We start from the raw sequence: 72,089 nt of genomic DNA, 5'->3' as shown, positions 1-72,089 counted from the left end.
TGCGCTATAAACAAAAGAAGAGCAACAATTTAAAAAAAAATGTAAAAAACACAATTTCTACTTTTTCCATAATAAATATCCCAATTAAAAAACGAAAACAAAACTTTTTCCTCAGTTTAGGTCGATATGTATTCTACATATTTTTGGTAAAAAAAATTGCAATAAGCATATATTGATTGGTTTGCACCAAAGTTATAGCGTCTACAAAATAGGGGATAGATTTATGGCATTTTTATTATTTTTTTTTTTTTTTACTAGTAACGGTGTCGAGCTGCGATTTTTAGTGGTACTGCGATATTGCGACGGACAAATTGGACACTATTGCCACATTTTTGGTACCAGTAACATTTATACAGCGATCAGTGCTATAAAAATGCACTGATTTCTGTATAAATGTCACTGGCAGGGAAAGGAGTTAACACTAGGGGACGATCAAGGGGTTAACTGTGTTCCCTAAATGTGTTCTAACTGTGGGGTGATGGGTTTGACTAGGGCAGGAGACCGATCGTGGTTCATACTTAGTATGAACATACGATTGGTCTCCTCTCCCCTGACAGAACCGGGATTTGTGTGTTTACACACACAGATCCTGGTTCTCGCTCTGTCATGAGCGATCGCGGGTGCCCGGCGGTCATCACGCCTGCCGGGCAATCGTATTGGCTCCTGGGACACGCTGCATTTTAAGGAGCGTCTACAGCGTCTTAAGGAGCCGACGTACAGCTACGACGGCTCGCCCAGGGGAGCCAACCTGCCGCAGTGTAACTGCGGCGGCTGGTCAGGAACCGGTTAAGAGACACATTCCAAGAGTCTTTTAAAAATATCAATACTCCCTCTTACACCCTCTGAGATTTTTTCTACTACCACTTGTGGAAGAGAGTTCCACATTCTTACTGCCCTGACAGTGAAAAACCCCTTGTTCTGCTTAAGGTTAAACCGCTTCTCCTCCAGTCTCAATGTGTGGCCCAGTGTCCTCTTACACCCTCTGAGGCTGAATAGCTTCATTCTTATGCTGGGATCACCATTGAGGTGTTTGTAAATTGCTATAAATTGCTATCATGTCCCCTCTCAAGAGTCTTTTCTCCAGCGAGAATAAATTTAGTGCTTGTAGTCGCTCCTCGTATTTGAGGTCCTCCAGTCCCCTTATTAATGTATTAATTTAGTTGTCCTTCGTTGAACTCTCTACAGTTCCAGTACATCCCTTCTGAGGACTGGTGACCAGAACTGGATGAAACATTCCAGATGTGGCTGAAACAGAGTTTTATAAGGTGGCAGGATTATAGATGTATCTCTGGAGTAGATCCCCTTTTTAATGCATGCTAATATTCTGCCGGCTTTGGTAACTGCAGTTTGATATTGCATGCTTTTGCACAGTCTATCTTCCACTAGGACCCCCAGATCTTTCTCCATCCTTGACTCCCCCAGCGGTTTCCCCCCCCCCAGTAAGTAGTTTGCGTTTATGTTCTTAGCCCCCAAGTGCATTCTTTTACATTTCTCCACATTAAACCTCATGTAACTGCCCACTCCATTATTTTGTTCAGGTCTTTCTTTAAAATTTCTATATCCTGATGTGAAGTTATTGCCCTGCTTATTTTTGTATTGTCTGCAAAAACTGAGATTGAGCTATTTATCCCTTCCTCGTTTATGAATAAATTAAACAGAATTGGTCCCAAGACAGAACCTTGGGGTACCCTACTTACCACTCCAGACCAGTCTGAGTACATGTTATTTATTATTACCCTTTGGGCGCTCCCTTGTAACCAGTTTTCTATCCAAGAACAAACCTTATGGTCCATGCCTGCAGACCTCAGCTTGTAGATTAAGCGTTTATGGGGAACTGTATCAAATGCTTTTGCAAAATCCAGATACACCACATCCACAGGTCTCCCCCTATCTAGATGGCAGCTCACTTCCTTGTAGAATGTTAACAGATTGGTCTGGCAAGAATGACCCTTCGTAAACCCATGCTGATTTCTACTAAAAAAACAGTTTTCATCAGAAAATTCTTGGATATAGTCTCTTATCATCCCCTCCAATAATTTACGTACTATTGATGTTAGGCTGACCAGCCTGTACTTTCCCAGAATATGTCTATGCCCTTTTTTGAATATTGGTACCACATTGGCTTTTCTCCAATCAGCGGGTACAATTCCTGTCAGCATGCTGTCCATAAAGATTAGGAACAATGGTCTAGCTATACCCCCAATGAGTTTTTTGAGGACTCACGGGTGTAAGCCATTTGGTCCTGGTGATTTATTTGTATTAAGCTTCTCTAGTCTTTCCTTGACTCTGGCCTCTGTTAGCCACGAGGGTATATCATGTGATGTGTTACTAAGAATACTATCGTAGTTAATATAACTTTCCTTTTCCTGTGTAAAAACTGAGAAGACAGCATTTAGTACAGTTGCCTTCTCTGTGTCATTTGTAACTATCCTCCCAGCATCGTCTTTTATGTGGGCAATGTGCTCTGATTTTGCTTTTTTATTGTTAATATATCTAAAGATTTCCTTGGCATTTTTTTTTTTTTTTACTCTCCTCTGCTATGTGTCTCTCGTAGTCTTTTTTAGCCACTCTGATTTTGTTCTTACACTTCTTATTGCATTTCTAGTAGTGTTGGAATGCTGACAATGCCCCCTCGCTATATTTTTTAATCGCCGTTTTTTTTTCTCTCTAATAGAGTTTTTATGTTACGGTTTAGCCACCCAGGTTTAGACGTTGCTTTTCTATATTTATTTCGGATTTGAATGTACTGTGTAATACCTTTGTTTAGTTCCTAAAACATTCCCATTTTCCCTCGGTGTTCAATGTTTCTAGGATTAGGTCCCAATTGATGTCTTGTAGTATTGAGCACAGTTCAGAAAAGTTGGCTCTTTTGAAATTAAAAGTTCTTGTGCCTCCTTTTCCTATGATTTATGCTAAATATGATCAGCCTGTGATCGCTAGATCCCAAGTTGTCCTGTATTGCCACATCTGAAATCAGACTTGGATCGTTCGTAATTAATAAATCTAGCAATGCATTCTTTCTAGTTGGAGAATCCCCCAATTGAGACATGAAGTTGTCCTGCAAGACATTCATGAAATGACGGCCTTTAATGAGTGAGCTATTCCCTCTGCCCAATGGATATCAAAATAATTAAAGTCATTATGATGATATTTCCCTGCCTTGCTATCATTTCTGATTGTGATAGGAGGTCCAGCTCCTCCTCCTCCTTTAAGTTGGGGGGGGGCTGTAAAATACCCCCACTATCAATTTCCCTCTTACTTCTTCTCTTTGAAGTTCTACCCACACGGATTGCATCTCCCCCTGGTCCCATTCAAAATGTCGTTCCTCTCTACCACCCTTACTTTGTTTTTTATATACAGACATACCCCTCCCCCTCTTCTACCTTCCCTTTCCTTCCAATACTAGGAATACCCCTAAATATTTGCTAGATAGCCACGTGAGCTGTCAAACCAAGTTTCTGTTATCCCCACAAAGTCTAAGTCCTCCTAGTGTAATAGCAGCTCCAATTCCTCCATTTTGTTAGCTAGGCTCCTGGCATTTGTGCATACTCCTCTCAGTGTTGTATGGGTGCATATTAATTTCTCCTTAAGTTTTCTCATGCTTTGTTTTGGTTTGACCACTCATTTACCCCTGGATTAGACGTTCCGGCTATATTATCACTACAGGCCTCACTGTTACCCTCTGTCCTTTGCTCACTGCTGACCTTCACTTCCCTAAAACCCTCCCCCCAACACCTAGTTTAAATGCCCCTCCAGCTTTGTGGCCATCTTTCTTTCCAATAGAGCTACATACATAGCTACTACATACTCTGATGAGCAAGCAATGAACTATTTGATGACAAACTCACTGCCTTCCCTATCCACAATCCTGGAACTGACAGGTAAGGCAACCCCTCTTAGAGCACTGAAAGATATCAGTCCTATGATCGAAGAAGGACCCAATGTCCATTGACCTACTTCTGCCCTGGGATCTCAACCTACTGGGGGCAATTATATTTTTAAGCACCATAGCCCTTCTAAAGGTAACTTGAGGAAAAGGAGGTAAAGTCAAGGCCAACCTAGGGTCCAATTGAAGGTCCAATTTTTATGAATTATTTTGGTAATGACTCTATATTTATTGTTAAAGCATGTGATTTTCCCCAGTGGGTTTAAAATAGTTTCTAGTAACAATAGTACCATTTTCATGGGACAAATCCAAAAGTACCAGTCTATCTGGATCCATGACATGTGTAAAGTTCAGGCCCAGGGTATTATTGTTGCAATGGGACACAAAGAAGGAGAACACATCCACACAAGATAAGCAGGACATTGTCAATGTACTGCCATAGAAAACTACAGTATATGTCTGGTAAAGGGGTTGTTGTTCCAGACCTGTAACTCTTCCTAGTATCCCATCACAACATTAGTGTAACATGGAGCGAAATTCACTGTATCATTCGTCTGGAGATAAAATTGATCTAAAAACATAAAATAATTATGCTCCAGACAGAACTTTGTACCTTCAAATAAAAATTGTGCTTGCTGACATAAACAGATGCACAGTACAGTAGATACCCCTCTTCCCATCGGTATTGTTTTAAATGTCTATCACGTGACCTGAATCACAGATGAAAGATGGTAGTTGAGATACTTTTGGTTGGAGGAAATAATCTATATCAGGGGTAATGAATTAAAATTCACGGAGGTGCGGTCTGTAACATTTTCTTTCTCCAGAAGTCCGAATCAAAGTCTTGTTCTATGGCTCACGTCCTTCACTTTACAGTGCTGCCCCCCTTTACATCACATCCCCCTTTACATTGATGTCTTTATTCCCCTCTTTCAAATCACAGATTCCCCCTTCACATCAGAGTCCCCTCTCCTCTCCTCACATCACAGGCCCCCTTACATCACAGCCCCCCTAACATCACAGTCCCCCCTTTCACATCAGAGCCCCCCTTCTCACATCATAGCCCCCCAACATTACAATCCCCCTTGCAACCCCACCCCCCTATATCACAGCTTCCCCCTCCTCACATAACAGCCCCCAATATCACTACTCCCCCCTTTCACACCAAAGAACTTATATCACAGCTCCTCCTCTCACATCACAGTCCCGCCCCTCTTTATATCACAGCCCCCTTTACATTTTCAGTCCCCTCTTTCAAACCCCAGAACCCACCCCCTTTCACATTAGAGCCCCCTCTCCTCACATCACAGCCCCCCTACTTCACAGTTCCCCCTTTCACATCACAACCCCCCTTATATCACAGCCCCGCTATATCCCTACTCCCCCTTTTCACATCAAAGCCCCCTATACCACAGCTCCCTTTCTCACATCACAGCCCCCTCCAATATCAATGCTCCCACCAAAGACAGTGCTCCCATACAATTACAACTCTTCCCCCTTCACTGCTCTACCTTAACACAGCATGGCAGAGGGCAGAAGGCACAGCAGGCTGGATTCCTCTTCTGTATATGTATTTCCCTGCCTGCCGCCACTGCTGTTAAACTCACAGCGGGGAAGAAGGCGGGGGATAGAGAAGGTCTGCACTTTTGTAACAAGTGAAAGCTTGGGCAGCTCCTGCTCCTCATGTAGACCTGCCATATCGCCAGACCCCTTTCCTACTCCAAGCTTAACAGTAGCGGTGGTGGCAGCAGGCAGGACAATACATACACAGAAGAGGAATCCAGCCTGCTGTGACTCCCACCCTCTGCCATGCTGTGAGTTTTACCAGCAGCAGCGGCGGTGGCAGGAGAGGAGTCCACTAGGGCTGCTAAGTGGTGCGGCCGCGGTCCAGACAGGACTGTTACTCGGCCTGTGTCTGGACTGTGGTCCACCATTTAGTAACATCTGATCTATATAATGTGAAAAATTTTGTTTTGATTTTTACTATGTGTTTTACACCAGGTAGGTAGCACGCAGCCCATTCACTGGATACACACACAACACTATATTTGTAATCATCCCGACATATGTGAAATGTGTTGTGGCAATCGGGCATGCTATGTTTATGCTTTCTTGGTCGGGGCGGGGTTCCTTGCCTCAGCTCCGGAACAGACAACCAGTTTGGGGTTCCATCTTCCTCTATGCTAGCCAAGCACAGTGCTTTAGCCGACCTTTTATCTCTGTACCCAACTCCTGATTAATGGCATATAGCCATGAAACGTGTCGAGTTTCTAGGGGTACTCAGTTAAGTCTGGCTCATTGCCTATTCACTGGCCCATATATACCTTTTATACATTCAAAATGTATTGAGTACTATGTAATTATTAATGTGTATGTGTATCTTCCTTTGTTTTTACAGCAGCTCTGTTGCATACGGTGTACCAATGCCTGTTAATAGGAAATATCTTGTACTATATCAACAATTACATACATATAGTTATATAATTAATCATGTTCAAGATTTAGATCATTCTTGCCATATGCCGTTTCTATGACATGTGTACATATATGTATTTATACAATTTTTTCAATAATTATTCATTACTTCTCATGTGCTGCAAAGCTGACATATGTTTATCAATGCATCCATTATGTTCATGCCATGTGTGCATGTGTGTATATATATATATATATATATATATATTTTTTTTTACTTCTTTACTTGTTTCATATCATTGTCACGAATAGGGATGAGCCAGACGTAAGTTCAACTTACATTCATCTTCTTCTATGGCTCTGCCGATGGACCGAAAATTAAAATAAAAAAGATAAAAAATGTTGAGGGCATGTGGCCTGGTATGGTTCAGGAGGGGGGTGCTCTCTCGCCCCCCCCTCTTTTCCTGTGGCCTGCCAGGTTGCGTGCTCGAATAAGGGTCTGGTATGGAATTTGGGGGGACCCCCACGCAATTTTTTTTTAAATTTTGGTTCAGGGTTCCCCTTATTATTCATACCAGACCCAAAGGGCCTGGTAATGGACTGGGGGGATCCCATGCCGTTTTTTTCAATGACTTTTATCTGTATTGCCGGGACCCGACAATTAATTATAGCCGCAAGTACTTTTAAATGACTTTTTTTTCCTTTACAAATGTCATTTTGTGCAGGGACTGTTCTAAACACGGGAATAATATACCTGTGGCATTTTACAGGTATATTATAGACACCCCCCCAGGTATGAAATTTAAAGGAATATTTCACTTTTATTGCTTCACTTTAAGCATTATTAAAATCACTGCTCCCGAAAAAACGTCCGTTTTTAAAACTTTTTTCTGCATTGATACATGTCCCCTGGGGCAGGACCCGGGTCCCCAAATACTTTTTATGACAATACCATGCATATAAGCCTTTAAAATTAGCACTTTTGATTTCTCCCATAAACAATTCATTATAGCCGCAAGTACTTTTAAATTACTTTTTTCCTTTAGAAATGTAATTTTATGCAGGGACTTTTCTAAACACGGGAAAAATGCGCCACTTTACAGGCATGCTATAGACACCCCCCCCAGGTACGAAATTTAAAGGAATATTTCACTTTTATTGTTTCACTTTAAGCATTATTAAAATCACTGCTCCCGAAAAAATGTCTGTTTTTAAAACTTTTTTGCATTGATACATGTCCCCTGGGGCAGGACCGGGGTCCCCAAATACTTTTTATGACAATAACTTGCATATTAACCCTTAAAATTAACCCTTAATGTTTACTAACCACTCTACCTCCACAAGTCAATAGCCTCATTCAAAGTCCCACATTCTTTTCTTGTTTACCTGAATCAGGGATGGGGGCACATTCATTGTGCCTCATTTAAAGTCCCAAAACTCCCCCCCCCATTTATATATAATGTGAAAGACCACTAACAAAACTATTTAAACAAAAGAAAAGAATATAGTTGCGCTACTAAAGACAAAAATTGTATAAGTAATAGCAGCCAGCATCAACAGTGTAGTAAACCGTGCAATCAAACAAATAAATATAAATGCAGCGCTAAGTGTTACAAAGAACAGGTTGATAACCTGTCACCCTGTATATAGTAAAAAGTTACTTGTGGTAGTGATTATATACCAAAGCAAATGAAGTGAAGGAACAGTCCCCAATAACTGGAGAAGGTGTCCATAGTGAAATAAAAGTTCATCAATAAATGGAGCATAGTATTTCTCATGGAGAAAAGGGGAACATATGTGGGTGATGCTCTTAAATCAATAAGTGGTCTTCATGTATTCAGGGTCCACACATAAGTAGCAATGGCAGAAGAAGTGAATACGCTTATCAGAGGGGATGGACACACTCACCATATGGCGGTGTGTCATTCAGGCTTATGGATCGATCGATCCTGAGGGTGCTTGCTAGAAGGCACTGGTGGTGTATTCCAATGGTCCCATCTGGAGCAACCGTGGACGAATGATGGTGCTCGGATCCCCAGCGGATAGATGGATTCACCTTCATGGAGAGCAGATAGCTGGAGCATGCAGATTCCACCGCACAGGACATCAGATCATATGGAGAAAGAAAAAGGTCTCCACATGCATGAATCCAGTATAAAAGGTTTATAAAAAAATGCCAGGGAGAAAAAAATATACAAATATACAAACACCAGATGTGGTGAATAGTAATAGTGATCACAAATGGGTATAAAAATCGCGTGGTAACAGGGCTGGGCGGACACAACAACCAATCAGGAATAGTCAGTGTGCTTACAGCCAGCATCACTGAGGCATGTGATAACATTCTCCAATCAAAACTTCTAAAGTCGAGTCACATGCTAGCGTCATTGTGGATGATGTCATCGCGCACCGGTATATTCCCGTAGCAGGAAGAGGCCAGTGAGATTGTACGGCCAGGGGTGAGATAACCCCACCCACTCACCATGAGTAAACGTCATTGCCAACCGGAACGAAGCGCTCGTATCCTAGCAACTTCCTGTGTTTACGGAAGTGCATATAAAACGCTATTAAAGCAGTGGTAAGAAGAAAGAACAGAAATTAAACCAAAAAAAATGTATATTTGGACATCGAGCCGGATACATCCTTAGTATCCTTACATCAAGCAGGATATAAGTATATAGAATATCCCGCACCAATGTCCATGGAAGTATAAACGCGAAACACCTTTTAACCTTATAATACACATGTAAATACATTTAAAATGTTAAACTGCAAATGGGTATATAGAGCCAAAAATGGACCATGAGGACTATATAGGCATCCCATATGAGGAAAAATAAAATATAAAAATGTATATACATATAAAAAATGTTTAAAAAAAGAAGGAACCCCTCTTGTTCTAACAGATGTAATGGCTGGCAAATAGATCATCTAGGAGCCAAAGCCATAAATGTACGGAAAAATAAAATGACATATATATATATATATGCCTGCTACATGATTCCAAGTGGTCCGACATGATCACAAACCTCAAGATCATTAGACAAAACGATCAAAATATTAATGGATGAGGCATAGACCATAGAAAGAACTAAAAGACCACTTCAAGGTATTAGGATTTATTTATGAACGCATTTATGTCCCATTCTACATTTAACCTGTAGGGGGAGTAGCTTTTTAACTGGTAAATCCAGAAAGTTTTGAGTTTAGCTACTCCCCTGGTATGTGCACCCCCCCTCCAATGCGGAACAAATTTGTCAATGATTTGGAACTTGGTGCCCCACGGATTCCTGTCATGAAACTGTAGAAGGTGTCGGGGAACGCTATGGTTAGTGCGGCCTTGTTTGATAGAAGTGATATGTTCGTTTACTCGAGTGTTAAACGTTCTTATGGTACGGCCCACATATTGCTTATTGCAAGGACATGTAATGAGATAAACTATATAACGAGTGGTGCATGTGGTGAAATGTCTCATATGGTAAATGGTAGAGGTAACCGTGGACTGGAACGACTCAGATTTCTTCCGTCCATAAAGGTTGTGCATGCATACATTGCACTTTTTACAAGGGTAATAACCCTTGGCCTCTGAAAAAAAGGATGGTTTGGTAGGAGCTTCAATAACATTATGAGAGATACGATTCCGTAAAGATGGAGCTCCCCTAAACGTGACACCTGCTTTAGTGGAAAGCACCGGGCCTAGTATTGGGTCGTTTCTCAAAACGTTCCAATGGCGGTTCAGAATGTGCTTGATTTGTCTATGTTGAACCGAAAATTGTGTAAACAGAGACCATTTAAACCTATTATCGGAAGTTGGCTTAGATCGTACGGTCGTGAGTGTGTCACGGTCTATAAGAGAGACCCTTGTTATCTCTTTGTCTATAAGCGATGGTTGGTAATTGGGGACCCTGTCCCTAATGATTTGAACGAAGATCTTGAGATACATAGTGTAGTATGACTTTTCTAATGCATCAGTGCACCATATTGATACATTTGTTTTTCATTTGGTATTGTCTCTAATATTGTTAAGTGTGCTGGCAATGATGTAAAATAGACCTGGCACCTTTAAGAAGTTTATTCAGTTTGGCCTGCCCCCTTAAATTCATTATCCTATATATACAGGGCCGTCAGTGCTAAGTCAGGTGACTTGAAAAAGTGCAGGCGTACAAAATGCACTGTCATAGCAATGACCCCACTGTGCATGGTTGCGGTCTGGGCTCCACTGGCTGTTGGTTATTGGCAGGTTCTTCCTAGTATCCTCAGAGGCATGGTTACATCACTTCCGGCGCATCAATTCCGCTGCACGTGGCCCCAGTCAAGGAAGAAGGAGCGCTTCCTGCCACACAGAGCCATACAGGCTACATCTATCCATATAATACAGCCTTTGGTGCGAGACAATTTAAATAATTGTTGCCATAGAATGGGACATGTAAGTGCTAGACCTGGTGCACATGCTTAACTGTGGGGCAAGTTTATGGTCAATTTATAAGTTTTATTCTTGATCAGCAAGTCCATTGCTTGATGAAAAAAAAAAACAATGGCTGGTTATGGCATTGTGTAGATTATCATACAACTTTGTTTTACCTTTTCAAGTTGATGGTGGACTGTTTTATAAATATACTTACCCGTGGTGCAGGTTCATTCCAGTGAGAGACTATTAGTGTAGTACTGTGGGTCCTAAGCACTTCTGGATATGTTTTGACTATTATCTTCTTCCACCTTTCTTTTTTTTTTTTTCAAAATTATTTATTTTCAACAAGGGAGAGACCCCCACGGGTCAACAATTATTGGTAATATCGTTTCAAACTGAACAACATTTGTAACCCCATGATGCAACAAGGTAAGCACAAGCAATATAGTATGTTTGAGAGTTGTCTCATGTGTCCCCAGTAAGTTCCCTGGTAACTGTACAGCTAATTAAGTATGTGCTGGAACTAGAAAGGTCACTTTCCTGGGGGGAGTTGCTTGTTTCTTCCACCTTTCTAAGTGCCTATATCTATAGCGGCTATGGAGAACCACTGGGGCTTTTTTTGTATTTCAAAAAATCGTCCACTTGCACAAACCTTGGCGCTGGATTCTTAAAGTATTTATGGTCTGAGCAGAGAGTGGTGATTGTCAGTCACCGCACTCTGCTCTGCCCCTCCAGTGCTCATTGGATCACTGCGCTGGGGTGGGGGTAGAAGAAGCTGGCTCATCCTCTCAGTGGCAAAAAGAGACTGAGTCAGCTGCCCATTCTTCCAGAACCTGGAGCAGCTCTGTGATGTCAGCTAAAAAAGGTCTTTAGTCCAATGTTAGCTGATTCTGGGTCACAGGAGTGCAATAGTAAGTGCAGTATGAGAAGTATAACCAAAAAAAGAATAACCAAGTGCATTTGACATCATGGCAGATAATTACTTACATCCTGCTCTTTACCACAAAATAATGTTTGCATGTAATAAAACTAATCATATTACTGGCCAGATTGGAAACAATGAGAGTTTAAATAGTATTTTCACCTCACTTTGATAGCCAGTAGAAAATGCTACCCTTGCATCTGTGGTCAGTGAAATGCCCCATTACATTAGTGGTCAGTAGGGAGGTGCACGCTCACAAACAGCTAAAAATGTAACAGGTGTCAGTGGTTACTTGCCTAAGAGATAAGAGGACAGGCTTTAAGGGTCCAACAGGGAAGATCCACCAATACTCACTATTTAAGGCACACCTAGCAACCTCTAGAGAAACCCTAGGGTTCCACAGAACCTGAGAAAGCCTGGGCTATATCATATATGCCTTTTCCTCAAATTGACTGAAGATAAGAGAATTGTCCTTCCGCTGCAATCCTCCTGTATATTTCAGTTTACCTTTATACACGAGTAAACCTAAGGTCAAATCTTGTTTTAAAGTGTTACTAAACCCACGACAGTAAAATCAGTCTGTATGTATATGCAGTAAAGCATGCTTGTTATACTCACTGTGGAACCTAAGGGGTTAATCCTTTGCATTGTATAAAAAGGCTGTTTGATCCTGTTTTCTCTGATCCTCTCCTCCTTCCACTGTCCCCTGATGATTTCCTAATAACACAGAATCTATGGAGTCAGGCTGCACATGCTCAGTTTGGTGTTTATTGCTATAGAGGTTTTTTTTTTTCCTTAGGATATGATCAGCACAGGGCCAATCAGCACTGTCCAGACAGAGGGACAGGGGTATTGCAGTCTCATAGGACAGTCAGAAAACTCATTCTACAAGCTTTAACCAGTGCTTGGCTGGACACTGATAGAAGTCACAAGACTGCTATATACTGCTGATGAGAAAAGGTATTTAACAGTTTATATTTACTAAAACTATTGCATTTCCATGTTCTGTGTACTGTGGGAGATCAGATATAGTGAATGAGGGGTCCTGGCTGAGTTTAGTAACACTTTAAGTTTTGGTTGTATTGTCATTGTATTAGTATGGAATAGAAATACACAGCATATATATAGATCAGCAGCACACAGCATATCTATTACTATTGCAAATCCCAGTGCCGGGACCAGGCCATCTAGTGCCCAGGGCAAAGATTCCAAACAGAAACCCCCCCTCAGAATGTATGAGCATTATGTGTCAGCAAAAATTCCCTCCCTCCGCCCCGAAAAATGTGAGCACTAATCTTCTCACTTGCCCCCTAAGCATAAATTTCCTTGTAAATCAAAATTCTCCCCAAACAAAAATTCCCCCTCTTCCAGTAAAAATCCCCCCTCCCAGCTCAAATTATTATTTAAAGGGTACCTTGAGATTGTCTATAATTTTAAAGGGTCCCTTAACTGAAAAAAAGGTTGAGAAACACTGATCTAAACAGATCATAAGAAAACTGATTTGCATGTTTTCTCATCCCTGTGCTGAAAGAAAACTGATCAGGAAGTTTTTTTTTTCTCATTGTAAGTACATTTTTATGTCCTGTATGTCCACCATGTTATAATATACACAATACAGTTACATTGCAATGGTTGAAAGCAGGAATTTCATCTTCCTAGCTTCAATAGTTAGCTTTAAAAAAATTCTTATAAGCATGAACAAACAAGGTTGAATCCATAATTTATTTATTGTAACATAGCGTGCTCTGTGTAGTTTTGAAATATCTTTATGTTCCAAAAATGTATTCCCCAATGAAATCAGCCACGTGTAACAGTAAAATACTATTTTACAATTCAATGTTTCAATCACATTAGTTTAGCTGACTCATCTGAAAAGTTTGCATACACTGTTTGGTAGAGACTAAAGTGGATGTAAAGTATAAAATACAATTCTATGGGTGACCCCATAACATAATCAGAATGCAACAATAAACACTTCCACTTGCTTCCAGCAGACTGATAACATCATTTTAGCTAAGTCACTGAATGATAACCAAGGATGACTTTTTAATGATGAAAGGTTGAGCTTTTTGAAAGAATATAGTGTTGCTGCATATTGTAACATGAATGAAATTTTGCAATCAGACTAAAAGACTTTATTCACGGTTACTGAATGGCATACTTTAATTAACCACATCACCTCTCATACTTTTTCTACTTTCTCATTTCTATATTTCCACTATGGGTGGTCTTCTGCCGAGGATGAACTGTGTTGCCTTTATGACTGAATAAAAATTGATTGAGCCAAGTGATGCCGGTGTGTGGCTCCTCCTTTTCTGTATCCACTATGGGCCTGTTTCTTTGGCAAAATTGTTATTACCAAACATAACAAAGCAATACATACTTTATTGTGGTACAACTGAGACTTTCTTTTGACAATATTGTCTTGCTAAAATTATTAAAAAATATTGTTTTGTTTTTCTATTTTGACCAGTGCTAGTTTAAAATAAAAAAGTAGCAACATTTTATTATGTAATTTAAAGTAAACAGTTTATTCTGTAATTTGTCTCATTTAAAATGAAACTAAAATTATGTTTTTGGTACATAGAAACCTTTTTTGTAAATGAAAAAAACAAAGTTTGAGCAATTTTTATGTGACACTAAAAAAAACCCATAATGGACGAAAATGAATAAACATTAATGGTAAAAAAAAGTAAAAATCAGAAAAATAATATTTAAGAGGAGAAGGGAATAGTTAAATCAGGCTTATTCAAGTCAGCTAAGGGTTAATAGGGAGTTTTTTTTTTTTTACTTGTAAAGTTTCTTTAAAGTGGTTGTAAACCTCCGGCATGGAATATGAACAAACCATGTCCCTCTATGCTGTGTGCTTGTCTCAGTCCAGAGCACTAAGTGTCATTTCTGTCTACTTCACTGTTGTTGCCCATCTGCATTAGTCACCTCTGACAAATTTATTTTCCTGACACTAAGGTGAAAAGGTGACAGGTAGCTCCACTACACAGCAAGTGATTGATACCTCAGCTCTGGTCCCCTGCAGTGTGTGGAGGGGGGGTATGTCCCTTCTCTCCAATCAGCTCTCAGCACCCCCCCCCCCCCGCTTTTCATAGCTGAGAGATCCTGTGTAAATTATTATTATGCACTTTGAACAGATGTCGAAAATAGAGGGCTGCATATAAACAGGTACAACTTATGTAGGAAGATTTGTTTAATCTGTGCATCATCTGAGGCTAACATATGGCTCCAATATCATTTATTTGAAGACATTTTAGCATATAAACAATCATAGCCTTTTTCTAAAATTTTCAGCAATCAATAACTAACAGCTTCAGTAGGGAATGTGACATCATGCCTTATTAAATTTATGTAAATTTACATTGATCATATGGCAAAATGACATGTATTACTTGTTTCTAATTCTTCTGTTAACCAAACAGGTTCATCATATTCACAGAAAACAACCTAAGGAGAAAATATATAAAGCATTCATCTCATCAATACTGCATGGTATGCTATGCATTTGTCTGCTGTTTTCAATATGGAAAATATAACATTTTGTGAATGCTAGCTAATATCAGGGGTCTCCAAACTTTTCAATACAAAGGCCATATTGTATATTTTACAAAAAAAAAAATCCCTGAGTATCAGAGTCCCAAGCAAAGTTCCTCCTTACATCAGAGTCCTCATCAGGGTCTCCCTTCTAACAGAGTCCTCATCAGACCCCCCAAGTATCAGAATCAGAGTCCCCCCTTACATCAGGATCCCCCATCAGAGTTCCTCTTTAAACAGTCCTCCTTGCATCAAGGTCACCATAGAGGTCTCCCTTACACAGAGCCCCCCTTACATTAACATCCCCATCAGACTCCTCCGTTATATCAGGGTCCCCATCAGAGTTCCCCCTTCATCAGGGTCCCATCAGAGTCTCCCCCTTACATCAGGGTTCCCATCAGAGTCCTACTTACCACTGTAAGCTGTACATGTGGCTGTAGCAGTAGGGTGGGAGGCAGAACAGTCTGGACAGAGGAAGTTCCATCCTTCTATAAATGCTGATGCAAGCACATTATGTGTGTAAGATGCTGGCAGTCCTAGCAACCAATGAAACCAATGACAGGGATGATGATAATGGAGCAGGGGGAACCCAAGCTGGAGACTTTGGGAGTAAGAGGGAAGAGTCGAAGGGGTTCTTGGGGGGATTCGGGGGAGGGGGGTTGAATCAGAAACCATAGATAGCCTCTTTTGACCTTAGTCCTCCATCTGTGCACATTGTATATACTGTACCACAAACCATATCCGCAGGCCACAAAAAATCTTGTGCCCTAAGTGTCATAGTTTAGAGACCCCTGCTATACTTTAAAGCTAAATGGAATTCAACACATTTTGGAATGGCGTTTGAGACAAAAGCTGGCTATGTTTTTTTTTTTATACAAACAAAACACCTGGCATGAACCCATAAGGAACACTTTTCAGGCCACATAAGTTCTTTTTTTAAATCATATGGCATCAGTGATGTGCATGTAGGTTGCAATGTAACTATGGGCAAAATAAAACATTACATATACAGTTAAGTTTACATACCCTTGCAGAATTTATGATTTCTTGGCCATTTTTCAGAGAATATGAATGATAACACAAAAACTTTTCTCTCACTCATGGTTAGTGTTTGGCTGTTTGGCTGAAGCCATTTATTATCAATCAACTGTGTTTACTCTTTTTAAATCATAATGACAACAGAAACTACCGAAATGACCCTGATCAAAAGTTTACATACCCCAGTTCTTAATACCGTGTATTGCCCCCTTTAACATCAATGACAGCTTGAGCTGCAGGCTTTGTGGTATTTGTGGATAAGGCTCTTTATCTTCTCAGATGGTAAAGCTGCCCATTCCTCTTGGCAAAAAGCCTCCAGTTCCTGGAAATTCTTGGGCTGTCTTGCATGAACTGCACGTTTGAGAACTACACTCTCCCCAAAGTGGCTCAATGATATTGAGGTCAGGAGACTGAGATGGCCACTCCAGAACCTTCACTTTATTGTGCTGTAGCCAATGACAGGTCAACTTGGCCTTGTGTTTTGGATCATTGTCATGTTGGAATGTCCAAGTACATCCCATGCGCAGCTTCCTGGCTGATGAATGCAAATGTTCCTCCAGTATTCATCTTGCCATCAATTTTGACAAAATTTCCTCTTCTTCGTAGCTCACACATCCCCAAAACATCAGCGATCCACCTCCTTATTTAACAGTAGGAATGGTGTACCTTTCATCATAGACCTTCTTAACTCCTCTTCAAATTTAGTGCTTATGGTTGTGTCCAAAAAGCTCAATTTTGGTCTCATCACTCCAAATGACTTTGTGCCAGAAGGTTTGAGGCTTGTCTCTGTGCTGTTTGGCATATTGTAAGCAGGATACTTTGTGGCATTTGCGTAGTAATGGCTTTCTTCTGGTGACTCGACCATGCAGCCCATCTTTCTTCAAGTGCCTCCTCAATGTGCATCTTGAAACAACCACACCACATGTTTTCAGAGAGTCCTGTATTTCACCTGAAGTTATTTGTGGGTTTTTCTTTGCATCCCGAACAATTTTCCTGGCAGTTGTGGCCCAGATTTTGTTTACCTGACCGTGGTTTGGTTTCAACAGAACCCCTCATTTTCCACTTCTTGATTAGAGTTTGAACACTGCTGATCGGCATTCTCAATTCCTTGGATATCTTTTTATATCCCTTTCCTGTTTTATACAGTTCAACTACATTTTCCCGCAGATCCTTTGACAATTCTTTTGCTTTCCCCATGACTCAGAATACAGAAATGTTAGTGCAGAACTGGATGAAAGATGCAAGGGTCTGTCAGGAGTCCAGAAACTCCTTGACCTTTTTTATACACACACTAATTACAAGTAAACAGATCACAGGATGGTTACCTTTAATAGCCATTCAAACCCCTTTGTGTCAACTTGTGTGCATGTTATCAGGCCAAAATCACCAGGGTATGTAAACTTTTGATCAGGGTCATTTGGTAGTTTCTGTTATCATTATGATTTAAAAAGAGTAAACACAGTTGCTTGATAATAAATGGCTTCAGCCAAACACTAACCATGAGTGGAAGAAATGTTTTTGTGTTATCATTCATATTCTCTGAAAAATGGGCAATAAATCATAAATTCTGCCAGGGTATGTGAACTTATGAGCACAACTGTATAATGCAGTTTGTCACTAGTATTAAAATATGCTGAAATTCCCCGTCTAAAATAGGTTTATTACCTGTTGATCCTGCAGGTAGATCTGCTTTTTTCCACTTCCTGTAAAAGGCCAAGTTGTCAAAAGAGCCAAAGTGACAGTTACAGGGTTTGGACAAACCATATAACACTGGTGGGGGTTGCTTATAATGTCAGCTTTTATTCATGGGGCTTAAAAATGTTTTTCCAAAAGAAAAAAAAGAACTGTTGCTGCAACTGCTTAAAAAGTGTTAGCTGAATTTATGTCCATTTAAGACTACATGTCCATTTAAGACTACCCCATCCACAGTGTAAACAATTGTTTACTAAGGTGCCCAGTTCATACCATACATGTGAGGTGGTGTGCAGAAAAAAATGGTGCATAATGGATATAGTGTGAACAAGCCCTAAAAGAATAATATCTACAGTATGTTGCACTGATCGCAAACCCCAGTGGGAAGTAGAACTCATCTATGTAGAACCATTTGTATGTGTTCAGCTATATTTCGGCATGTGAAAATGATCGGCATTAAATAATAATCTTATCAATAATTGTTAATATTTAAATATTTTGTTTTCTCTTATGGGTTTTGATGATGCAGTATAACTACACGGGAAAGCCACATTTGCGTATACATATCCTAGATATTTACTTATGCTGTTTCCTGATTAGTAGCTTTTGCAGTATATGGCTGGTTTTATATCAAAAAGAGTGAAGTATCTAGTATATGGATAATCACTAGGATAAAACAATTATCTTTGAACGCCATCATGAAAGTATTCTAGCAAACATGCTTTTTTTCTGATTGTGTTCTTTGCTTTACTTATTTTTTTAAATTGTAATTATTTTTTCATACCTATAATTGACTTTTCTTTTTCTTGAGACTCACTTTCCACAGCTTTGTGTACCATTTTTCAGTTCCAAAAAGAAAAAGGTATCCTTTAAAAAATATAGATATGTACTTATTATTATGCATCACTTGCAAAACATGAACATGAAAGAGGTAAAGCAACACATTGCAAAAGAAACAGTATTTATACAAGATAAAAGTTCTGCTTTTGAACTTACAAGAACATGACAGCCCTTCCCAAACAGCTCCCTAGTTTCACCTAAACCAAGAAAGGGAGTTTCAGAGATTACCTACAACTCCTTCAGAAGGGGCCGAGCCTTCAGAAATGGGACTGATTTGTAAAGATCAGAAAACTTGAAACAAAGTTAAGGACTTTGCCAATCGCAGCCAATTACAGTTCTTGTTTAGTATTTTAAACTGAAGATGAAACTTTATTAGTTCCCACTGGATTTAGCTCCAATTTTAGTTGAGACTTTTAATCTAAAATTTTGTAACTACAGCACATTTTATGAATAAGGAGACCTTAAAGCTGAAGTTTAGCCATAAAAAATATAGCTTTAGTAAGCTGTGTTGCGTTAACAAGTATGTGCGTTACAAAGAAGAATATGCTTGTTTGGTTGTTTGTATTAGAAGCAGAAATCAGGTTACTTTGAGTGTTTGAGTAGAGATTTTCTCAAACAAATTGAAAAACTTTACAAAAGCTGTCCTCTAAAATAATGAACTGTTGTTGCATGTTGGGCCAATGTCAGTTGGCAATTAGATGTTTCCATTGTTTTTAGAGTATTTCTGATTTTACAATGCATTCAGGTAATGAGGTCAATAAAGCTTGAACTTATTGACATATATGATCTATGGCATGTATGTATGATACAACAGTGCCTTCTAGAGGTTGAGTTAGGAAATGTTTTCCCATACAAAAGAAATTAGAAAACATATGCACATGTCATGTGGGATTGTCTACCAAAGTTTCCAAATAAAAGGTCAGCAGGTTTAGCTGATAGTTAGTCTTCGTGCAATGAGGGCGTTGAAAAAAATAGCTGCAAAGCCACTTCTGATGCCAGGAAAAAGTGGCTGTAAAAACGCATTTTTAGTAGCGCTTTGCTTTGACATTAATGCGCGTTTAGCCACGTTAGCGTTTAGCAGCGTTTCTCTGCCTCTTCTATTTTTCACTCTTACTACAGAGCACAAGTCGCATGACATGTCAAAGTCAATGGTTCCCTAGGAGAGTCGTCTTAACTGATCTGACTTTCATCCCATTCATCTGAATGGAAGTCGCATTCAAGTCGGATCATCATGAGGATGTGCTCCGAGGATCTTGAAGGGGAACCCTACGCCAAAATAAATAAAAATAAATAAATGGCGTGGGATCCCCCCAGATTCATACCAGGCCCTTTGAGTCTGTTATGGAGCTTGAAAGGGAACCCACTACCAAAATGAAAAAATAAATGGCGTGGGGTACCCCCAAGACCATACCAGGAAGTGTCTGGGGAGCAGGGGAAATCCCATGCTAAAAAAAAAAAAAAAAGATATACCAGACCCCTATCCGAGCATGCAGCCTGGCAGGTCAGGAAAGGGGGAGGACAAGCAAGCGCCCCCCAGACCATACCAGGCCACACACCCTCAACATAGGGGGTGGGTACTTTGAGGCAGGGGGAGACAAGGGCCTCTTCCCGACAACCCTTTAACAAGGGGGTCCCCTACCCATTCACCCCCCAAAAAAGGCAGTGTAGTGTAAATAAAAACAAGAGCCGGTTTTGACAAATCCTTTCTTAAAAATTTTCAACATGTCCTTTCCTCCATTCTTCTCCCTCCAGTGGTGTGTTCTTCCTCTGGTCTTCTCCCTCAGCTGCTGTCTTCGCTGCCGCTGCTGTCTTCTCTGCCGCCTGCTCCCATTGTTGTGCCAGCTCCATTCTCTGCTGGTTCTTATATAGCCATTAGGCGTGGCCATATCGTGATGTCACCATGAGACCCCGCCCCTTGTGACGTTACATTCTGGAGGGAGAAGACTGGAGGAAGAGGACACGTAGATTTTTAATAAAGGACTTGTAAAAACTGAGTCTGTTTTTTATGCTACACTGCCTTTTTTTGGGTTGAATGGGTAGGGGTGCAATATATCTCATACTCATTCACATAGGGGGGGCCTGGACCTGGGGCCCCCTTGTAAAGGGGGCTTCCAGATTTTGATAAGCCCCCTGCCCGCAGACCCCCACAACCACCGCCCAGGGTTGTCGGGAAGAGGCCCTTATCCCCAACAATATGGGGACAGCACCCAACCCCAATGTTGAGGGCATGTAGTCTGGTAAGGTCCGGGGGGACGCTTGCTTGTCCCCCCCTTTCCTGACCTGCCAGGCTGCATGCTCGGATAAGGGTCTGGTATGGATTTGGGAGGTCCCAAACCGTTTTATATTTTGGCATGGGGTTTCCCTTAAAATCCATACAGACTCAAAGGGCCTGGTATGGATCTTGGGGGAGACCCCATGCCGTTTTTTTTTTTAAATTGTGGTGTGGGGTTCCCCTTCAAGATCCTTAGAGCACCTCATGATGATCCAACTTGAATGCGACTTCCATTCAAATCAATGGGCTGAAAGTCGGATCAGTTAAGACGGCTCACATAGGGAACCATTGATTTTGACATGTCCAAAAAAATATCCAGCATTAAGCCGCGTTTAGCAGCATCAGACATTTTTACAGCTGTATTGTATTTTTTTTTTTTCAAATTTGTTGCTCTTTTTTGTTTATAGCGCAAAAAATAAAAACCACAGAGGTGATCAAATACCACCAAAAGAAATCTCTATTTGTGGGAAAAAAAGGACATAAATTTTGTTTGTGTACAGCATCTCATGACTGCACAATTGTCAGTTAAAGCAAAGCAATGCCGTATCGCAAAAAATGGCCTGGTCATTAAGGGGGCAAATCCTTCCAGGGCTGAAGTGGGAAGTGGTTAAGACACAGTTGAAGTAAGAGTTACACTGGTAAGTAGCCCTGTCATATCAGGCATATCATCACTTGTTTAAGCATTTGCTAATTTCAGTTGTCCATTGGTGTTCATACATTGTGTGACTGTAAAGTTGTTTATAAAGGCTGCAGCATGTTATTTTCCTGACTAAAGCTTAACAACTCATGGGACTTTATGGAACATCTAAGAAAACTCTAACCCTACAGGCAAATGTCAAATTTCAATCTCTAATCTATTTTACCAAAATCTATTACACTCACCTCCTCTGCAGCAATGTGGCATCTGAGAGCTTTCTCACCAGTGCTGACATTGTCTGGTATTCTTCTAGGTTTGGAATTATTAGCAATCTTGATTAGCCTGGCTGGGATGATGTAACTCCCAAGCATGGAGATTTTATTCACCCTGGCACCAAGGTATGCCTAAAGAAGTTTTCCAGCAGGCGGGTAAGAGTATTTTATTGCAGAAGAGACAGTGGGGTTGATTTACTAAAAGGCAAATAAATTGTGCACTTTGAAAGTGCAGTTGCCTCAGAGCTTAGTAAATGAGGGGAAGCTCTGATGACTTAGATCATCCAGTCATATGCAAGCAAAAAAATACTTTCTTTTTTTTTCCTTGCATGCGATTGGCTATTCTTTGCTAAGTGAAGCTTTGTAAAAAATGTATGTTGTTTGTTCTGCGCTGATGGCCAATCTATTATGTGAAGAGCTGCTGCCTCCACCGTGACACCCACCTAGGTAGAGTCTAAATAGTGAAAAAGGGGGTTAATGGTGGGTGTGGCGTGGCTCTGGGGTCCTCCTAATATATATGTAACTGTGCGTGCATCAATAAAGTGCAAATATTTATCAATACAATATAGTGCAAAAACATATATGTGAAAAAAATCGGTCAAAGATCATTAGGTGCAACAATATATATATCCAATAGTTAATACTCAAAACAATACTTAATCAAATGCATGTACCAATAATTAGAATAATAGAAGAAACCCTATTCGATAATAATAAATAAATAAATTAATAAATAATTCCTGTGCTATGAAATCTCAATGAAGTGCCAGTGAATCCAAAGTGCAGTCCATCAAAAAAAAAAAAAAAAAAAAAAAAAAAAAAAAATAAAATATATATATATATATATATATATATATATATATATATATATATATATATATATGTCCACAAACAGCCAACCGGATGAATAAATGAATAGATAAATAAAGTGACTTGTGCTTCTTTCTTCTTGTGCCGTCTAAAATATCAAAAGTGCTGGTGCTCCACTCTGTGCTCTCCTATCTATGTTGCACTCACCAGAAACTTGTCCCCTCTAGGGGTTGTCACGCTTTTACAGCTATGCTGTTGCTAAAACCTCCGCTGTATTGGTCCTTGTCAGCCCCGCAATCTCATTCAAATGCAGTGCATGCAAGAGAGAAAAGGATACTCCATAATGCAATAACGTTTAAATAGAACACTATTTTTATTGAAAAAGAATTGCACTTACATTCTGTGCATAAACCAAATGCAGTAGGTAAAAACCACAAAGTCCGTGGTTCTCCTGTGATTCACTGACCTAACCGGAAGTGATGCAATGAAGCTGTACTGCATTTGGTTTATGGGTTTCCAGAGTGGAGCACCAGCACTTTTGATATTTTAGACGGCACAAGAAGAAAGAAGCACAAGTCACTTTATTTATCTATTCATTTATTCACCTGGTTTTCTGTTTGTGGACATTTATATATATATATTTAGATTTTGATGGATTGCACTTTGGATTCACTGGCACTTCATTGAGATTTCATAGCACAGGAATTATTTATTCATTTATTTATTATTATCTAATAGGGTTTCTTCTATTTTTCTAATTATTGGTACATGCAATTTATTAAGTATTTTTTGAGTGTTAACTACTGGATATATATATATATATATTGTTGCACCTAATGATCTTTGACTGATTTTTTTCACATATGTTTTTGCACTATATTGTATTGATAAATATTTGCACTTTATTGATGCACGCACAGTTACATATATATTAGGAGGACCCCAATGTGAAGCGTTAGCTCATTTATTAAGCTCTGGAGTAACTGCACTTGCAAAGTGCACAGTATATTTGCCTTTAATAAATCAACCCCATAGTATGCTGCTTCTGCAATATAAAAACCTTACTCTTTGCAAATTTAATTTTTTGTTCAAAAAGTTCTGCTTTAAGTAATGCATAGCTACCTACCCAAGGTGAAAGAAAAAAGGTGCTTCAAAATGCTATGGAATGTAGCCAAATGTTTTTGAGTTGAAAAAAAAAGGAAAAAGAAGCATTGTAAAATATGTGCTGTGGTTTAAAAACATTAGAAGAAGTTATATGAGGGCGACACCTATGACCATAGATTCTCACAGTACTATGGGTTTTCTAAAAAGAGAGTGCAGCAGAAGTTGCTTCCTTTCAGATACTATCTCTGACTGATACCACAGACAGGGCTGTATGGAAAGTAGGACAATAAGAGGGAGAGGGATGAGTCACTGGTTTGACTTATTCATTCATTTGAGTGTATAAATTTAACATTGAACTACTGAGCTCTGTAAACTACAGGGTCTGTTTTTCAGCAGAGGGACTTAAAATGCCTGAAAAACGTGAGTAGGAGCCCAGAGCTCAACTTACTGGCTGCATTTGAAAATATTAAATATTCAAATGCAGCATTTAATATTAAGTTAAAATGATAAATATTGTATTTTTTATGTCAACCATAACAAATATAACTAAACTGCCCTGCATTTCTTTTAAGTTACCTGGTTAACCGCTTCCCGACCGCCTCACGCAGATATACTGTGGCAGAAGGGCACGTGCACACAGATTAACGTACTTGTACATTGCCCTTTAAGAGGCGGCTCGTGCGCGCGCCCACCAGGAGCTCCGTGACCGCGATCGCGGGTCCCACGGACCCGATGTCCTCGGGGATACCCGCGATCGTCTCACAGTGAGGAAAAACGGGGAGATGCTAATGTAAACAAGCATCTCCCCGTTCTGCCTAGTGACACTGTCACTGATCTCTGCTCCCTGTGATCAGGAGCGGCGATCAGTGTAGTGTCACACACAACCCCTCCCCCCCACAGTTAGAAACACTCCCTAGGACACACTTAACCCCTACAGCGCCACCTAGTGGTTAACCTCTTCACTGCCAGTGACATTTTTACAGTAATCAATGCAATTTTTTAGCATTGATCACTGTACTAATGCCAATGGTCCCAAAAATGTGTCAAAATTGTCCCATGTGTCCGCCATAATGTCGCAGTCACGATAAAAATCGCAGATCGCCGCCATTACTAGTAAAAAAAAATTATCAATAACAAAGCCCTAAAACTATCCCCTATTTTTTAGACACTATAACTTTTGCGCAAATCAATGAATAAACGCTTATTGCGATTTTTTTAACCAAAAATATGTAGAAGAATACGTATCGGCCTAAACTGAGGAAAAGAAATGTTTTTTTAAATATTTTTTGGGGATATTTATTATAGCAAAAAGTAAAAAATAATGCGTTTTTTTCAAAATTGTCGCTATTTTTTTGTTTATAGCGCAAAAAATAAAAACCACAGAGGTGATCAAATACCACCAAAAGAAAGCTTTCTTTGTGGGAAAAAAAGGATGTCAATTTTGTTTGGGAGCCACGTCACACGACCGTGCAATTGTCGGTTAAAGCGACGCAGTGCTGAATCGCAAAAAGTGCTCTGGTCAGGAAGGGGGTAAATTCTTCCGGGGCTGAAGTGGTTACAATTGTGCATAGGTCTTAAGAGTTCTTAAGAGGTCTTAAGAGTATATCTGTGGAGTAAAGGGTGTAAATGTCTTCACTTACGCTTAAGAATTGAATTCCAGCTAGCCAAATGTATTTTCTGATACTGCTCCTCATAGTCTGATACAAATCTTCTGCCATCTGTAGTGAAAGATTGAACAAAGCGTCATTATTGTTTAAATACCTAATGAGTATCTAAGTTTAGCATAAATTTAGCTACATTTATGATTCAATTATAACTTTTTTTTTTTTTTTTTTTATTGTTTCCGTCACATCTTTATTATTTTTCCCTTCTAGGATATTCTTAAATATTTTTAAAAACCGGCGACAAACCGCCTTCTATAATTATAAACCCTATTATTATCTTATTCTCTCTCAGTTCCTCTTATTTCCCCCCACCCCCCCTCCCCCTCCCCTGTGTCTGGTCCGTTCCTTTATGTTATTTATTTATCCACTTGGCTCTGCACCTGTTCTTTCTTTTATCCTATCTAAATAAATATCCGAGACTTTGTAGTTTTTCCAACTTTCCCATCTACTATTATCCCCTTTCTCTCCTCCTTCCATTTTGTAGTGATAATCTATTTCCTTTAGCCAGTTTCTAATGTCTGGTTTTCCACTTTTTAGCCAATTCTTGGGAATTAAGGCCTTGGCCGCATTCAGGAGGTTAGGTATTATTGATTTTCTATATTGTTTCTTAGGTTTATTGTAGATATGGAAGAGGCATGTCCAAATATTTTGTTCTATTTCTTCTCCAGTTATTTCCTTTATGTTGTTTAACACTTCCTTCCAGTACTCCATTATTATTGGGCATTCCCACCATATGTGTATGATCGTTGCTATTTGGCCACATTTTCTCCAACACAAGGAGGTTCTATCTTGATGGAATCTGTGTATTCTTACTGGGGTCATATACCATCTTGATACTAGTTTATAATTCATTTCTATGGTCTTCATGTCCCAGGCCTTATTATATCCCATTTCTATCATTTTTTCCACTTTTTGGTTATCTATTTTTAAATTCATTTCTTTTTCCCATTGATTTATATATTCTGGTCTTTCTTGTGCTTCCAAATCTGTCAGTATACTATAAATTTTTGATGTTCCGTTTTTTAATGGTGTTTCATTGCTACATAGCTTTTCCAGTGCAGTTAATTTTGTTTCATCTCTCAGTGGGTGTGGTATTGTGCTTACTAGGTGCCTTATTTGAATATAATTCCATTCATTCATCTTCCATCCATTCCTTTCCTCTATTTCTACTCGTGTTCTTATTTTGCCATTTCTAGTGATATCTTTCAGTCGTGGGTTACCTATTCCTTGAATTTCAAATATTTCCCTCCCAGGGGTGAAGAGATTTGATCCTGTGAGTGCTAATAGTGGTGAATTATATTTCCATTCATTCTTTAAGTGAATGGTGTCCCAAATTTTAAATACATTTTTTGTTATTTCGTGCGTGTCGGTGTCCAATATTCTATATTTCCGTGGAATCCAAATATTCTTATGTAGTGTGGCTCCACTTATTGTGTTTTCCATTTCCACCCATTTTTTTTTCATTTTTCTCATTTGTCCACTCTAACATTCGTGTTAAAACTATGGCTTTATAGTACCTACTTATATCTGGGACGGCAAGACCCCCATGCTCCTTTTTCCTTGTGATCAGCGTGTATTTAATTCTTGGTTTTTTATTAAGCCATATGTATTTTAGCCGGATTGTTTTAATTATTTTAAAAAAGCTCTGCGGGATTTTTACTGGTAACATCTGTAATCTGTAATTTATTTTAGGTAATATCGTCATCTTAAACATATTTATTCTTCCAATCCATGAAAGTGGCTGTATTCTTAACTTTTTCATTTCTTCTTTGACCTCATTGATCAGTGGAATAAAGTTTGCCTGATAAATTTTTTCGACTCTAGGAGTTATTTTAATTCCAAGGTAATTGAGTTCTTTTACCCAAGTGAATGGGAATTCTTTTTGTAAAAACTGAACTTCCTTTTCCTCTAGACCTATGTTTAATATTTCCGTTTTTATTGGATTAATTTTGAAGTTTGACAGTTCTCCGTATTTTTTAATTTCTTTCAGTATGTTTGGGAGTGACACTCTTGGGTTGGATACGTACATCAAGATGTCGTCCGCGTAGGCAGCGATCTTATGCTCTTTTCCTCCTAGTTTCGCTCCTTCTACCTCTTTGTTATTGCGGAGTGTTACTAATAGTGGTTCTAAGGCCAATACATATAATAGTGGAGACAGTGGACAGCCTTGCCGTGTTCCATTGTGCATCTTAATTTTTGGAGAGAGTCTACCGTTTACTTTTACGACTGCTGTCGGGCCATTATACAAATTTGTTATCCACTTCATCATTTTTGTCCCAATACCCAAGTGCCGCAATGTATCCATCATGAAACCCCAGTCTACCCTGTCAAATGCTTTTTCTGCATCCAATGACAGGAATAGAACTGGGGTCTCATTCTGCACCTTCTTGTGCAACATCAATAATGATTTTAGGCTGTTGTCCCGCCCCTCTCTCCCCGGGACAAAACCAGTTTGGTCCGGGTTGATCCGCAGTGGGATTAGTTTTTTTATCCTAGTGGCCAGGATCTTGGAGTACAGCTTCGTATCAGCGTTCAATAGGGCTATTGGCCTGTAGCTTGAGCAGTTAACTTTGTCTTTCCCTTCTTTTGGTAGTATTGTAATATGAGCTAATAACGATTCACTTCTTATTTCTTCATCTTCCCCTAAGGAATTCATATATTCTAATAGTTTTGGAGTCAGCTGTTCTTCAAATTTTTTATAGTATTTGACCGTAAACCCGTCTGGTCCTGGGCTTTTTCCTACGGGAGTTTCCTTTAATGCCAGTTTTACCTCTTCATGCGTAATATTTTTTTCCAATTCTTCTAGTTGGTCTATTTTTAGTTTTGGTAAGTTTGCTTTTTTTAAATATTCTTGTATCTTCTTTGTTCTTGTATTCGCTTCTTTCCAACTTTCCTGTCCTTTTATTGCATAAAGGGAGCTGAAGTATTTTTGAAATGTTATCACTATATCTGTGGTTTTATTTACCACTTCTCCTTTTTCATTTTTGATCTTCTCAATGTAATTCAAAGACTTCTTTTTTTTTACCAGATTTGCTAGGTATTTTCCTGGTTTATTAGCCCATTTATATTTTTCTTGTACTACTCTGTTGTAGTCCTTCCTTTCTTCTTGTTCCATCCAGTCTTTTAATTGCTCTCTCTTTTGAGATAGTAGGCCGAAGATTTTGTTGTTTACTTGATTTTTGTGTTTTCGTTCCAATTCATAAATTTCTTTAATTATTTGTTGCATGTTTGTTTTCCTTTCCTGTTTTTTTCTTGCCCCTATAGCTATTAACTTGCCCCTAATAACAGATTTATGCGCCTCCCATATTGTTGCTTTCGATACTTCTGGTGTATCGTTTTCTTCAAAATATCTTTTAATTTCTTCTATGATGCTTATTTCGGTCTCACTGTCTTCTAATAAAGTTTCGTTGATTCTCCATGGACCCCTTTCAAGGACTTCTCCTTTTATTTTCATTCTCAAGATTACTGGGCTGTGATCTGAGGCGGTTATTATGCCTATTTTTGTTTCTTCTATTTCTTCCAAGTTTCTATGTTCGACCATGATGTAATCCAATCTGGAGTAAATTTTGTGTACTGTTGAGTAGAATGTGTAGTCCTTTGTGCTGGGGTGCTGAATTCTCCAAGGGTCTATTAGTTGTTGTTCATATAATGTTCTTTTTAATTTCTTTAGTTGATTTACCTCTTTGTCCCTTACTCTTGAGGTACTGTCCATTTTATTATCCATGCTGAAGTTGAAGTCTCCAGCTAGTATTAATTTCCCTTGCTTGAATTCCATTAGTATTTTAATTATATCTATCAAATATTTTTTAGGGTTCTTATTAGGACAGTAGACATTGGCCAATGTATATTTTACCCCATGTATAGTTCCTGTAATAAAAAGATATCGACCCTCCGGGTCTATTTTCCTTTGATCTATTAGAAAACGTACATTTTTCCCTATACCGATGGCTACTCCTTTGGCCCTTCTTATTGGCGAGTCTCCTTGATACCATGTTGGTATGTTTCTTGAATAAATTTTGGCACTTGAGTTTTGGGTTATATGCGTCTCCTGTAGGAAAATTATTTCTGCTTTACTTTTTTCTAGTTCTCGGAGGATGATATTTCTCTTCCCTGGGGAATTTAGTCCTCGGACATTGTAAGAGATTATTTTTATGCTGTTTACATTTTCCATTCTTGTGCCTTTTCTTCCCCGCCCGTCCTCCGGCCCTCCCCCCCACGCGGTCCCCCTAGGAGACCGGATGGAGGGGACACCCAGCGGACGCACGGGGTCTCCTCATCTCTTGTCTCAGAATAGGTGTGCCTATGTAACCACTCATGTGACTCAGACCTCTCCCTCCCCACCCTCCCTCCCCCTCCCCTCCCTCCTCCCACCCTCCCCCTCCCTTTTTTCTGATATGGGTTTTTTACCCCCATATTCTCTAGAGCTGAGAGCATTTTACTTTGTTTTGTGGGGCACGCTCTGCCCCCTCTGCTCTATTTATTGTGAGGCGGAGCTCTGTAAGACACCCTATTACCCCCCTGCCTAAGCACTAATAGGGCGACCCCCTGTCCACTCCGTGAGTCCCTGTCTCCCTCTCCCTGCGTTTTTGTTGTGTTTTACCAATCCTTTCACTTTCCTTTTTTTCCCATCCCATCAACCCCAGCCCCCCCCCCCCCCTTTCCACTCTAAGGCCCCTTGCACCGTTGTGTGGTATTTTCTCAGATATTAATTTCCTCGAGAGTCCACATCTTGATGTCTGATCCTTGAATTTACTTGCCACTGTAGGTCATCTCTTGCCGTTATTCGCTCCTGACTATTTGCGTATTTTTCCAGTTCTGGGGAGGGGATTTCTAGTTTGTTGCAAAAGTCCGGAATCTCCTCCACATGTCTTAGCCTTGCACTTATTCCGTTTTTCCTTGCTATTAGACATGCTGGAAAACCCCAGTTGTATTGAATTTCTTGCTCCCGGAGGATTTCTAATAATGGCTTTAGTATCCGTCGTCTTTTCAACGTTTCTTGAGATAAGTCTTGAAATATTTGTAATTTACCTCCCGCAAACTCTATTTGTGTTTTCCTCTTTAGGTTTATCCAGATCTGTTTTTTTTCTTCCCATTTTTCAAAGCGTACGATTACATCTCTAGGTGTTTCCCTTGCAAACCTTTGAGTTTTTTTTACTCGAAAGACACTTTCTATTCCTATTGTGTTAGTTGTTTCCTTTCCCAAGATTTGGTTGAAGAGATTGTTCATTTTTTCTATTAGATTTTCTGCTTGTTCTGTTTCCGGTAACCCACGTATTCTCAAGTTTTTCTTTTTATCTCTATTTTCTTGCTCTTCTATTTTATATGATTGTTCCTGTTGTTCCCGTTTTAATTTCTTTATTTCATCTTCTAGTTCCTTTATGTTTTTTTGATGTAGGTCTACTTTGATCTCTACTTCTTCCACTCTGTTTAACATATATCCCATATCTTTATGGAGTGTTGACATCTCTGCTTTTAGGGAATTCTCTAGTGCCGCAAACATTTTTTCCATATCCTGTTTTCTTGGCAACTGTGGCCCTTGTTGTCCTTCCTCCTTTCCTCTGTCTTCCTCTCCCATTTCTGGCTCCATTCTGGGTTCTGAGAGGTGGCTGGTTTCTGTTTGTACTTTATACTGGCCTTTTTTATCCTTGTTGTCCTTCTCTTTTGTATCTATTTGTCTGCCCTTTGAACCCACTTGTTTCTCTCCTTCTCCGATTCCTTGCTGTATATACCTGTTCATAGGGCCTGGACTTGGGCCTAGGCTGGTCCTAGGTGATTTCGGTATTGCTCCCGCACTTCTTGTTGTTTTCCCCTTCATGTTTGTTTCTATGGCTGGATTTATAAGATCTTCAAAGCTGCCTTCCAGAATACCCCTTGATTGGGATTTCTTAATGATGAAAAAATCTCCCAGCCTTTTTAAATTGACTTATTTTTACTAATATTTCTTTTATTCCGTTCTCATACCCGGCATCCTCCCCACAATCCAATAATAGAAATAAATTAATGAGATATGAGTGGTCCCCGTTTTCCAGAAGTTATGTTACTACCTTAAATACATTAAGCATTCCTTAGTGCTGTTCAATTGTTTAAGCGTTCTTAAGCTGGAAAAAAAAAAAAAAAAAAAAAAAAAAAGGCTCAAAAACGCTCAAAAACGCTATTGCAAAAATGCTGAAAAAAAGCTGGAAAAAGTTAAAAAAAAAAAAAAAAAAAGTCACTGCAAAGACACCGGCGTCTTCACAGCGCTTTTCCAGCAGCCCGTGTGCATGGGGGCCCAGGTGCTCAGCAAAATAATTCAAATGTTTTAGCGATATAATGCAATCTAATTCAAGTATTCAGCAAGATGATTTATATATTCAGCAGTATAGTTCCAGTATAAGCTTATTTGTTCCACATTTTGTTACTATGGAATTTCTTCTTATTCTATAGTTTGTACTATCAAGCCTATAATTAGTACCCTTTGCAAAAAAAAAAAAAAAAAAAAAAAATTCACAAGAAAGGGAGATACTGCAGCAGCAGCAGCAGCAGCAGCAGGCAGGTGGGGGCTGGGAGACAACTCTTCCGTTGGCTTGTCTTTCTTTCACCTTCTCCTTCTCTTCTCCCCTGTTCCCCCCCCCTGTTTTTATTGTTTTTCTTAGCTCACTTGATTCTACTTTTTCAGCTCTTTCGCCTTTTCCCCTGCTTGTTCACTTCAAGACAATTGCAATAGAAGAGCCAAAAGAGGAGGAAAAAACAAAAACAAAAAAAAAACGCTCCAAAAACGCTCAAAGACGCTATTGCAAAAACGCTGAAAAAAGTAAAAAAAAAAAAAAAAAAAAAAAAAAAAAAAAAGTCACTGCAAAGACACTAGCGTTTTCACAACGTTCTCCCAACAGCCCATGTGCATGAGGGCCCAGGTGCTCATAAAAATAATTCAAATGTTTTAGCGGTATAATGCAATCTAATTCAAGTATTCAGCAAGATGATTTATATGTTCAGCAGTATAGTTCCAGTATGAGCTTATATGTTCCACATTTTGTTACTATGAAATTTCTTCTTATTCTATAGTTTATACTATCGAGCCTATAGTTAATACCATTTGCAAAAAACAAAAACAAAAAAAAGACCAAAAAAAAAAAAAAAGGATCACAAGAAAGGGAGCTACTGCAGCAGCAGCAGCAAACAGGTGGGGGCTGGGAGACAACTCTTCCGTTGGCTTGTCTCTCATTCACCTTCTCCTTCTCCCCTGTTCCCCCCCCTGTTTTTATTGTTTTTCTTAGCTCACTTGATTCTACTTTTTATTTAAAAAATACGGTACTTATCTTTTAGTTGTTGTTGAATTTGGGACAAAAAGGGACGCTCACTACAGCTTGTTGCAGTCAGACGCAGGTACAAACTTCCTCTGGCTTACTCCACAAGACAGCTCAGTGAGTGATGAGCAGGGGGGGCGGGGAGGGAAGCTACCTACACCTTCTCATCAGGCCGATCATTCCTCTCAGCTGCAGGGAGAGGGTTCTCAGGATCCTCACGCCGTGCACAGAGCCATTACCAGGCTCCTCCCTCCCTCCAAAAATCCAATTATAACTTATGAGACACTCCTAATGCTGCGTACACACGAGCGGACTTTCCGGCATACTTGGTCCAGCGGACCAGAGTCCGCCGGACAATCCGACCGTGTGTAGGCTCCGGCGGACTTTTCCGGCTGACTTTTTCCCAAAAGCTCACTGGACCTAGATTTGAAACATGTTTTAAATCTTTCCGTCGGACTCAGTTTCTGGCGGAAAGTCCGCTCGTCTGTGTGCTGGTCCGATGGAAAGCGTGCTCGTCTGTATGCTAGTTCAACAGACCAGATACGACACAAGGACAGGGTATTGCATTTCGCGCTTGCGGCAATAGGAAAAACAAATTTTACTATTGTGGCGAACGCGGGGCATACCAGGCTCTTAGGTCTGGTATGGATTATAAAGGGAACCCCTACGCTGAAAAAACGGCATGGGGTCCCCCCTAAAATCCATACCAGACCCCGATCCGAGCACGCAGCCCGGCCGGTCAGGAAAGGGGGTGGGGATGAGCGAGCGCCCCCCCCCCTCCTGAACCGTGCCCTCAACATTTGGGGTGCCTTGGGGGAGGGGGGCCCTGCGGGGGGAGCGGAGAAGAACCAACTGGACGCCGGGAGAAGAGGAACCAGAGGGACCCCCGAAGCCGGCAGAAGACCCCCAAAACCGGAGGAAGACCCCCCTGGAGCTGTTTAATAAATTATTTTAAAAACTTGTGTAGTGTGTTTTATTATTGATGCTTTTTCCCTAGGCGAATAGGTAGGGGTACCATGTACCCCATACTCATTCACATAGGGTGGGGGGCCGGGATCTGGGGGCCCTCTTATTATAGGGGGCTCCCGTATTCCGATAAGCCCCCCGCCCGCAGACCCCGACAACCAACGGCCAGGGTTGTTGGGAAGAGGCCCTTGTCCTCATCAACATGGGGACAAGGTGCTTTGGGGGAGGGGGGCCCCCCAGGGCCCCCCTCCCCCAAAGCACCCCCCCATGTTGAGGGCATGCGGCCTGGTACGGTTCAGGAGGGGGGGGCACTCGCTCGTCCCCATCCCCTTTCCTGACCAGCCGGGCTACGTGCTCAGATCGGGGTCTGGTATGGATTTTAGGGGGGACCCCACGCCGTTTTTTCGGCATAGGGGGTTCCCTTTATAATCCATACCAGACCTAAGGGCCTGGTATGCCCCGCGACGGGGCTCGCAAGGTGTCAATCTCGCCGATAAAAGCAGCAAGATTGACTTCCTTTTCTAGTCCCGTCGTACCTGAGTCACGTTCAAAATGAACGGACTTGTCCATCTGTGGGCAAGTCCGTTCATTCTGAAAGTCCGCCGTAACTCCGGCGAAAGTCCGTCGGAAAGACGGGCGGATTTAGCCCGCTGGAAAGTCTGGTCGTGTGTGGGCAAGTCTGTCCGTTTTAAAGTCTGGCGCACCTGGCGGACAAAGTCCGTCGGAAAGTGTGCCTGACCAAGTATGCCAGAAAGTCCGATTGTGTGTACGCAGCATAACTGCATATTTTTAAAGCATTACAGATGTGCGTGTTCACCAGATTCTATCAGAATACAATGATGACGTTTTAGGCAGGTTTAAAAAATGCTGTAAATTAAGAATGCTTTCGAAATAGTGTTAATAGTTTAACTTTTTATCAATTAACAAAATATAAAGTAAATGAGCAGAAGAGAAATGCAAATCAACTCAATATTTGCTGTGACTACCCTTTGCCTTCAAAACAGCATCAGTTCTTCTAGGTACACTTGCACTCAATTTTTTCCAAACATCTTGGAGAACTGACTACACATCTTCTGTGGATGTAGGTTGCCTTCTATCTCCTGTCTCCTTCTGTTTCTTCATGCAATCCCAGGCAGATTCAATGATGTTGAGATCAGGTCTCTGTGGGGACTAAACCATCTTTTCCAGGATTCCCTGTTCTTTTTTACACTGAAGATAGTTCTTAATGACATTGGCTGTATGTTTGGAGTCATTTTCCTTCTGCATAAAAACTTTGGGACCAATCACATGCCTCCCTGATGGTATAGCATGATGGATAAGTTTCTGTTTGTATTTCTCAGCATTGAGGACACCATTGATCCTGACCAAATCTCCAACTCCATTTGCAGAAATGCAGCCTCTTACAACTTGCAAGAAATCTCCACTATGCCTCACTGTTACCTGCAGACACTCATGATTGTACCGCTCTCCAGCCTTTTCAGTGAACAAACTGTCTTCTGCTACAGCCAAATATTTCAAATTTGGACTTCTCAGTCCAGAGCACCTGCTGACATTTTTGCCATCCTCTGCCTATGTAATGTAAACACAGGCAGAGGAAGTGATGTCACCTCTCCACGTGGAATCCTTTTTGGTTCCAGAGAAAGGAGAGAGGACATCCAAACATGAGTTGCACCAACACTATACTGACACAGTACACGTAGGCACACATTTCACCCTCGATCGCCCCCCAGTTAACCCCTTCACTCTCTGCCACTGTGCACTGTACTGGTGTCACTTGTGACACTAATCAGCGTTAGAGCAAGTAATAGTAGGCCCAGGTAGGTCTAGGGTACCCCCCTAAACCCCCCTAATAAAGGTTTAACCGCTTGATCACCCCCCAGTTAACCCTTTCACCCCCTGTCATGGTGTCACTAATATAGTGTACAGATCTCTTTTCTGATCGCCATATTAGTGTCATGGGTGATGCTAGTTAGTTGGTTAGTTTCACCGTCTTTTATAGCGTCAGGTTACCCCCATATATTACTGAATAAAGGTTTTAACCCCTTGATAATCCCCCAGTTAACCCTTGCACCCCGTCACCAGTGATCACTGTATTAGTGTCACGGGTGACGCTGGTTAGTTAGTTAGTTAATTTTTTTATAGCGTCAGGGCACCCGCCATATATTACCAAATAAAAGTTTAACCCCCTGATCGCCCGGCGGGTGACATCTGTTAGGTTTTAGCGTTAGTTAGGGTAAGTGTCAATCCCAGGCAGTGTCAGATTAGTGCCAGTAGCGCTAACACCTATGCACGCACCATACACCTCCCTTACTAGTATAGGGTCTGAACGGATCAATATCTTTGATCTGATCAGATCTATATTAGGGTCCCCAGTAGTATAGTGTTCCCAAAAATGTGGCATTAGCAGGATCAGCCCAGATGCCTGCCAGGACCTGAGTTTAGCCCCTCCTTCCAGCCCAGCCCAGCCCACCCAAATGCAGTATCAATCGATCACTGTCACTTACAAAACACAACACACACAACTGCAGCATTCGCAGAGTCAGGCCTGATCATTGTGAACACTAACAGTTTTTTTGGTAGTGATTGAAGCAGGCTCTGACAATAAGGTGCTCTTTTTGCCTGTGAGTTGCACTAGCTATACCTATAAATTTAGAGGCCAAAATGTCCAAACAGAGGTACACTAGTAAAGAGGCCTACACGTTGCTGAGCATGACAGATGAGAGGGAAGGGGCAGCTGCCTCACTGTCAGATTCAGGCTCAGTATATGAACCAGTACACAGCAGCGGCATCCTGACAGATAGCTTTGATGACAAAGTAGTGGTCCCTGCTAAGGTCAGGCATACCTAACCCCGTTCTTCTGTTGTTGAGGTGCAACAACCACAGGGCTCTCATATGGAGCACAGAGACAGTACTGGTGCCGCTCATCCTTCTGGTGAACTGGCAAGCACCAGCAGCCTAGTACACCCTGGTCGTAGACAAACCAGCACTGCAGTATCACGTGGTGACGTGGCGAGTCCCATAATTGCAGTTCAAGCTGGTGCAGTGGCTAGCACAAGTAGTGTCCCGCAGCCACCAAGAAGACAAAGACAGGCCTGTCAAGCCCATAGTGCCCTTCCCACTGCATTTGCCAATACTAATTGGGAGCCCACCACTTCTGCAGCGCCCGTACTTCCCCACATTCACTAGCCAACCTGGCATTCAGGTGGAAACAGTTGATTTTATATCACTTGATTTTTATTTGCTGTTTTTCACGGAAGATCTCTATAGATCTATTGTGGACCAAAGCAATTTGTATGCTGGTCAATTCATCGCCACTACTCCCCAGTTGACCCTTGCGAGAGATTGGAAACCTATTACGGTTTCCGAATTTAAGACCTTTCTGGGCCTATCTCTCCTCATGGGCATAACTAAAAAGAGTGAGTTGCGGTCATATTGGTCCACTGACCCAATTCATCATATGCCCGTATTCTCTGCTTCCACGACCAGGGCTAGATACGAGCAGATCTTGCGGTTTATGCACTTCAATGACAATGAACTCTGTCATCCTCGGAGTGCCCTGGATTTGATCGTCTTCACAAAATTCGGTCCCTCGTAATCCACTTCAACCAACAGTTTGCAGCCTTGTTTACTCCCGATCAAGTTGTCTTCGTTGACGAGTCCCTGATTACATTTTTTGGGACTGGGGTCAAGTTGTATAAGCTCTGTGACAGGGCAACAGGCTATACATATAGTTTTATGGTTTACGAGGGAAAAGATAGTCACATGGAGCCCCACAATTGCCCAGACTACATAGGGAGCGCTGGCAAGATTGTTTGGGACTTGGTGTCACCCTCATTCGGAAAGGGATACCACTTGTATGTGGACAATTATTACACAAGCGTGCCAATTTTTAGTCACCTTTTTGACTGTGGAATTGGCGCATGTGGCACCATGTGATCTAATCTTCGGGGCTTTCCCCAACGGCTTGCAGAATCCCGACTTAGACAGGGGAAGACACCCCAAGCTATTTGCTGAGAGGCATGTTGAGTCCATTGAATATTTTATGTTTTGCCACAAGTTTCAGGAAAATTAATTTATTTTTTTATTTTTATTTTTTTACACAAGGTTGTCACTGAATGATATATTGCTCACATAAGCGGAGAGTCCACATGTGAGAGACTTTTTGGGAGCCTAGCTGCGTACAGGACCCCGAAAACCAATCACTGCCTTCAGGATTTCTAAGGGCGTAAATTTTTCATTCCACTCCTCACTACCTATCACAGTTTTGGAGGCCATGAAATGCCAAGATAGCACAACCCCCCCAAATGACCCCATTTTGGAAATTAGACACCCCAAGCTGTGTGCTGAGAGGCATGTTGAGTCCATGTAATATTTTATATTTTGCCAAGAGTTTCAGGAAAATTACAAACTTTTGGCACTAAATGATATATTGCTCAAACATGCCATGGGTATATGTGGAATTACATATTACAATATTCTGTTGCTTCTCCTGAGTACAGGGATACCACGTGTGTGGGACATTTTGTCAGACTAGCCGTGTACAGGACCCCGAAAACCAAGAACCGCTTTCAGGCTTTCCAAGGGCGTAAATTTTTTATTTCACTTCTCACTACCTATCACAGTTTCCGAGGCCATGAAATGCCCAGATAGCACAAAACCCTCCCAAATGACCCCATTTTAAAAAGAAGACACCCCAAGGTATTTGCTAAGAGGCATTTGTTTTGGAAAATGAGGAAAGAAAAAGGAAACATTTTTTTTTTCTTTTTTCAATTTCCAAAGTTTGTGACAAAAAGTGAGATCTGCAAAATACTCAACATGCCTCTCAGCAAATAGCTTGGGGTGTCTACTTTCCAAAATGGGGTCATTTGGAGGGGTTTTGTGCTATCTGGGCATTTCATGGCCTACAAAACTGTGATAGGTAGTGAGGAGTGAAATCAAAAATTTACGCCCTTAGAAAGCCTGAAGGCAGTGCTTGGTTTTCGAGTCCTGTACTTGGCTAGACTGCCAAAAAGTCCCACACATGTGGTATCCCCGTACTCAGTAGAAGGAGCAGAATATATTTTGGAGTGTAATTTCACATATAAACATGGCATGTTTGTGCAATATAACATTTCAGTGACAACTTTGTGTAAACATTTTTTTTTTGTAATTTTTCAATCACTTGTGACAAAAAAAAAATATTCAATGTGTTCAACAAGCCTCTCAGCAAATTCCATAGTTTGTAGACGCGATAACTTTTGCGCAAACCAATAAATATACGCTTATTGAATTTTTTTTTACCCGAGACATGTGGCTGAATGCATTTTGGCCTAAATGTATAACTAAAATTCAGTTTATTGTATTTTTTTTATAACAAAAAGTAGAAAATATAATTCTTTTAAAACAATTTCGGTCTTTTTTCATTTATATCGCACTCTCTTACAGAGGGGACAGGACCGTTTGTGAGACAGTGGAGTGTTCTCAGAGCGGGAGAGGACACATCAGCACAGCGCCTTTATATTGGTTTGACTTGATACCGAGTGGTGCGCTCATAGCACCTATTAAATGTGAGCACCCTAATATAGAGACTATTGTCATTTTAAATAAAACTGTTAAAACGGTAATACACTATCCAGTTTCCTCTGTTTTCCATATGAATATTGCTGTAAGCAACCATCCAAGGATCTGAATGCTGACCATAAACCCAGAGGTGGTTTAAAAGCGTGTTTTGACCGAGCTTCGGTGCAAGGTCACGCGCTCTAAGGTGAGCGCATACACCAAAGGGGGGGTACAAGAGTGGACACAAGCATTTTAATGTTATATCATCTGTTTTATCATCTGCAATGAGCACCAGAAGAATGGTGTAGTTATGAATAGACTTTATGCTGCAATTTTATGGACACAGATTAATACATGAATTAGTTTGGCACAAGAGCACTTTAAACACAGTTCACTTTATTTCTATATTTTATAATTGTATATTGATGCACCTTTATATAGATGTATGTAAATTACAGATTGTCACTGCAATTGTCGCAGTATTGCAATTATCGCACAGGGTTGCAAATTTCTCTATTGCATATGAATGCTACATGTGTGTGTGTATAGAGGTGTGTATGCTACACAGGTTGTCATTGGGAGGATCACATAGGATTGCATATTTTATTGTTCATGATTGCAACTTATAATCACATAAGATTGCATTATTAAAGTCACTAGATTTTTTATATAGGAATAGTATATCCACTATTTAACTGCAGCCAATAATATCTGGTTTAGTACGGTTATCGTATGATTACATTTGGATAGCGCAGCATTATATTGGTATGAAATTAAAACTTACTGCTAAAGTGGTATTAAACCCACAACTAAAAATGTAATATAATATTATTATTATATATTGTAGCTTACTCAATATATTGTAATGTTGTAATATATTGTAGCTTACTTAATCATTAGATATGGTGGCTGAATTAGTTTAGTTCCTTTTTTTAGGCTTTTTATCTGTTTTCACCTGATGATCTGGCCAGTGAAGCCAGCCATAAATGGATCAACATTCGACTGGTTTAGCAAGTACCAGACAAATTTTGATCAATGTATGGGCTAGCTGGTTGTACACAAGTCGATCTATCGCCAGCCCATTGGGTTTTTCCTGAAGAGCACTGTGATTGCCACTGGCTATAGCCGGCAATAGGGATGAGCCGAACACCCCCCCGGTTCGGTTCGCACCAGAACCTGCGAACGGACCGAAAATTTGCACGAACGTTAGAACCCCATTGACGTCTATGGGACTCGAACGTTTGAAATCAAAAGTGCTCATTTTAAAGGCTAATTTGCATGGTATTGTCCTAAAAAGGGTTTGGGGACCTGGGTCCTGCCCCAGGGGACATGTATCAATGCAAAAAAACTTTTAAAAACGGCCGTTTTTTCTGGAGCAGTGGTTTAATGATGCTTAAAGTAAAAAAAAACCTGAAATATTCCTTTAAATATCGTACCTGGGGAGTGTCTATAGTACGCCTGTAAAGTGGCGTGTGTTTCCCATGCTTAAAACAGTCCCTGCACAAAATGTAATTTTTAAAGGAAAAAAAGTCATTTAAAACTGCTTGCGGCTCTAATGTAATGTCGGGTCCTGGCAATATGGATGAAAATCAGTGAGACAAACGGCATGGGTACTCCCCAGTCCATTACCATGCCCTTTGGGTCTTGTATGGATATTAAGGGGAACCCTGCACCCAAATTAAAAAAGGAAACAGCAGTATACAGGCTCTGTACTCTGAACAGCAGTATACAGGCGGTGCAAACAAGACAGGGACTGTAGGTTTGTTGTTAAGTAGAATCTGTTTGTAATTTTGAATGGGTACATTTTTAACCTGTTTAGCTCCAGCAAAAAAATCTATTTTAAGCTTTTTGGAAAACATAGGGAAGGGTTATCACCCCTGTGACATTTGTTTTGCTGTCTGTTCTCCTCTTCAGAAGATTGAACATCACTTTTTGTCGCAATGACAAATGTTTTTTGAAAACTTGGGTTTTTTTGTGAAACAAGGATTGGTGATAAAGCATCAGTGGAAAGGAGAAATGTTTTTCCCATATTAACTCTTACAGGAGAGAATTTCCCTTCCTAGGGGTAGATTTCATCTCACTTCCTGTTGTCTCCTTCCGTTTGCAAGTAGGAGTCGTTTGTAAGTTGGTTGTTTGAAAGTAGGGGCCTGCCCTATATACTCAGCAGAAATTTGGGCCTTAGGTGTTGTTGTGGCCACAACACTGTAAGCCCTCACAGGGCCCTGCTGTGAAATATTAGTTCAAGAATTGTAATTACATGCCCCTGTTGAACAGGGGCAGAAAAATTGGGCCTTTGGTGATGGTGGTGGTGCTGGTGCCACAACACTGTAAGTCCTCACTCGCTCTTGGTGGGCGCAGAAATGGGCCCTGCTGTGAAATATTAGATCAAGAATTGTAATTACATGCCCCTGTTGAACAGGGGCAGAAAAATTGGGCCTTTGGTGATGGTGGTGGTGCTGGTGCCACAACACTGTAAGTCCTCACTCGCTCTTGGTGGGCGCAGAAACGGGCCCTGCTGTGAAATATTAGATCAAGAATTATAATTACATGCCCCTGTTTAACAGGGGCTGAAAAATTGGGCCTTTGGTGGTGGTTGTGGTGTTGGTGCCACAACACTGTAAGTCCTCACTTGCTCTTGGTGGGCACAGAAACGGGCCCTGCTGTGAAATAATAAATCAAGAATTGTAATTACATGCCCCTGTTGAACAGGGGCAGAAAAATTGGGCCTTTGGTGGTGGTGCTGGTGCCACAACACTGTAAGTCCTCACTCGCTCTTGGTGGGCGCAGAAACAGGCCCTGCAGTGAAATATTAGATCAACAATTATAATTACATGCCCCTGTTTAACAGGGGCTGAAAAATTGGGCCTTTGGTGGTGGTGCTGGTGCCACAACACTGTAAGTCCTCACTCACTCTTGGTGGGCACAGAAACGGGCCCTGCAGTGAAATATTAGATCAAGAATTGTAATTACATGCCCCTGTTTAACAGGGGCAGAAAAATTGGGCCTTTGGTGGTGGTGCTGGTGCCACAACACTGTAAGTCCTCACTCGCTCTTGGTGGGCGCAGAAACGGACCCTGCTGTGAAATATTAGATCAAGAATTGTAATTACATGCCCCTGTTTAACAGGGGCAGAAAAATTGGGCCTTTGGTGGTGGTGGTGGTGCTGGTGCCACAACACTGTAAGTCCTCACTCGCTCTTGGTGGGCGCAGAAACGGGCCCTGCTGTGAAATATTAGATCAAGAATTGTAATTACATGCCCCTGTTGAACAGGGGCTGAAAAATTGGGCCTTAGGCACTGGTGCTGGTGCCACAACACTGCAACCCCTCACAGATACTCTAGTTGGAACGCAGGAACAAGCCCTGCTGCAATGTATTGCATCAAAAATTGTAATTACACGCCCCTGTTAAACAAGGTCTGAAAAATTGGGCCTTAGGCACTGGTACTGGTGCCACAACACTGCAACTTCTCACAGAAACTCTAGTTGGAACGCAGGAACGAGCCCTGCTGCAAAGTATTGCATCAAAAATTGTAATTACATGCCCCTGTTAAACAGGGGCTGAAAAATTGGGCCTTAGGCACTGGTGGCGGCGCCCAGAACCAAAAATGTTCTTACAAGCTATCAGCGTGATCATTGAGGAGGAAGAGGATAATTACTCAGGATAGTCACTCAGCATCAGCATAGGCAGCCTTTGAAGGGATCTGAGATTTAAAAAAAAATTATTTGGTTACATCAGCATCAGGTGCTTGGTAGCTGGTGGTGATCCAAGACTGATTCATCTTTATGAAGGTCAGTCGATCAACCGAGTCGGTGGACAGACGCACCCTGTGATCAGTTACAAAGCCTCCAGCAGCACTGAATGTGCGTTCCGAAAGAACGCTGGATGCAGGAAAGGGCAGTAGCTCAATTGCATACTGTGCAAGCTCTGGCCAGTGATCCATCCTCAAGACCCAGTAACCCAGAGGATTTTCGGTGGGAAAGGTGTCCAAGTCAGATCTTGCCCCTAGGTATTCCTGCACCATGTAAAACAGACACTGGCGATGGTTGCTGAAACCAATCATACCTTGGGGCTGCGGACTAAAAAATTGTCTGAACGCATCGGTCAGACGGCCACCTTCTCCACCGCTCCTTCTTTGACTGACCGAAGCCTCAGCAACACGTTGTCCAGAAACAGGAGTTTGTAACCTCCCAGTCTCTGGGAACGCGTTGCACAGACCTTTCTGCAAGGCCTCCTGAAGATGTTTCATCCTCTGCGACAGCAAGATAAGGTCCGCAACCTTACCCTTGTAACGTGGATCAAGGAGGGTTGCCAGCCAGTATTGGTCCTTCTTCTTGATACCACAAATTCGAGGATCCTTACGCAGGCTTTGCAGGATCAGGGAGGACATGCAGCGTAGGTTTGCTGAGGCATTCGGTCCGGAGTCCTCTGGGTCACTAAGGACGACATGGTCTGCAGCCACCTCCTCCCAGCCACGTACAAGTCAATGTGTTTCTTGGGACTGATCCCTTAAAGACTGCTGCTGATGCTGAGTGCCAGGCTCCACCTCCATACTGACACAATCCTCCTCCTCCTCCTCCTCGTCCTCTTCCTGTGTGATCGGCGGGCACGCAGGAACACTGTCTGGATAAAGGGGGCCTTGAGAGCTAAGGAAGTCCTCCTCTTCCTGCCTCTGTTCTGCCTCAAGTGCTCTGTCCATTATTCCATGCAGCGTGTGCTCTAACAGGTGGACAAGGGGGACAGTGTCACTGATGCATGCACTGTCACTGCTCACCATCCTCATGGCCTACTCAAATGGTGACAGGACAGTGCATGCATCCCTGATCATGGCCCACTGGCATGGGGAAAAAAAAACAAGCTCCCCTGACCCTGTCCCGGTGCCATAGTCGCACAGGTGCTCACTGATGGCCCTCTGCTGCGTGTGCAGCCGCTGCGGCATGGCCAACGTTGAGTTCCACCTGGTGGGCATGTCACAGATTAGGCAGTTCTTGGGCAGGTTAAACTCCTTTTGGTGGTCAGCCAGCCGAGCACTGGCATTATATGAAGGGCGGAAATGCACACAGACTTTCCTGGCCTGCCTCAGGACATCCTGTAAGCCCGGGTACCTGCCCAAGAACTGCTGCACCACCAAGTTAAGGACGTGCGCCAAACAGGGCACATGGGTCATTTGTCCCTGTCGGAGGGCAGAGAGGAGGTTGGTGCCATTGTCGCAATCCACCATTCCTGCCTTAAGTTGGTGTGGTGTCAACCACCTCTGAACCTGCCCCTGCAGAGCTGACAGAACCTCTGCCCCTGTGTGGCTCCTGTCCCCCAAGCACACCAGCTCAAGCACCGCATGGCATCTTTTGGCCTGCGGAGCACCGCTGGTTCCGAGGACAAATCATAGGAAGAGGCCATGGAGGAAGAAGAGGAGGGGGTGGAGGAGAGAGGTGTGTCACAATCATTAGTAGTGGCATTTTGGAGGCGTGGTGGCGGAACAACCTCCAACACTACTGCACCCTATCCTGCATCCTTCCCAGCTGCCAGCAGAGTCACCCAATGCGCGGTGAAACTTAGGTAACGTCCCTGTCCATGCCTGCTGGACCATGAGTCAGCGGTAATATGCACCTTACCGTTGACCGCCCTGTCCAGCCCTGTCCAGAGAGCCGGAATCGCCTTCCGTGAGAAAAAGTGGCGTTTGGGTACCTGCCACTGAGGAACCGCACATTCCACAAACTCACAGAAGGGGGCAGAGTCTATCAACTGAAAAGGCAGCAGTTGCAGTGCTAGCAATTTTGCCAAGCTAGCATTCAACCGCTGGGCATGTGGATGGCTGGGAGCGAACTTCTTTCGGCGGTGCAGCAGCTGGGGCAGGGAAATTTGCCTGGTACAATCTGACGTCGGTGTACCGAAAGCAGATTGCCCACAAGTACTTGGCTGTGACACACCTAATTCTACACCTTCATTCCTCTCAGTGCAGGTCTCAGAGAGGACTGAAGGTATAGTGGGGTTGGAGATCTCAGCTGACGAGGAGCAAGGAGAGGTCCTCTTTGTTCTTTGGTGTGGGTCTTTTAGATACGCTTGCCAATGAACTGCATGGCAGGTCAACATATGTCTGATCAAGCATGTGGTGCCCAAGCGGGAGATGTTTTGGCTACGCGAGATACGCTTGAGACATATGTTGCAAATAGCAGCGGTGCGATCTGATGCACTCGTCTCAAAAAAGGCCCACACCAAAGACCTTTTTGAATAACGCGCAGAGACTGCAGCGCCCTGCACATGCAGAGCTTTGGGGTGTGATGCAGTCAGTGTGCTGCCCTTAGGCTGGCCCCTGGAGGGCATCCTACCTCGTTGGTGATGTGCCTCCTCCTCCTCTCTCCTATCAGGCACCCATGTTGAGTCAGTGACCTCATCGTCCCCTCCCTCCTCATCACTGGAGCAAACCTGGCAGTATGCTGCAGCAGGGGGAGCATGACTGCCAGATTGCTGTCCTTCTTGGGCACCCCCTCTGTCCGTGCTCACGTTACTGCCTTCATCTAGCTCAGTATCATCATCAGAGCCTTCCAAACGCTGGGCATCCTTCTGGAGCATGTACCCAACACTGTGGTCAAACAGTTTGAGGGACTCCTCAGGAGGACATGGTGGGGCTAGGGAAGGAGTCACTGATGACATTGAGCCAAGGGAAGAGGCCGCTGCTTTGCCAGACAAAGTACCCTGAGCATGGGTGAGAGAGGATGAGGACGATGAGGATGGCTTGGTCATCCACTCGACCAAGTCTTCTGCATGTTGCTGCTCAACACGGCCAGCTGCCTGAAAAAAGGCCAAGCGTGTCCCACGGCCACGTGCTGATGAGGATGTACCGTCTCGACGACCAGCACTGTTGCCTCTAGACACAGAGCCAGCTTGCCCTCTTTATTGGCTTGTGACTGTCTGCCTCTCCTTGTTGGCCTTCCAGACATACTAATGGCCTGTAGCTGCACTAAGCTGGGATATATATATATATATATATATATATATATATATATATATATATATATATACTGATACTACAGCTAGCAAAATCAACTGCCTGCCTGTAGTATGAGAACACCACCAACCTTCTACAGGTAGCTTTAGCTGAACACTGTGCAGAGCTCACAAAAAACTAACTTGTAGCTTATTTAGCTGCCTGCGGTAGTGATAGGATCAGGAAAACACCACCAACCTTCTACAGGTAGCTTTAGGTGAACACTGTGCAAAGCTCGCCAAAAAATAACTTGTAGCTTATTTAGCTGCCTGCGGTAGTGATAGGATCAGGAAAACACCACCAACCTTCTACAGGTAGCTTTAGCTGAACACTGTGCAGAGCTCGCACTATACTAAATGATAGATGTATGAGATAAATCCGCGCAATGGATTAGGTATTTTGTTATGGGTGTGGCTGCTGCCTCTACAGATACAATACCACCTAGGTGGAATGTATTAGAATATGGTAAAAAAGCAGGAGTAGTATGGCGCTGCCCTTATGGAGATAAAACAGATTTTTTCTTTGTAGTGAACAATAACTCTATGTGTTACCCAGTATCCATAATTCCTAAAGTATTGCTTTTAAAGATGGTTATTATAAAACTGTGTGTGCCCAAAAAAATGAGAATTTTTATATTCAAATCTGTGACTGGTGCTGGATTCTTGCTAATAAAAGTAAAATAGCAACATAAGGTGCTTCAATTAATCAACAAAAGTGCATTATTCAAAATCAATAAAGTGACCAATGCTAAATCATACAAATTCATACAAAATTGTGCAAGATGTATAAGATAAATCCACGCAATGAATTAGGTATTTTGTTATGGGTGTGGCTGCTGCCTCTACAGATACAATACCACCTAGGTGGAATGTATTAGAAAAAAAAAAAAAAGCAGGAGTAGTATGGCGCTGCCCTTATGGAGATAAAACAGATTTTTTCTTTGTAGTGAACAGTAACTCTATGTGTTACCTAGTATCCATAATTCCTAAAGTATTGCTTTTAAAGATGATTGTTTATAAACCTGTGTGTGCCAAAAAATTGAGTGTTTTTATATTAATCTGTGATTGGTGCTGGATTCTTACTAATAAAAGTGAAATAGCAACATAAGGTGCTTCAATTAATCAACAGAAGTGCATTGTGCTAAATCAATAAAGTGACCAGTGCTAAATCATACAAATTCATACAAAATTGTGCAAATTATCCATCATAAATAGTGACTGATGCGCTGTAACCAGTTTTAATTGGATAGGAAAAGTTCCGTTTGTGAGAAAAAAGTTCTTTTTGGAGTGTTTTGAGGTGTTCAATCTTTGAGGATCAAATATCTGTAGGAAAACTTCTTATCCAGGTGCTGGTTCTTTAATTAATGCCTTGTCTTCATGCTCTGACAATGCTTGCACTCACCAGATTTTTTCTTCCCCTGCAGGGGTATAGGCGGTCACAGTGTCTGCCAGATATCGAATTCCCTTTGTTAGAGGTGCTGCAAGGCGGGCTACGGACGCCTTGCAGCACCTCTAACAAAGAGAATTCGATATCTTTTTCTTATGCTCGTTTTTTCATTTGAAATGTGAGTACATATATGTATTAAGCTTTAATAAAAGTTCTCTTATGGTTTTACGCGATGGGTATCCCTTCTTTCCTTTACATGTAAATACCACACCATAACATGCAAGTAAAGTTTGGTGGACATCCTTGATTGCTACACAGTGGCAGACACTGTGACCGCCTATACCCCTGCAGGGGAAAGAAAAATCTGGTGAGTGCAAGCATTATCAGAGCATGCAGACAAGGCACTAATTAAAGAACCAGCACCTGGATAAGAAGTTTTCCTACAGATATTTGATCCTCAAAGATTGAACACCTCAAAACACTCCAAAAAGAACTTTTTTCTCACAAACGGAACTTTTCCTATCCAATTAAAACTGGTTACAGCGCATCTGTCACTATTTATGATGGATAATTTGCACAATTTTGTATGAATTTGTATGATTTAGCACTGGTCACTTTATTGATTTTGAATAATGCACTTTTGTTGATTAATTGAGGCACCTTATGTTGCTATTTTACTTTTATTAGCAAGAATCCAGCACCAGTCACAGATTTGAATATAAAAATACTCATTTTTTTTTGGCACACACAGGTTTATAATAACCATCTTTAAAAGCAATACTTTAGGAATTATGGATACTAGGTAACACATAGAGTTATTGTTCACTACAAAGAAAAAATCTGTTTTATCTCCATAAGGGCAGCGCCATACTACTCGCACTACACTAACTTGTAGCTTATTTAGCTGCCTGCGGTAGTAATAATATCAGGAAAACACCACCAACCTTCTACAGTTAGCTTTAGGTGAACACTGTGCAGAGCTCACACTACACTAACTTGTAGCTTATTTAGCTGCCTGCGGTAGTAATAGGATCAGGAAAACACCACCAACTTTCTACAGGTAGCTTTAGGTGAACACTGTGTAGAGCTCGCACTACACTAACTTGTAGCTTATTTAGCTCCCTGCGGTAGTGATAGGATCAGGAACACACCACCAACCTTCTACAGGTAGCTTTAGGTGAACACTGTGCAGAGCTCGCCAAAAAATAACTTGTAGCTTATTTAGCTGCCTGCGGTAGTGATAGGATCAGGAAAACACCACCAACCTTCTACAGGTAGCTTTAGCTGAACACTGTGCAGAGCTCGCAAAAAAATAACTTGTAGGTTTAGCTGAACACTGTGATGAGGTCGCACTACACTAACTTGTAGTTTTAGCTGAACACTGTGAGGAGGACGCACTACACTAACTTGTAGCTTTAGCTGAACACTGTGCAGAGGTCACACTAAACTAACTTGTAGCTTTAGCTGAACACTGTGAGGAGGACGCACTACACTAACTTGTAGCTTTAGCTGAACACTGTGCAGAGGTCTCACTACACTAACTTGTAGTTTTAGCTGAACACTGTGAGGAGGACGCACTACACTAACTTGTAGCTTTAGCTGAACACTGTGCAGAGGTCTCACTACACTAACTTGTAGTTTTAGCTGAACACTGTGAGGAGGACACACTACACTAACTTGTAGCTTTAGCTGAGCACTGTTCAGAGGTCATACTAAACTAACTTGTAGATTTAGCTGTACACTGTGAGGAGGACGCACTACACTAACTTGTAGCTTTAGCTGAACACTGTGCAGAGGTCGCACTACACTAACTTGTAGTTTTAGCTGAACACTGTGAGCAGGACGCAATACACTAACTTGTAGCTTTAGCTGAACACTGTGCAGAGGTCTCACTACACTAACTTGTAGTTTTAGCTGAACACTGTGAGCAGGACGCAATACACTAACTTGTAGCTTTAGCTGAACACTGTGCAGAGGTCTCACTACACTAACTTGTAGTTTTAGCTGAACACTGTGAGGAGGATGCACTACACTAACTTGTAACTTTAGCTGAACACTGTGCAGAGGTCGCACTACACTAACTTGTAGTTTTAGCTGAACACTGTGAGCAGGACGCACTACACTAACTTGTAGCTTTAGCTGAACACTGTGCAGAGGTCTCACTACACTAACTTGTAGTTTTAGCTGAACACTGTGAGGAGGACGCACTACACTAACTTGTAGCTTTAGCTGAACACTGTGCAGAGGTCACACTAAACTAACTTGTAGCTTTAGCTGAACACTGTGAGGAGGACGCACTACACTAACTTGTAGCTTTAGCTGAACACTGTGCAGAGGTCTCACTACACTAACTTGTAGTTTTAGCTGAACACTGTGAGGAGGATGCACTACACTAACTTGTAGCTTTAGCTGAACACTGTGCAGAGGTCGCACTACACTAACTTGTAGCTTATTTAGCTCCCTGCGGTAGTGATAGGATCAGGAACACACCACCAACCTTCTACAGGTAGCTTTAGGTGAACACTGTGCAGAGCTCGCCAAAAAATAACTTGTAGCTTATTTAGCTGCCTGCGGTAGTGATAGGATCAGGAAAACACCACCAACCTTCTACAGGTAGCTTTAGCTGAACACTGTGCAGAGCTCGCAAAAAAATAACTTGTAGGTTTAGCTGAACACTGTGATGAGGTCGCACTACACTAACTTGTAGTTTTAGCTGAACACTGTGAGGAGGACGCACTACACTAACTTGTAGCTTTAGCTGAACACTGTGCAGAGGTCACACTAAACTAACTTGTAGCTTTAGCTGAACACTGTGAGGAGGACGCACTACACTAACTTGTAGCTTTAGCTGAACACTGTGCAGAGGTCTCACTACACTAACTTGTAGTTTTAGCTGAACACTGTGAGGAGGACGCACTACACTAATTTGTAGCTTTAGCTGAACACTGTGCAGAGGTCTCACTACACTAACTTGTAGTTTTAGCTGAACACTGTGAGGAGGACACACTACACTAACTTGTAGCTTTAGCTGAGCACTGTTCAGAGGTCATACTAAACTAACTTGTAGATTTAGCTGTACACTGTGAGGAGGACGCACTACACTAACTTGTAGCTTTAGCTGAACACTGTGCAGAGGTCGCACTACACTAACTTGTAGTTTTAGCTGAACACTGTGAGCAGGACGCAATACACTAACTTGTAGCTTTAGCTGAACACTGTGCAGAGGTCTCACTACACTAACTTGTAGTTTTAGCTGAACACTGTGAGCAGGACGCAATACACTAACTTGTAGCTTTAGCTGAACACTGTGCAGAGGTCTCACTACACTAACTTGTAGTTTTAGCTGAACACTGTGAGGAGGATGCACTACACTAACTTGTAACTTTAGCTGAACACTGTGCAGAGGTCGCACTACACTAACTTGTAGTTTTAGCTGAACACTGTGAGCAGGACGCACTACACTAACTTGTAGCTTTAGCTGAACACTGTGCAGAGGTCTCACTACACTAACTTGTAGTTTTAGCTGAACACTGTGAGGAGGACGCACTACACTAACTTGTAGCTTTAGCTGAACACTGTGCAGAGGTCACACTAAACTAACTTGTAGCTTTAGCTGAACACTGTGAGGAGGACGCACTACACTAACTTGTAGCTTTAGCTGAACACTGTGCAGAGGTCTCACTACACTAACTTGTAGTTTTAGCTGAACACTGTGAGGAGGATGCACTACACTAACTTGTAGCTTTAGCTGAACACTGTGCAGAGGTCGCACTACACTAACTTGTAGTTTTAGCTGAACACTGTGAGGAGGACGCACTACACTAACTTGTAGCTTTAGCTGAACACTGTTCAGAGGTCGCACTACACTAACTTGTAGTTTTAGCTGAACACTGTGAGGAGGACGCACTACACTAACTTGTAGCTTTAGCTGAACACTGTGCAGAGGTCACACTAAACTAACTTGTAGCTTTAGCTGAACACTGTGAGGAGGACGCACTACCCTAACTTGTAGCTTTAGCTGAACACTGTGCACTACACTAACTTGTAGTTTTAGCTGAACACTGTGCAGAGGTCACACTAAACTAACTTGTAGCTTTAACTGAACACTGTGAGGAGGACGCACTACACTAACTGTAAATAGTCTAGCTGCCTGACTGTGGAACTAATAGGATCAAAAGAACACCAGCAATGTTCTTCAGGTAGCTGTAAATACTGTAACAAGACAAGCCTGCCTGTCAGTAGGAAGATAAAAGGAATGGATCTAGCTAAACTGAATACAGTGTATATATATATATACATATATATACAACACCTGGGATGCATATATATATATATATATATATATATATATATATATATATACACAATACACTGTAAGTGCAGCTAACTCACTGACTGTCCTGCCTAATCTTACTAACTCAAATGAAATGACACTGTCTCTCTGTCTATCTAAGCACGCCGGAACACACAAGCGGCCTTATATAGTGTGGGGCGTGTTCTAAACCCCCTGAGCCATAATTGGCCAAAGCCACCCTGGCTTTGGCCAATTACAGCTCTCTCTACCAACGGCGCTGTGATTGGGCAAGCATGCGGGTCATAGTGCATGCTTGGCCAATCATCAGCCAGCAATGCACTGCGATGCCACACGAATTTAGCGCGAACGGCCCATATCGTTCGCAATGCGACAAACGATCGAATAGCCGATGTTCGAGTCGAACATGGGTTCGACTCAAACATGAAGCTCATCCCTAGCCGGCAACACTGATCATTATATTATGTCGGTGGAGAATACAATAGCTCAGCGGGAATAATTCCCCCATCAACATCGAATATATGGGGATAGGGGAATAGGCCCTTTTTTTTTTGTTCAACCCACCTCCTGTATTAGGGTGCCTCCACTCTGGATGAGGGAGTACAGGGGCACAATTGGACAGCAGCATTGTCAGTCTGGGGGGAGGAGAGTGTTATGCCGCGTACACACGACCGGACTTTCCGGCAGAAAAGGTCAGACGGAATCATTCAGTCGGACATTCCGATCAAGTGTGGGCTTCATCTGACCTTTGTTTTCGAAAATTCTGGCGGACCTAGAGATAGAACATGTTTTAAATCTTTCCGACGGACTCAATTCCTATCGAGATAACTCTTCGTCTGTATGCTATTCCGACGGACCAAAAACGACGCAAGGACAGCTATTGGCTACTGGCTATTGAACTTCCTTTTTCTAGTCCCGTCGTATGTCATCACGTTCTAAACGATCTGACTTTGGTGTGATTCTACTCTGACAGAAAGTCTGCTCGTGTGTACGCGGCATTAGATGTGCAATCAGATTTAGATATACTAGATAAATTGAACCAAACTCCACCTAACAATTTTTAAGAAGTTACAGAACAGTTTGGTTCCTTTAGGGATAAATGTTTTACATAAATAAATATAGCTTAACTCTCTAGCTGTTACATCTACAGGACAGCTTGTTCTGTTGAAAATCAACAGACTTACTGGCCAGATCACCAAGTGAAAATAAAGGAAATAAAGCCTAAAAAGAAAACTAATGCAGACATCAAATCTATGCATTGGTAAACTGCAATATAATAAATGTTTACTTTGGGTTTAATACCGCTTTAAATCAATATTGTGCTTTGGCCATGCAAGGCAAAGCAACAGGTTTGCTTTAACGCTCCAATCCCCAGCAGCACATGCTCACATTGCTTCACTACTGCTCTGTTCAGCTGTTCAGGGTTTGAAGGAGCATGTGACTTACTCACCTTCTACCCATGTGAATGCACTGGTGCTCGGTAAATGGTCTAGTGATCTCGCGTGGTGCAAGAATGTAATCCATAGCCTTGTAGAGGCTACATTAGATGTGCTATCAGATTTAGATATACTAGATAAATTGAACCAAACTCCAGCTAACAATTTTTAAGAAGTTACAGAACAGTTTGGTTCCTTTAGGGATAAAGGTTTTACATAAATAAATATAGCTTAACTCTCTAGCTGTTACATCTACAGGACAGCTTGTTCTGTTGAAAATCAACAGACTTACTGGCCAGATCACCAAGTGAAAATAAAGGAAAGAAAGCCTAAAAAGAAAACTAATGCAGACATCATATCTATGCATTGGTAAACTGCAATATAATAAATGTTTACTTTGGGTTTAATACCGCTTTAAATCAATATTGTGCTTTGGCCATGCAAGGCAAAGCAACAGGTTTGCTTTAATGCTCCAATCCCCAGCAGCACATGCTCACATTGCTTCACTACTGCTCTGTTCAGCTGTTCAGGGTTTGAAGGAGCATGTGACTTACTCACCTTCTACCCATGTGAATGCACTGGTGCTCGGTAAATGGTCTAGTGATCTCGCGTGGTGCAAGAATGTAATCCATAGCCTTGTAGAAGCTCTGACTAGAGTGGCTTGAAGCTGAAACAGGGCTTACTTTTCCTGCTTCCTGCAGCTAACTGGACTAGTCAGGGTGGGAGTTAAAAAAAATAAGTGCTGCTGGGAAGGGTGGAAGTTAGGTGAACCTGTTACTTTGTCCAATCGGACAACAGGTTTACTTAAACCCTTCCTTTCCAAGGAAAATCAAGTATGACTATGTCTTTATTTGTATATATTTCAGAATCTTATTTGTATATTTCCACTCAAAGTAGTCTCAGCATATTTACAGCTTGAATTGCCCAGGTTTGTGATAATATCTCATTAAATAATTGCAAAAAGATGACCCATAAAAGTGTTACTTTCCAGATAGTTTAAGAACGCAGCCAAAAATATAATAAAAAATACACTAAAAAACGTACTTAATATGAACATTCTATCTAATGGCTTTTAATGCAATAATAGGATTTAACAAACAATATGGATGCTTAAGTCTTATAAAGTATTTATCAATTGTCTATTGTATTTTCTGTTTTTCTACCTATCTTAGTCATTTATATGATTTTGTATCTAGCTTGCCATAAGTCTAAATATTGTACATTTAACATTTTAGATAATAAATCTGCTTTATAATTTCAATAGCATTTTTTTTCATCTTAATCTGTTCAGCACTTTCTCTTCAAATAAGTAAAGAAGGGAGATAAATAATTGCATCCTAAAATAGTGACAACAAGAAACACAAGTTTTTATAAAAAAAAGCTTACGTCTGCCTTTGAGATACAACATGGACTGGGGGCCCCAATTTCTTGCCATTAACTTATTCTGAAAGTGCACAGAAACAAATAAAATATCAAACAAATGTACTATAAGCTAAGTATAATACAGCAAATTGGATATATCTATATGTAAGTTCAATATTACCTTAGGAGCAGACAGTGATTCAGAAAGAATTAAAAGGAGAATAGTACAGGTAAGGTACAGCATAATTCGCCTATGCTAAAATAGAAAAAAGAAATAAGGACCAGTATATACAGCACCAATATCAGGTTACATAGCTGAATATAAAACATTTTATCTTACCGTTATGGATGTTGTTGAAGGGTAAGACTATCTGATAGCGTTTTCTTCATCAGAAACAAAACAGAAGCTCCGGTGTGTTGTTAATGAATATAAGTAATGCAAACCCTTGATACAATATGATGAGCGTCTTCTAGTCATGTATCTTCCATTCACCTATTTGTTGAATAGCAACACTGCATGGTATGAGGAAATTAAGTACATTTATCTTCCAGTAATCATCAAAGCGTTAGAACTGTGTCAGGCTTTTTATTCAAAACTACACAATGATAATGTCCTGTGAAATCTTGGGCACATATCCAAAATATAAATGCAGACATCAACAAGGCAAATATAACTGCTGTTTTTACCTGGCCCCATTTCCAAAGTGAATTAGGCAACCTGTCATAGCCCTACATTAATTCAATAGCAACTTCATTCATTAATTTTTTGTGTTTGACAGTTGTATTTAAAAATAACTATGAATTAGAACAAGAGTTGTCACACTAATAGTAAAAAAATATTTAATAACTATAGTACTTTTATGCATTGGTCATTGTCATGCTGCTATTGCTTTTTTTAGCTGATGTTTCTTGATTTGATATGTTCACTATAACCCTAGGCAATTTAGAGAGAAATGATAAGTTCTCTTGTAAGAACCCCAATTCCACCCAATGCTCACCTACTGCTCTTTTCCTTGATAGGAGTTTTGAGTTCTTACCCTGTTTAAGCTCCACGTTGGATGGTGTCAGACCACATAAGGGTTTAATTTCTTTCTCCTTGTCAGATGACAATGTTGGGGCCTGATAATCTTCAATCCTTGAAAGGAGGCCACCTGCTTCCGCATACAAACAATAAGTATTTACTGAGGGAACAGAGCCGTGGGGAAAGAATTCTCAGATTCACCTTAAAGAAGGCCGATATAGGTTTAGAGGAAGGCTTTTGGAGTGCTTCAGACACTCTGTATTACCATTTCTAGGTGCTGATTTACCATGAGGGTCTGGTCTTTAGCAGGGTACCCTCAAAACAGTTGTGGATTTTGATTGTAATGGTTTCAGGTCTCATCATTCAGGACTTCCTCGTTGCTAGACTAATTTAGCACAAGTAGCAGTAGGGCTGTCACAATGTAAATATACAACTTTTATCATAATTAGAAGTGCAATCAGCAAGAAGGCCACAAATGACCAGGAGGGACCTTTCAGCTTAGAAATTTTCATTGTACTAAGCAGGATTTATATTTGGTGCTGGGTCAAATCAGATAATTGTTTATAGCTTACAGCTGCTTTTTTGTGTGTTATACCCAGCAAGGGCACTGGGAAGTGGTTATGTGTAGTGTGCCAGCTATAAGAGCAAAAACTGGTAGAAGCTGACAAGCTTGTTACCAGACATTTGAAAACCTTGTAATGCTGACTAAACACATGGCAATTTTCCAGAAATTTTATTTCAGCTGTTGAGTGGATCAAATGGACAAAAGTGGTTTACCACGAATAGCTTGGATTGTCTTATGATATTGGTAAAGATATCTGGTGGTAGATTGATTTGATCTATTTAGGAAATTCTCGCTAAAACCCAGCTGAAAGTAGTTCAATGGCCATGTGTATGGCTATTATTTGGCAAATTCCAGTGCTATGAAATGGGTTGTATATTTTTAATTATTATTGTTGCATTAATGTTTAGTGATCCTTCTCTTCAAAGCTTGCATCATTCATTTTTTAGGCTAAATTGTTTCTTGCCAAATGGAATCATGGAGAAGTATCTAAGAAAATGAATACCGGTAACTAAATACAACCTATGACCTTTATATGGAAACTGTTGTTAAATAAACTCCTATAACAAAGTAGCTGGAGGAATACAGATAAAATATTTGCCTAATAACATGAAAAACTCTTTTACCTGACTTTAGTCTGCCATATATAGTCCTGCCATTATTATCATTAATTATATCAATAATGAAATTTTTCTTATGTCATTCAAGTTCACACAAGTCTCCTTTCCACTCAGAAACTGTGAATTGCAGTTAAAGTCTGGAGTTTACATATCTACTTTTTAAAGTAATTTGGAATTATCCAAATTAGGGGCATCTGACAGGAATTGATAAGATGCAACCATTTGAAAATGTAAAATCAAATTGGGTTTGGTTGGTATAGCAATGAACTGTATTGATGTTTACTGTAACTTTATGAACCTTAGCAAGCTTACATTAAATATGAACATAAAAATGATGCATAACAAAATATATAACTATTATTTTTTTAAAATACTCCTAAAATTTTAATAAAAAGAATAGTTAGAGGAAAAAGTAAAACAAACAAGTACTATAACTAGAATTGTGTCAAGTTTCATAAATGCTCGTGTAATATTGTACTGAAAATGACAGTTTCCTCTTTAAACCGTAGTAATGTCAAAGTAATAAGAAATTAATTGGTGTTTTTTTAATAAATGAAAGTATTTTTCTATATTTTGTTATCAATAAAGCACTTAAAATATTTTCAGTGTTGGCAATATAAGACAATACAAATATTAGAGTATGCAAATTAAAAAAAAATAAGTTTAAAATAATTCAGATAAAGTGGCTTTACTGTGTATCTCCACCATTTCTTCATTTCTTCAGCATCTTCAGATCATATATTCATTACATTTTTTTTAACCTAAACCTGAACTCCAAGGACATGAAAAAAAAATTACTCTCCCTAAGCTGCAAGGGTTAAATGCATGTTTTTGCTTAGAGCATTAAAACACACTTAAAAAATCTTTTCATTGAAGATTTTTACTAATGTAAGAGATTACAAACTCCCAAACTCTATAGCAGGGGTGTCAAACTGGCAGCCCTCCAGCTGTTGTGGATCTATGCCTCATGGGAATTGTAGTAGCTGGAGGGCCACCAGTTTGACATCTGTGCTCTAGAGGGTCACGTCCACAAAGAGAGACCCCTGGTAATAAAAAAAAAGAAAAAACACTTACGTAACAGATATTAAATCCAGTTGGTTTATGTGTGGTATTTGTAAAAGACAAGTGTAGCGCTGGTAGATTTGTGATCTACCATCTGATAGGTAAATTTAGTAACTTGTTCGTTAGGAAGATTAGATTTGCCTCTGTTCCAGCTTGGCTGACGTTGCGTGTGTTTCCATACTGAGCCGTGGGTGGCGCTGTTGCCGCTGGCTAGTGTTGGAAAGGCAGCGTGTCTAAGCGTATGGATGCTCTTCTGTCCCGGAGACAACTCGGTGGAGGTGGTCCTCAGAGTTGCATTCTGGGCGAGGGTATTTATGGGACAGACGCCATATTTTGGGGTTAGTTTTACAGCCACCTGCTGGCCCTCCTGGCCGACAGGTATGCATTAGAGAGCTATCTCGTGGTCCTCCGTTCCGAAGGCCCATGTCGCTGCAGCGCAGGGGTGGGCCCAGAAGCTTGTCTGGGGCCTACCACAGCGACCGAGGAATGGTCCTGAGCTGTCCATCCAGAGTGAAGAAGCTGGACAACCGAGGAGATCCCAGGGGAGGACCCCTCATGGAAGGATCATGCAGCGTGCTGGTCTGGAGAGGGGCCCGGTGACTCGGTTGGAGGACGTATCCTAAAGTAATTATACAGCATAGTGATGCCGGGTTTGGCTTAAAGGTTCAAGCACTGTGACTGACATTCATCGTAGAAAAAAACAATACATCCGAAACAAGTCTGTGGCAGAGACTTTTGTTCGTGCTACGTACTGGCTGCTAGGCAAGTGAGAGAGGCCTATCCAGGCGTGTAAGGAGTGTGTCCCACCAAGGGAGTGCATTCTACTGAAATATCCAACCCCAAAGGACATTTGTCAAGAATCTTACTAAAAAGGTATTTGAGTTTTCCTCTGCAGTTTTCCTTCTACCTCTTTCCTACTACTTCCTTCATTGATGGTTTAATAAAGCATTGAAAACGTACTCAAGTGTTGGTGCGTGTGTCGTCCAGAGGTAAACTCAACGGAACCCTAAACCCGGTGTCGTTGAAACAGAGAGAAGGAGAGTGAAGGTAACAAGCCCGCTTAAACCAGCAGCTCCACCGAGAGTTATTGCTACATGTGGGGGCGTCGTCCGGGATTTGTTGACCGTCAATTCTCGCAACCCAGAGAAGTGTTTCATCGGGAGTTTATGGTGAGAGCTGGACTTTGAAAAAAAAAATCTTACAGGAAGAGAAGGTGTTAAACTGCAGCACTTTATTTCTGAGTGCGTAGACGGCGGGCGCCAGTGAAGGCCCGGGAACTACGTGATCAGAAGAACAAGTGGGAGGAGCCTACCCTACTTGATATCGCATGGGACACGTGTATGTGTTTGGCGCCAGAGGAAAAGAGAAGCCTCGTGATCGTGCTGAGAAGATCAGAGTGTGGCCATGTCTTTTCCGGCGATGCAGCCAATTATGGGACCGAGAATGTTCCCTGCAAGCACTGTGTTGAATACTGTGTTGACCGGAACCCTGCTTACGGATATTGGAGTTCGTTTGAAGCCGCAGGGGAGGTTTGTTCTGTATACCTTAGGAGATATTGAGGGACTGGGCATGATCTGCCACCTATGTGAAGGACTGGCCGTGCATCTCCGTCCATTTGGCCGATGTCTGCAATGTCTCATCAGGGGACATTACTTTGATTTCTGCATCCACTACACCTACTCCTGTTGTACCTGTTCAAAGGAAGGTGGGATATGTGAAGGCTTCCCGTGGCCGTGGTTAAGGCCTACCTCAGAGGTTACCTGAACCGGAGCTACCAAAGTCCACGTCAGGAATGGGTAAGCCACTGAAGGGGAATGTATCTGGGTCTGTAAATAAATATCTGCCAGCGGAAGAGTTGGGAGATTCGGAAATAGAATCCATGTCGGATCTTTCCGGTGATGATGACCTATTTGAGACTATGTCACAAGAGCTGTTGTGGTCACATAGTGAAGATGTCGCCTCTGCTATGACTTTCCCTGAATGGACAGCCCTGAGTTCTGGGAAGACGTCACCCTGTGTGGAGCCACACAGTACTGTTACCGAGACTTTATCGAAAGTTGCTAGTTCACTACAGACACCGGCTGGGTCTATGGTGAGCAAATCATTGGATTCCTGTGTGCCGCCTGGTATGGGGAAGGACAGATCTTTGCCCAAACTTGCACGTTTGCAGAGAATGTTAAACAAGCGTGTAGCTGCAGAGTATGGTTTGGAGTTCCCTTATGTGCCTCAGGATATAATGCAAGTGATTGAACTTAACCGGGAACTTTGGTACAGTGAAGCTGTTTGGGACTATTTGTCTGTGCCTAAGCCTTTCCGAAAGACTGGATGTTCTGTTAAAATGGATGAATGTTTTAGTGGATGTTTTATGCACTGGAACTTCGGTTGGCACATCTATGCTGACAAAGTGGTCATCTGCAGGACCGGAAAAGATGACATTGTCTATTTCATTATCACAGTGGATGAAACGGGAAAGACACTGACCTTTCCAGATTCCCGGTTTTATTGGTGATTCTGGACAAAAGTACTTTGAAGTTAGATAGTTAGTGTCAGTGTAAAGAGATCTTCGTGGTCAAGGTCTACATATTCTGTTTAGTGTTTTTAATCCAAGGACTTCTTTTTGCTAACCGGATTTTCTTCATTTAAAGAGATTTTTACACAGGGATGGACTCCTTAAGATTTTCTTTTTTGATACTAGATGATGGGAAGAGAGGCTCGTTTTCTTTAAAAATTAGGCTTTGCTCCTGATATTGTGCAGTATATGTGTGTGTTTAATAAGTTTTCCTTTTCAGAAACTATTGGATCTCCTATCAAGCTGGGAGGCTTTTCAGCTAGATAGATAGTGAGGTTATGTACAGTCATAGGATGGTTTTGTTTGCGGATGTGAACATATAAGTTTTATAATATCTTTCCACTGTCTTTCTTTCTCTCTTTGTCTATCCAAGTTATTAAAAGCTCAAATACCTACTCCCAGGCTTGGGAGTTACTGTCATTGTTTTTGGACAGACGTTGGGGACAACGTCTACTGTAGTGGGGGGGAGTATGTAGCGCTGTTAGATTTGTGATCTACCATCTGATAGGTAAATTTAGTAACTTGTTCGTTAGGAAGGTTAGATTTGCCTCTGTTTCAGCTTGGCTGACGTTGCGTGTGTTTCCATACTGAGCTGTGGGTGTCGCTGTTGCCTCTGGCTAGTGTTGGAAAGGCAGCGCGTCTAAGCGTATGGATGCTCTTCTGTCCCGGAGACAACTCGGCGGAGGTGGTCCTCCGAGTTGCATTCTGGGTGAGGGTATTTATGGGAAAGACGCCATATTTTGGGGTTCCTTTTACAGCCACCTGCTGGCCCTCCTGGCCAACAGGTATGCATTAGAGAGCTATCTCGTGGTCCTCCATTCTGGAGGCCCACATCGCTGCGGCGCAGGGGTGGGCCCAGAAGCTTGTCTGGGGCCTACCACAGCGGCCGAGGAATGGTCCTGAGCTGTCTATCCAGAGTGAAGAAGCTGGAAAACCGAGGAGATCCCAGGGGAGGACCCATCATGGAAGGATCATGCAGCGTGCTGGTCTGGAGAGGGGCCTGGTGACTCGGTTGGAGGACGTATCCTAAAGTAATTATACAGCATAGTGTTGCTGAGTTTGGCTTAAAGGTTCAAGCACTGTGACTGACATTCATCGTAGAAAAAAAACAATACATCCTGTGGCAGAGGATCGTACGGGTTCATCCCAAACAAGTCTGTGGCAGAGACTTTTGTTCGTGCTACGTACTGGCTGCTAGGCAAGTGAGAGAGGCCTATCCAGGCGTGCAAGGAGTGTGTCCCACCAAGGGAGTGCATTCTACTGAAATATCCAACCCCAAAGGACAGTTGTCAAGAATCTTACTAAAAAGGTATTTGAGTTTTCCTCTGCAGTTTCCCTTCTACCTCTTTCCTGCTACTTCCTTTGTTGATGGTTTAATAAAGCATTGAAAACGTACTCAAGTGTTGGTGCGTGTGTCGTCCAGAGGTAAACTCAACGGAACCCTAGACCCGGTGGCGGTGAAACAGAGGGAAGGAGAGTGAAGTTAACAAGCCCGCTTAAACCAGCAGCTCCACCGAGAGTTATTGCTACACAAGTATGGAAAATAGGGAATAAACAAACAGCATAAAGCACTCACATGAGTGTAGACGGGTAGGCCGCACACCCCATAAAGTGCCAAAAAATACGAGAACCCCCTAACGGGGCTTTAAAGCAGCCAATGAAATGCAGTATCGGTAGTTGAAAAAATTCAATTTTATTGGTACAAAAAGTATAAATAGCATATTATAAAAATCACTGAAAATGAATACTGACTGTTAGAGTCAGGACATGAACTGGATATGGCGTACAATTGCAGTAAACAAAGCATTCAATTAAAACCAATGCCAAGCACAATGTGTTAAAGGGCAACCAAAGTTATCTCAAATGTTGAATCCTTAAAATTAGATAACAACAGACAATGCCTATAAATAGGGGCAATATACAATACGGTGTATGTGGAACAACGAAAGTTGTGTGTGTAAATCCTGACGTGTTTCGACCCTTCCCGGGTCTTCTTCAGAGGATGGTTGTCCACTAATCCAATGGATTCTTTTCAATCTGGAGATGCTAGGCAATGCATCCACTGACCTAATATACTGTATCCAGAACATATCAATCCTTTTATTCAGTTCCGCTTGATTAGCACTAACGTGAACCTATCCGGGTGCAGTTCGGATTGCCTGTTTCCCCTTCCTTTCCTTCCCTCTCCTATATGGGGGGCTGGTAGGCGTGATCCCTCGCAAGATACATTCGGCCCACCGCCCGCTCCCTCGGGAGTTGGTCCGACACGGGGGAGAAAGGGTAGCAGAGGAGAAATCGTACCACCCCAAACAATCTACAATGTTAGAACTGAACGTAAAAATGTCAGAAATCCTGTAATAGTGGACAACCATCTTCTGAAGAAGACCCGGGAAGGGTCGAAACACATCAGGATTTACACACACAACTTTCGTTGTTCCACATACACCGCATTGTATATTGCCCCTATTTATAGGCATTGTCTGTTGTTATCTAATTTTAAGGATTCAACATTTGAGATAACTTTGGTTGCCCTTTAACACATTGTGCTTGGCATTGGTTTTAATTGTATGCTTTGTTTACTGCAATTGTACGCCATATCCAGTTCATGTCCTGACTCTAACAGTCAGTATTCATTTTCAGTGATTTTTATAATATGCTATTTATACTTTTTGTACCAATAAAATTGAATTTTTTCAACTACCGATACTGCATTTCATTGGCTGCTTTAAAGCCCCGTTAGGGGGTTCTCGTATTTTTTTGGAAAATAGGGAATAAATTAGCATCTTCAGTGCTGGGGGGGTCCTCCAGTTGGATGGACAGTTTACAGCAACATCAACAAATTCGGAGGAAAAATAGATCTTGGGCACAATAGGAAACCTTGTGATCAGACTATTGTAGGGTTACAGAAGTTTAGAATATCTGGCTGTTGAGGAGTTATCAATCCAAGATGCCTATACAGCTTAAAATGTATTATCCTGACCTATTAGCCTGGGTGTGCAAATATGGTGCCATTTAGAGTTCACTGTTTTTTACCAGAAGGAAAGAAATGGGAGGTCCAGTTCTTCCCAACACATGGTAATAGCTTTCTGCACATAGAAATGTAGAAGACCAAGAAGTGTCCTTTCAGCAGTAGTAGGGACCAGGTCTTTTATCAGGTCCAAGAGTTACTCGTTTGGGGAGAAGGACCTTTGTTACAAACATGATACAACCCAAGTCTTGCCAGAAAGCTGAAATCTTGGAACAAGCCCAAAAGAGAGGGTCATTATCTCCCTCTGTCCACTCACAGTTAGCAAGTGAAAGAAATGGCTGGATTTCAATCTTTGAAGATTTTGTAACATGAAGCATGGGGCATACTCTATGGAGTAGCTTAACTACCTCTCACCGAGCCACTACACATATGCAGCCAGGCAGGAGCAGCATCATTCTTGGAAGAAGCACTGGTTCATCATTCTACTTCTGGCACTTGTGCATGGCCTCAGGGTCATGCAACATTGTGATAACTGGATCCCTTATTGGAATACTGGCTGTGATTTTCCCTGGTAGTGGTACCATGTGATTGCTGTGACCAATAACAGTGAATACATGAGAATTAGTAAACAATACCTGTCATTTATGATGCTATTGCTTATCACTGTGATTTCTGTGATTGGTCATAGTGATCACATGGTACAGGGCCAAGCACACTGGTCAATCACAGCTATCACAATAGTAAATAATGGCATCATGAATGGATGACAAACACAGAAAAAACAGATTGCTTTTACAGTAATCATCACTGTATAAAAAATAATAAGCAATAATAGTGTAAAATAAAAAAAATCCTATGATCACCATTGTGATACTAAACCAATAATAAATATGTGTTGCACTGCTGTGTCCAATAATACTATCTATGTAGTATTCATATCATAAAACAAATTAATAAACATGTATATATAACTCCAATGAATCTGACTTTGTGGATCTTTAACGTATTAGTACTCTAAAGAGGTGTGTATAAAGACATATATAGTGTCCAAAACATTCACAAACAAATCATAAATTCAATGCGGGCGTATTATTGCAAATGCCAACTTCACATAGGTAAGGGAATATATGCCTCTCTTTAGACAAATAGGGGTAGGAATGGTGCGAATGGTTCGGCCTGAGCATAAGTTCGGCCCGAACGTTGGTTGTTCGGATGTTCTGAAGAATACCGAACAATATGCGGTGTTCGGGGCAAATTCAAAAGCCGCCGGAATACCATTAAAGTCTATGGAACATTATCATGAAAAATCAAAAGTGTTAATTTTAAAGGCTTATATGCAAGTTATTGTCATAAAAAGTGTTTGGGGACCCGGGTCCTGCCCCGTAAGACATGTATCAATGCAAAAAAAGTTTTAAAAATGGCAGTTTTTTGGGAGCAGTGATTTTAATAATGCTTAAAGTGAAACAATAAAAGTGAAATATTCCTTTAAATTTCGTACCTGGGGGTGTCTATAGTATGCTTGTAAAATGGCTAATTTTTCCCGCGTTTAGAACAGTCCCTGCACAAAATGACATTTCTAAAGGAAAAAAAGTCATTTAAATGTACTCGCGGCTATAATGAATTATTGGTCCCGGAAATACAGATAAAAGTCATTGAAAAAAAAACGGCATGGGATCCCCCCAGCCCATTACCAGGCCCTTTGGGTCTGGGATGAATATTAAGGGGAACCTCGAACCAAAAAAAAAAAAAATGCATGGGGGTCCCCCCAAATTCCATACCAGGCCCTTCAGGTCTGGAATGGATATTAAGGGGAACCATGTGCCAATTTTTTTTAAAAAGATGGCGCAGGGGTCCCCTTCAAAATCCATACCAGACCCTTATCCTAGTATGCAACCTGGCAGGCCGCAGGAAAAGAGGGGGGATGAGAAAGCGGCCCCCTCCTCAACCGTACCAGGCCACATGCCCTCAACATGGGGAGGGTGCTTTGGGGTAGCCCCCCGAAGCACCTTTTGCCCTTGTTGATGGGGACAAGGGTCTCATCTCCACAACCCTTGCCCGGTGGTTGTGGGGGTCTGCGGGTGGGGGGCTTATCGGAATCTGGAATCCCCCTTTAACAAAGGGACCCCCAGATCCCGGCCCCCCCTGTTTGAAATGGTAATGGGTACATTGTACCCATACCATTTCACAAAAAAAGTGTCAAAATGTTAAAAAAAACTACAAGACATACTCTGGGACAAGTCCTTTATTAAAATCTAAAAGAATAAAAATGTCCCATGAAGTCCATTCATCTTCTCTCGCTCCGCCGACGGACCAAAAAAGAAAAAAAATGGGAGGCTCCCGCCGTATGACGCTTCTTCGCTTTGACAGTTCTTATTTAACTGAGGGCGGGGCCACACGGTGACGTACCCGGGTGACTCCGTCCCCCTCTTCCCAATGGCTTCCGAGCGTCTGCACGCCCCCGATGCACGCACCTCGCAGCACAGGAGCTGTGAGGTGCACGCATCGGGGGTGTGCAGACGCGGCACTCATGTTCCGATGAAATTCAAACGCTTCCATTCTGTGCCTGCGGCAGGAGGCGGAGGGGACTCCATGACAGCTGGCTTTTTTTTTTGGAACATGTGACTATACTAGAAGCCCCTCCTACTTATGTTTTCCTGCAGAAAGACGGACAAATCTGGGTCATGTGACAGCTGTATATCGATTAGAAAAAGGCCCAAGATGTCAAATGTCTAGAATAAATGGCGTCCAGAGTAACAGATGCAATAGTTTGGTACCAGAAAAAGGGAGTATCTTTGGGACCACATCTTCCGAATTGGCGCTCTGTTGCTGTTGAGTAGTCGCCCATGAATCGGTTAAGCAAGATTCCTTACAGAGTCTCTTAAAGGACATCCCTCAAAGTTCATTGCTACTTCTCCCTCTACCTGAGTAAGGGCGGTCGCTGGCTCTCTGGTAAGCCTTCATTACATTATCACCAGGTGGTGGGCAGCACTGGCGGTGGATTACTGATCCAGAACTCCGCATGGAATAACTTTTGGACTTCAATCACATTATAATTCAGAACTTTTTATTTGCATTCACTATATTTGTCTTTTTATCACTTATGGACTTGTTGATTTAATGTTTTTCTCACTAGTTAATATTATTAGGTGTTATTCATCATTGATTGCTTTAATTTTTTATATTGATTTTTTTACAATAATTTCACAATATTTTTCACTCATGACATTTGTCCAGTGCTGCACTGTTCTCTTTACATGGAATTTGGGGGGACCCCCACTCAATTTCTTTTTTAAATTTTCATTCAGGGTTCCCCTTAATATTCATACCAGACCCAAAGGGCCTGGTAATGGACTGGGGGGATCCCATGCCGTTTTTTTCAATGACTTTTATCTGTATTGCCAGGACCGACAATTCATTATAGTCGAGAGTACTTTTAAATGACTTTTTTTCCTTTAGAAATGTCATTTTGCGCAGGGACTGTTCTAAACACAGGAAAATGTGCCACTTTACAGGCATACTATAGACACCCCCCAGGTACGAAATTTAAAGGAATATTTCACTTTGATTGTTTCACTTTAAGCATTATTAAAATCACTGCTCCTGAAAAAATGGGCATTTTTAAAAACTTTTTTTGCATTGATACATGTCCCCTGAGGCAGGACCCGGGTCCTCAAACATTTTTTATGACAATAACTTGCATATAAGCCTTTAAAATGAGCCCTTTTGATTATTCATGTTCGTGTCCCATAGACTTTAACGGTGTTCGTGTGTTCTGCTGAATTTTTTGCCTGTTCGGTATGTTCTGGTGCGAACCAAACCGGGGGGTGTTCGGCCCATCCCTACATAGGGGTTGATTTACTAAAGGCAAATAGACTGTGCACTTTGTAAAGTGCAGTTTCTCCAGAGCTTAGTAAATGAGGTAAAGCTTCACTTTACAAAGAATACCCAATCACCGGCAAGGAAAATAAAAAAACAGCATTTTTGCTGGCACATGATTGGATGATGGAAGTCAGTAGAGCTTCTGCTCATTTACTAAGCTCTGGAGAAACTGCACTTTACAAAGTGCACAGTCTATTTGCCTTTAGTAAATCAACCATATAGTGTCCCTAATCACCACAACGCCAGTTACAGTGTCCCTGATCTCTGCCACACCAGTCCCAGTGTCCCTAAACTCCGCCACACCAGTCATATAGTCCCTAATCACTGCCACACCAGTTACAGTTTCCTTGATCATCACCACACCAGTTACAGTGTCCATGATCTCCGCTAGGGATGAGCTTCGAGTTCGAGTCGAACTCATGTTCGACTCGAACATTGGCTGTTCGCAAGTTCGCCGAACAGCGAACAATTTGGGGTGTTCGCGGCAAATTCGAACACCCGGAACACCCTTTAAAAGTCTATGGGAGAAATCAAAAGTGCTAATTTTAAAGGCTAATATGCAAGTTATTGTCTTAAAAAGTGTTTGGGGACCCAGGTCCTGCCCCAGGGGACATGGATCAATGCAAAAAAAAGTTTTAAAAACGGCCGTTTTTTCAGGAGCAGTGATTTTAATAATGCTTAAAGTCAAACAATAAAAGTGTAATATCCCTTTAAATTTCGTACCTGGGGGGTGTCTATAGTATGCCTGTAAAGGGGCGCATGTTTCCTGTGTTTAGAACAGTCTGACAGCAAAATGACATTTTGAAGGAAAAAACTCATTTAAAACTACCCGCGGCTATTGCATTGCCGACAATACACATAGAAGTTCATTGATAGAAACGGCATGGGAATTCCCCAAAGGGGAACCCCGAACCAAAATTAAAAAAAAAAAATGACGTGGGAGTCCCCCTAAATTCCATACCAGGCCCTTCAGGTCTGATATGGATATTAAGGGGAACCCAGGCAGGCCTTCCAGATTCCGATAAGCCCCCCGCCCGCAGACCCCCACAACCACCGGCCAGGGTTGTGGGGATGAGGCCCTTGTCCTCATCAACATGGGGACAAGGTGTTTTGGGGGGCTACCCCAAAGCACCCTCCCAATGTTGAGGGCATGTGGCCTGCTGGTACGGTTCAGGAGGGGGGGGGGCCGCACTCTCGTCCCCCCCTCTTTTCCTGCGGCCTGCCAGGTTGCGTGCTCGGATAAGGGTCTGGTATGGATTTTTGGGGGGGACCCCACGCCGTTTTTTTTTTTTTTTTTTGGCGCGGGGTTCCCCTTAAAATCCATACCAGACCTGAAGGGTCTGGTATGGAATTTAGGGGAAACCCCACGTCATTTTTTTTTTAAATTTTGGCTGGGGTTCCCCTTAATATCCATACCAGACCTGAAGGGCCTGGTATGGAATTTAGGGGGACTCCCACATCATTTTTTTTTTTTAATTTTGGTTCGGGGTTCCCCTTTGGGGAATTCCCATGCCGTTTTTATCAATGAACTTCTATGTGTATTGTCGGCAATGCAATAGCCGCGGGTAGTTTTAAATGAGTTTTTTCCTTCAAAATGTAATTTTGCTGTCAGACTGTTCTAAACACAGGAAACATGCGCCCCTTTACAGGCATACTATAGACACCCCCCAGGTACGAAATTTAAAGGGATATTACACTTTTATTGTTTGACTTTAAGCATTATTAAAATCACTGCTCCTGAAAAAACGGCAGTTTTTAAAACTTTTTTTTGCATTGATCCATGTCCCCTGGGGCAGGACCCAGGTCCCCAAACACTTTTTATGACAATAACTTGCATATTAGCCTTTAAAATTAGCACTTTTGATTATTCATGTTCGTGTCCCATAGACTTTAACGGTGTTCGCGTGTTCGAACGAACTTTTTTCCTGTTCGCATGTTCTGGTGCGAACCGAACAGGGGGGTGTTCGGCTCATCCCTAATCTCCGCCACACCAGTCATATAGTTCCTAATCACCACCACACCAGTTACAGTTTCCTTGATCACTGTCACACCATTTACATTGTCCCTGATCACTGCCACACCAGTCATATTGTCCCAGATCACCGCCACACCAGTTACAGTGTCCTCAATCACTGCCACATCTGTCCCAGAGTCACCAGACCAGTGTATGCCAACAACAGTGTTCCTTATTACTGCTACACCAGTCGCACTGTCATTACATTAGTGTAAGCCAGCAACAGTGTCTCTGATTGTGGCCATTCCAGCCCCAGTGTCACCAGACCAGTGCAAGTCAGCAGCAGTGTTCCTGATTGCTACTACAATAGTCCCCAGTTTCACCAGACCAGTGTAAGCCAGCAACAGTACTCCCAATCACCGCTACACAAGTCCCAATGTCACCAGACCGGTACAGCCAGCAACTATGTTTCTGATCATTGCTACCATGGTTGCCAACCATCTGTAAATTTACGGACAGTTTGTAAAAATCGGTCAATTTTTACCCTGTCCATAAACGTCTGTGGAGGACAGTGGCTTCCAGGAAAAAATATGGCCACAGGTATGGCATGCAAAGTTCGGAAGCCAGGCGAATAGTATGTAGCGATCTTCGGTGCACCTGTGCTTTGCAGAGGTGGGGCGGGTCCATGCCTTTGCTGTGTGCGGCACATGACGTCATGGTACATGGCACTCTGGGTGTGTATAAAATTGAAATGCAACCATTCATTACACGTCTCGTTGTAATGGGTTATTGTACAGTTAGGATGTCCATATTTGGGACATGTAGTTAAATATGAGGGAATATTTTTAAATGGGATATTAAAAAGCACAATGACACATTCAGAGATGTTTTCTCCAATAGCCATTAATGATTGGCTAATTAAAATTGCCAATGTTTTATGTCTCTAAAGAGAAGATTGCCCAATTAGTCCCCAATTCCTTTTGGACCATAGGCATGAGGAATATTTGAAAGGCAAAAGCTGTTTTGTGTTTTAAGTTTAGGAATATTTTAACGCTTTGTTTCCATAATAAAAGATTAAAGCAACCCTGTCATTTGGGTCGCAAGCTTAGGCTAAAACCAGCTGGTAAAACAGGATGTATGCTTAGCTTTCTGGTGGCTCATGTGTTAAAACTCTGCTATGTTTCTGAACCTGACTGCAAAATGACCTGTGTAACAGTTATATTTACTATAACAAGTTATATAAGAAAAGTGGAGTTACATTTTAAATTGCACATGGACATGAGAATGTCCTGATCAGGCCATTTGTTCATGTGGCTTTGAGGGCAATATTAAAAAAACACAAATCCTTACAATAATGTGCTTGGGGGATGTCTTAAAGCTGTAGGTGGTGTTGGTTTTAGCAGGAAGTTAAAAACTGTCACATTTACTGTGACCTTAGATAATTAGATGGGGGAGACCCAGTAATAGCTGGCACAATCCCCCGTAAAAATGAAGTAGTCAAAAAGGTAAGTCCCCACCTATCCTCAGGAAGAGGAGATAGTGGGAAAAGGGGATTTTAAGGTGCCAAAACAAAAAGTATGTAATACATCAGTGCAATATGTCTAAAAGCCACAAATTTTATTTATACAAAAATATATTCATCAAAAAGAATATGTATTATTGAAACATATTATAGCGACATTGTCAACTTATAATATAACCATTCCATGCAATCAAAGTGTGGTCTTGGTGCATATAACTTCAGGATCTGGATCAATGCATTTCATCCCAGAAAAAGTCTTCTTCAGGACCCACATTTTAATATCGATAAGATAAATAGCTAATAAACATTATAAACAGTGCATTGATTAAACATAATACAAAAACGCATAGAATACATACAATTAGTAGTATATCATAAAATTAACACAATTTCTTTACTATCACAAAAATGAATGAGCCATGTCTTATCAGGAAGGGAGAAGGAAGGGAAGGGGGGAGCAAAAGGGGAGGGGGGCAAGGGGGGAAAGGGAAAAAGGCGAATATAAAACATTAAGGAGGACGTTGTAAAGTCATCATATTGTGGGAAACAGCAGAGGCAAATAGGAAGGAAGAGGACTACTTATATCAGGTTCAAAAAAGCTGAAATACCTGAGATGTTGACCACAGGAATAACATGGATTCATCGCGCCTAATATAGCCACAGTCAAGCAGGAGGATATATGTCCACAGGTATGTCAATGTTCGTTAAAAGCAAGTAAAAAATCACCAATAGATACCCGCCATCTAATAAAAAGCACAACAGAGCACCAATTTTTCAAAAAGTGTGAAGGCTAATCCTCCTCTCAGTTGAAGAAAGAGGTGTTAAATGTATGCCATAATGCACTGATGTGTTACATCCTTTTTGTTTTGGCACCTTGAAATACCCTTTTCCCGCTATCTCCTCTTCCTGGGGATAGGTGGGAACTTACCTTTTTGTTTACTGTGACTTTCTCTGTTCCTGCTGCAAAACTGTATTGCATTGGCTGATCTCTATCAAAGTCTCAATAAAGGGTAACGCCACTTTGTGGGAAAAAAATGCAAATAAAAAAATAATATAGCATATACAAGCCATATTGTGATTGAGTGTTTTTGAAAATAACCTCTCCCTTTCTGCAGCACTGTCATTTTCTAAAAAATGAAATATGGCAACCTGATGGCCTTTTG

At 41.5% G+C, this 72,089-nt stretch overlaps 1 protein-coding gene across 1 annotated transcript; it reads right to left on the bottom strand.

The window, feature by feature from the left end:
• Nucleotides 1-18,688: 18,688 nt before the first annotated feature.
• Nucleotides 18,689-66,474, bottom strand: LOC141111734 (spexin prohormone 2-like). Its single transcript, XM_073603874.1, has 6 exons — nt 66,442-66,474; nt 61,604-61,629; nt 54,951-55,020; nt 54,794-54,851; nt 25,480-25,557; nt 18,689-18,771 (listed from the first exon to the last, which is right to left on the bottom strand). Exons 1-6 carry the CDS (start codon nt 66,472-66,474, stop codon nt 18,689-18,691), a joined length of 348 nt encoding a protein of 115 aa, XP_073459975.1.
• Between the last annotated feature and the right edge of the window lie 5,615 nt (nt 66,475-72,089).

The sequence above is a fragment of the Aquarana catesbeiana genome, linkage group LG11, assembly GCF_042186555.1.
Source record: "Aquarana catesbeiana isolate 2022-GZ linkage group LG11, ASM4218655v1, whole genome shotgun sequence".
Lineage (NCBI taxonomy): Eukaryota > Metazoa > Chordata > Amphibia > Anura > Ranidae > Aquarana > Aquarana catesbeiana.
This window is presented reverse-complemented; position numbering and strand designations above follow the sequence as displayed.

Bases quoted from the DNA above. Each gene is read 5' to 3' on its own strand.
- LOC141111734 (XM_073603874.1), bottom strand. From the start codon at position 66,474: ATGAACTTTGAGGGATGTCCTTTAAGAGACTCT. The intron at 61,630-66,441 runs GTAAGGAATCTT...TAATTACTTTAG, and splicing joins GATGTCCTTTAAGAGACTCT to GATACGTCCTCCAACCGAGT. The intron at 18,772-25,479 runs GTAAGTGAAGAC...TATTTTTTAAAG, and splicing joins CTGGAATTCAATTCTTAAGC to GATACCTTTTTCTTTTTGGA.